This window comes from Lissotriton helveticus, chromosome 10 (genome assembly GCF_964261635.1).
Source record: "Lissotriton helveticus chromosome 10, aLisHel1.1, whole genome shotgun sequence".
In the NCBI taxonomy this organism is placed as follows: Eukaryota; Metazoa; Chordata; class Amphibia; order Caudata; family Salamandridae; genus Lissotriton; species Lissotriton helveticus.
Window position 1 is genome coordinate 271,034,676 of NC_136071.1, and position 72,089 is coordinate 271,106,764.

Genomic DNA, 72,089 nt, shown 5'->3' on the forward strand with positions numbered 1-72,089 from the left:
GGTGGCTGCCGAAGAAACAACAGCACCCCCCGTGGGGCAGCACGGAATCTCAGGAATGCTCTGAAGAAAAAAGGGCAGATTGACAACTATTAACCGCCCGTTACTTCCCGCTTGTGTTCCTTCCTAGGAGAACGGAAATAGAGCAGCTGCCATGCTGCACTCGAGTTACCAGCCAGACTCCAAGGAAATCTGGTAACAGTGAACTTCGAGTCACCTACTGAGTGGGCTTCCAGCACCAAATGAGGAATTATGCACACCGGCAGGCGTGCTTGGGCAATTTAAATACCTGACTCCTCCCTTCCATTTCGACATGACTTCTGGGAAATGTAGTCCTGCCATAATTACACATCAAGAAGGTGCAAAAGGGCCTCGGATCCTGACAATATTAGAGAAAAGGTTGTTGGGCAAGCATCCTTTAGAGCTGTGACCTGTACTAGTGATATGAGGGAAATCCAAATTCAGATTATAACATTAGTTGTCTGGATAGCACAGAGGGGCTGCTAAGAGCTTATTTTAAGCTATTATTAGAGATTGCTCTTTTGTGAAGCTAGTAGGATGAGGGGGTATCTCTGTGTGTTTCCTTTTATTGACTGCAAACTTTGTGACCTTAACTATGTTTTGACTTCGCTCAGCTATTTTAGTTGCTAAACATTTTCTTTTCTTTTATTCCTGAGAATTGTATGTTCTTATCATGTATTTACTTTATTATTTTTCTATTTATTCATTCTTTTTACTGTACTGTGATATTGTGAACTTTGATGACTGTTTTTAGCCAAAATAAAGATGATGATGATTTCTGCAAGACATGGAGATTAAGTGCCAAGCCGAAAGATGAGGATGATCATGATGATCATGATGATCATGATGGGGGTTGTGGTCATTTTTATTTTTTCCTATTTAAAACTGGCAGGTTTTTACTGTCATTCTCTTCATCATACTTTTTATTTCAGTTAAAACCCTTAAAAGGTTGTGCATAAATAAAACAAACAATATCACATAATTCATCATCATAGTGTTAACAAAGTGCATCATAAAACAGTGGGGTAAAAAAAAAAGAAATTCTGCTCAGGTCAAAGACAATAAAAGGCGAAGTATTGCATAAAGATAATCAAAGCACTGGTTGAAAAGTGCGGAACTCAAGGTAAGACAGAGAGGTCTCGTCCATTTGAGTCTTGTTTTTGCATACATTGGACATAATAATAGAACATATTCAATCTTTTCAACAGCACATTGAATGCGCAGTTCAGAAAAGGCTCCATTATCGGATCCCCTTTTCCACTCAGATGTATGCATATTGTTTTTAAGGACTCCAAAAAGCAGCTTCAAAAACGAAGGCCAAGCCAACGGTGGATGAACACTATCTACATATATGGCTTAGGAACCTATTAGCGAAGGTACCTCAAGAGGTGCTTCCATGCAGGACAAGTTGGATATATTCCCAAAATGCGGCTTTAACTATCCCTTTATAACTCTGAGTGATTATACAAGGATTACTTATCTCATAGATCATCTAGCCCCAATTTCCAATACCATTGACAAATGTGTTGGAACCATGGAAGATTTGTGGTACCAACCAAAGACAATATTTCCTATATACATGCAGTTCCTCAGTGGTTCATTACCTAATCCAAAATAAAAGAGGTTACAGGGCAGCACTGAAGAAACTCAATACATTTAAGGGGGGTGTCTATGAATAAGGGAATTAAAGGGGTTCTCTAGAGAAGATTACTTAATGATCATATGAAATTATTTTCTTGACTAGCCAGATGTGATACAAAGAAATACCCCCAAATTTCAGCCCATATAAAGTGCCGCCCTTTAGCCCAATAGACCTCAGCGGATGGTGAAATGACCCTGGATAGGGTCGCCTTAAAGCATTTTCAAAATATCTGCTGTACTGTGGGTGAGTGTGACCTTGCTCTTCTCTGGATGTGGTCGCAAAACAAAGTCTGTCATCAAGCTTGGTCCCAGATATGCAAAACTAGTAAATCTGTTTAGCACCTTCGCTCCTAGTCTGATTTTCCCATTGTAGCTCCTATATGGGTTAGAGATCATAATCTTTGACAAATGCCAATACATTTTCAGGGACCCTAGGGGTCCGGGAGATCAGGATAGTGTTGTCGGCAAACAATAACGCCGGAATGCAGGAAACAGTGATGCAGTCATGGAGATGGTTAATTACATCCTTTAAATATAATGGGAAAAGTGTAGGGGCCAGAACACTCCCTTCTCTCAACTCTCTCCTGACATGAATGTGGTCTGTAAGTTCGCCATTGCTGCCCCATCTGACTAGGGAGCAATTTTCCTTGTGAAGCCTCACTAGGATGTTGAGAGGAAAGGTGGAACTCCCAATGAGCGAAGTGTTCCCTATAGGAGAGATCTTGGCACAAATTGAATGCTGCTCTTAGATTCATGAGGGCAATGTATAAATGTTCATTGGTTAGTTTAGTATATTTCCATACGATTAATGTAAAGTGAAAGACCTGATCAGCCGTCATCGTTTTTGCTCTAAAGTCTGCTTGAAGGGGTGGGAATATGCTGTTTTGAAACATCCAATCCTGCAATTTTTTTAAGAACAGGGGCCTATGTACAATGAACTGGCAGAGTGCAGGTTGGCTCCGAAATTGCTAACGCTGTACTCTTTTAGTTAAAAAACGCAGGGATGCACCAGATTTACAATGATATGGGGCACCCCTGCCTTTCCCCTAGCACTGGCGCTAAATTAAGCTGCCTAGCGCCAATGCAAGCACCCTTGCACCATAGTGCAAGGGTGCCTGCGTTGGGGGGAATGATTGTTTATATGCAGGAAGGTGTCCTTTCCTGCACATAAACCATCCACAATGGAGATTTGTAACTCCTATGTGTGCGGCATTCTGCAAATCGTAAATTTTTCTATGATAGTTCATGTGCGTGAAGGCACCCCTTCCTGCACATAAACAATCATTGATGGCGATTTCCTGTTTCTATGTGGGCTGTACAATGCAGCACGCATAGAAACAGCAAAAAAGAGGAGAAAACAAACATTTCTCCTCATTTGCCATGTTAAGACCAGGTTTTTTGGGTCTTAATTTTGGTGCTGCCCCATATTTACATCACCCTTGTAAATAGGCAGCAGCATCAAAATCAATGGGTGTTGTGGTGGAACGCCCACCGCAACCCTCATTGCTCACCCCTTTCTCGCTAAATGCTTCATGCTGCATGCTAAACAACACCTTGTAAATAAGGCAATGGACTTAACGCGACCAGAATGTCTTAAAAAGTGATGCTATGGTGGTATTAAGTCCTTGTACGTATGCCCCCAGGTGAGCAATGACCTTCTGAAGGTTATCCAAAAGGCTTATGGGCCTATAGTTCGAGGGATGTCCTTTGTTCCCTTTTTTATAGATTGGTATTAGTTAGGTCACTGACCAAGTAGAAGGAACTTGGGCACCTACACCTACAGTTTTAGACAACATATTGATGTAAGGTACCCAAATTGTTTTTTCAGACTCAGGGGACTTACCTCATTTTAAGCTCTCTATAGCAGCCAGGGTTTCAGTCACATAGAAAAAATTCAATGAGCAATGGATGTGAAAAGTTACCACCCTCTACTAGTTAGACAATCCTCTAGGGGTCAGTAGGTAGAGATAATTCTTAAGAGCATAGTAGTGTAAAATTATCCTCCCACTTGGACAGTTCGATATGATGTATAGTTGTGGTAAAATCCTTAGTACTTTCATCGACAATAAAGTGCCAAAATAACACAGCGTCCCTACATTTAGAGCCCTCAAGTAAGTCTGACCAGTTATTTCCCTCTCCATTAGATTTGCTAGAGCACAAGATCGTATAGTAATTGGCTCTTGTAAGTTTAAATCCTTCACGACTTACTTGCTTAACAGCTTTAATTATTGTAGATTTACCATTTCAGCACTCGTGGTTGATCTATGGAGAGCAGCCTCTATTTTGGATAATTTATTTCCAAGAATGTTCCTTTAATTGAGCAAAAAATTGCTTGTGAAGCTTAACTAATCGAATCTGGTTGACCGGACAATTAATGTAAGGTTCAAAAAGATTGTAAAAGCTCTGGTATATTAGAGCAACTGTGTCCTTAATTTCTACATTTCTGGGCCACTTGACAAACCTATGTTTATTCCCAACCTGAATCAATATGCTGAGAAACAGGGGGCCCGGAGTCTAAAAATCAGTTGATGGGTCATAGGAGAAAGAAAAAGCTTAGGAAATCCCAGAAATCCCAGTCCATTATATACAGTTAACAACGTTCCCATCATTAAATACATACACTTCTGCCTGTGTAGCTTCAGCATATCAGAGCGGCATAATCAGCAAATATCACAGACATCTTCCGTGCTAACAGCAATCACCTCTGAGGAGTATCAACCCCCATTTTTTGATCAATAGACTTGTGGCTGCCCCGAAATATACATAGGACTGCTCATTTAAGATTGTTGATGGTACTTTCCTGATTAAGACACCCATTGTGTTGAAACGCGTTGAAGAAACCATCGCCTTTTGATTAAGCACCATAATATCAAATGTTTTTAATACATTAAGTGTACCATAATTTTGTGATATGGTATTATTCCTATGATGTTTTTTTAACCTGTACGAATTTAATTAAAATTCATGATATTTTTTATTCATATTCTTCTTTGTGACTTGCTCGTTTACATTGCACTGCAGTACATATTGCCTGGGATTGTTATTTTTCATTATATGAACTACTAACTATCCGTTCAGACATGGGTCAATTACTTCCCTTGCAGAAGGATATACATTCAACCTTCACACAACACTACACACAACTGTACACGTCTAACCTCGCAGTCCCCCTGATTCTATTAACGACTTCCTATATGACACTACACTATCACAGATCACATCAGACTCCATAGGGGAACTCAATGAGGAGATTAGCTTATTTGAAATACAGGAGGTGATCCATTCATTGACCACCAGTAAGATCCTGTGTTCGAATGGCCTACTGGCTGAATTTTATAAATCCTATGCCCCACAATAGACATCTCGCCTAAAGGCCCTAAACGACGCTAATCTTACCATGATGACACTGACACCTACACTAAGAGATACCTTGCTTATTTCACTGCCTACACTGGGCCAGGACCACCTGAATATGGGTTCTTACTTTACCGCCCATTTGCCCTTTTGAATACAAACTATAAAGTACTTGCGAAAATACTGGTGCCACCCTGGGTTCACTCAGACAGAACAGCTTTGTACCCACCATAAACACCTCTCTAAATCTCTGCCACTTTTTCAGAGTATTTAGATATGCATCAACATGACATCCCCATTCAAGATGACTGGTTTTAGATCTTCATAAAGCACTTGACTCCCTGGAATGGCCATTCCTTTTTGCAGTACTGGGACACTATGGACTTGTAACCCATTTCCTTCATCTGGGTACACTTCTCTAAACTAACCTCACAGCCAGGGTGCGTATCAGATAACACATTTCAGACACTATCAAAATACAACATGGAACTTGACAGAGATGCCCTTTGTTCCCCTTTTACTTTCTTTAGTGCTTAAACGTCTGGCTCCTCATTTTCTTGCAGAGGGCCAAACCTTGGGGATCCCACTGGTTGATGACCAATGTTCCCTCTAATTTGTTTCCTCTGTGTGCGGCAGTCTAGGGCCTCTGTGCGCTGCAACCATGGCTATGTGCGCCAGGAACAAGACCGCGCGTGTGTGCGGCACCAAATGTCACTCAAAATGTTTACTTTAGCTATATATAGAAAAAAGGAATATGTGCCATAGCCTCGAGGCGGATGTATGGCACACGGGTGATGTGTGCGTGGATTGTGAGCAAAGTTTAAAGAGCTGAGAGGCTGTTGATCACCTGTTATCAAGTCCAAAGGTTGCTAGTTTTCATGTTGTTGAGGTGCAGCCTGGTGTCAGACACCCATTGGTGGAGAGTGGCTCAGTAAATGGAGAAAAGTTATTAAAAGAATAACTGAATAGGTTGGTAAAAGTGTACATTGTGGGATCACTGATGCCATCCAGATCATCATCAATGAAGTCATTGTTAAACACACATGCTCCTGCATGGAGGACTGACGCAGAGCAGCACACCCTTGTCCGAGCAATGTGCAGATGTTGTCCATAGCGCTATCTTGCAAAGCCAGCCTTACTCTGAGTCACACGGGGTTGGACAAGTAGGTGTTCTTTCCCGAGATAAAATTACAGGTCTCAGTTAAGGGGACAAAGTTGCTATCTATCAGTAAGGGTTGGGTATTTGGTGGGGGGATGATGCCAAGTTGCTCATGGCATGTGAAACCTTCCACCTGCTCTCATGTTTTAGCCATCAGCACTTTGCATGGTGGAAGTTTCAAACCTGTTATTATTATGGTAAAGAAAAATAAAACAGCCCCAAAATGAAAAGCACTTTTTGGATTAGAAAGCCAGGACTGAATGTGTTGCACATGTAGGATACAGTAAAAGTGATGCTTCATGAAGGGCATTTTTGAGGAGCAGCTGAATGTGTTGCACATGCAGGATACAGTAAAAGTGATGCTTCATGAAGGGCATTTTTGAGGAGCAGCTGAATGTGTTGCACATGCAGGATACAGTAAAAGTGATGCTTCATGAAGGGCATTTTTGAGGAACAGCAGTGGTTTTGTTTAAGTATTGATGTTCATCACAGCCATGAAGAGTTGTCTATGCTAACATCCATGACAAGCAGAAGAGTAGTCCTTGATAGTAACAAGCTGATCTTCTCTGCAGTTTGGCAGCAGAGTGGTAGGTGAAGAATGCACCTAGAATATCACGCTGGGTGTAGAGGTCAGTTTCTGTGGGTGAAGTGATCTCAAGGATTGATCCAAAGTGGGAATCCTGGTGGATCAGTCAGGCGAGAAGTCAACCAGATTGGTCCCCCTTTCAGTGCATCTTAGCCTCATAGGATTTGAAATTGAAGCAGAGCAGCTGCTCCAGGAGGGCCGCGTATTGGGTTTTGCCCTCTGTGAGTGCATCTCTTGTTGAGGCCTGCAGAGCCACTGCTTTGTCTAGATCAGCCGGCTGGCATTCAGAATGATCTATCTTTCTGACAGCCATTATTTCTTGTAGTCAGTATCCTCTGGTGACCACTTTAAAGGCGTCCAGCTCTGTTGCCCTAGCATAACACTGTGCCCTGGTTCTCAGAGAAATATTGGGTAATGCACTAGCGCTGAAACTCTTGGAAGGAAGGGCTCTCCAACTTCTATCTGGGCAGCCACCACAAGGGCACTAGAGGCAATGGAGAGCTCCATGTCAAATCAACAGAGTGTGCATCATGGGTGGAAATTAAGCAGCCCAGATAATCAGCTTGGTGTATGACATCAAGAAGGGAGGTTGAAAAAAGGATGCAGTCAAGGCACACATAAAAATTGCGACCTACTGAGTAGAAGAGGTAGACTCGCCTATGAGGGTATAAGGATCTCCACGCATCTACTGACGACCATTGGTTAACCTATTTCCGGAAGTGATTTGTCTGTGTGTAGGGAAAAGGGCGGGGAAGGGGTGGGCAGTAGCAGTGTTGAAAAATGTCCCTCTCTGAAGGGTCACCCCAAACTTTTTGCCTTCCTCCTCCTCTTTTTGCTGAATTCCTTCTGTTGGCTTTAGGACTCGAAGCACTTTTCCACCGCTGGCCAGTGCCTAAGTTCATGTGAACTCTCCTCTAAATATGATATCATTGGTTTACACCTGTTTGTAATATCTAATTTAATTGGAAGTTCCTTGTGGTAAGACCCCCAGCTCGCCTCATCAGGGAGCTGCTGGGCAAGAGGCAATAGCAGGCATAGGGGAGGATTAGCAGAATAAAAGGTGGTTGACAATGTGGAGCTCTAGTAGAGAGCAACTACCATTGTGATAAGTCAAGCCACTCCCCTGAATGAAGTACCTAATGATGCTTCATGTTGCATATTGTGTTACTGTTTGTTTACAAAATATGTTTCATGTTGCAAATTAAAAAATATGAGTGATGTTGCAAAATGTGTATGCTGATGACCAGAGTTAAAGCTGGTACGTTTGGTTTTGGAACAGAAGGAAAGGTGGCACCATTACATTTAAATGTCAACAATTTAAAATTTTTAGCATGAAATTCACCTCAGGCCTGGTTACTCCAGGCTAGTCAATAACTATCTAGAAGCGTGTTGCTCCTTGCCTAATATTGGTGTTACTCTTAAATGAACAGAAGGACACAAACAACACTGGGTCCGATTTTCAAAGTAAAAACATTATGGATGGAGAGGTTCATCTCCACCGTGGTATATTTCTTTTGATTCTGTGGAGCGGGTAAATGACGGCCTATGTGTAGGTAAAATACACAGATTGAGACAAGATTATGATCACTCAGCTTAGAGGACAAAGTTAGAGAGTCAGACACTGATGAGGCTAAAAACAAAGAGAACAAACTAAAATCAAAGTTTGAACCACTTCAAGTGTGTTTTTATTTAAGGATTGATGTTCATCACAGCCCGTGAAGGGGCTCTGATTAAAATACTCAATACAATAGAGAAAATAAATGAGGGACTTCATTCAAAGTAATATATAAATATATGTTGAATATATGTCAGATGCATTTGGAACTATGCACACTTAATTACGGGAAACATCCTTTATGACGCAACTTTTACCACGCAGTGCCTTTACAACGCAGTTTTTTCAACGCAAGTCATTACAACAAATTGCGCTGGGGGGCGCTCTAGGATATGTAATAGTTTAATTTACTATCCAACACCTTCCCTACTATCCACGGGGACTGGAGTTGGAATAGTAAATTAAACTATTCACTATCCAGCACCCCCCAACGCAAGTCATTGTAACGACTTGCATTGAAAAACCTGCGTTGTAAAGGCATGCGTAGTAAAAGCATGCGTTGTAACAACGTACATCCCTTAATTACACAGTGTTTTGTTTGTTAATTTTCTGGCGACAATATTTCGGCATTTTGGAAAGCTAAGGAGTTAGGCCCTGGGGCATGGAGTAGGCTGGGCCTTATTGTATCAAAAAACACAAAAATTGCCTAAACCAATCTCGATTTCAAAATATCAGCTTGTAGATCAAACACAAATTCCTTTAGTTTGACCCAGTACTTTTATTTATACCCTTCAAATTTATAATTCTTTTTATCCTCTCTTTTTCACATTTGTACATGAAAAGAAAAAAACTGTACATTCTTTACATTTACACTAATATACAATACAATTTACAAACACTTATTTACATTCCACATAATTACTAAAGAAAAATAAACATCATACATCCTAAAAACAATACTTTATACAAACAAACAATGTATATTTATGCATTTGCATTCTAATGAGTGAATCTATATCCAAAAATAAAAGACAAAGTCAAAAAAGGAGCAAAGTCACCAAAAGGAAACCAATTTTGAAACTAGCAGAAGCTAGTTTACACTATTAATGACGTTACTCGCTCCTTCAGATGTGCCGACGCGTTTCAAATCCAGGGAAAACCAGTTCCCGGATTCTCATCAGGGCTTTGTCACTTTTCTGTATAAGATGTAAAAAAACAATAAAGTTTTATTTACAAACTTGGAGCTTCTTCTCTATCTAACATTACACTACTGTAGTTTAAAAGTGTATTTATATACCTGTGTGAATTAGGCAAACTGGGCCTTCTTGATTTTGAAAGGAGGCTCAGATTACAATGTCTCAGTCCATATTTTGGGTATGATGGTTTGTTATATTCGTTAGGGATAATGATTCCCTACAAAGGAAGAATATTTAATGTATATGTAAAAATTAATTGTTTAACATTTAACAGGAAGCACTGAAAGAGAACTGAAAAGACTCTTAAATCATACCTCTGTTTGACAAGTCAAGGTCTCTTTTTGGGGAAATCTGTGGTGCCAATCTTTATTTCAGGTCGTACTCTACCAAAAAATGAAACCTATTAGGACCTCACAAATTGCCAACTTGAAATTTACTTATTTGCGAGACGCTGCGCGTGTCACATACCTTTTCAATGATGTGCAAAGTTGACATTAATCCTTTTCATGAGCTTCTCAATTGAATGTTACTTTGTTATCCCGGCCGCTTCTGTAAATAAAGCTGGCGAGGAAAACAAAGAAGGGATACATTTGTAGCCATATACACCCAGGGGCCTAAACGATTAGACACTTTGTCCCGCACATATTGTAAAATGCGTACCTGATCGTAATTCTCAACTGTTAACCAATGCGGTGGCTGGCTCGGTGTCAGTCTCGAAAAATTCCTACGGCGCAACAATATTTGTTTAGCTCATTAATGAGGATAAGCGCAACCTTAACTATTATTCACCACCTCAAAGGAAGGGGGTAAGGTGGATGAAATGACACAGTACCTCTAGCTCCAACTATAGGGCAGCACGAATTTCGCTCGACCGCAGCCGCGGCCATCTTGGAAACAGTGAATTTACCTCCTCTTACTACAATAGAGGATTGTGGGACACGTAGTGTCCGAGTGTAGCGAATATTAACAGGAAAACATGGCGTGTAATGGAACTGTTCCTAATGTTATTTTTATCACGGTTTAGTTATGTGTACATCGACCCCCAAAATGTATTTTAATGAACATTTAAGAAGACGAAGTGCAAAACTGTATTTTACAATCTAGATATTTCTGACAAACTATTAAGTCCTGTCTGCGTACTGTTAAATTTCAAAATTAGGTATGCTTCCTTTTGCAACAACACTCTGTCTACATCAGCGGGGCACTTTGTTTGATTCCTAGTGAATAAAATTGACCATTTGAAGTCGTTTTCACCATGTGCTTTTTCAACAAAATGTTCAACCATTGGGGCTGTCATGACTTTCTTCTTAATGCGGGACCTGTGTTGGGTAATCCTCATATTTATTTGCTGGTTGGTCTTTCCTATGTAGATCTTCATACATGGACATATTATCACGTAGACTACATTTTTTGTTTTACAATTTGAAAAACCCAAATGTTTCCACTTGACACCTAGATGATTAAATTCATTCCCTTCAATGGTATTGGGGCAAGCCATGCAGTTCCCACATTTGTGATGGCCCTCCACTGGTTTCAGGTTCCATTGAGATGGTAGATCACAATCAGTGATTTGTGGCATCGATCATCTTCATGACGGTGTAACACTTTTACACTGCTGTTTCTGACAATTCTGGAGCTGTTAAATATCACTATAATGACCTGTCATGCATGACATTCTGTTTATGCATCTACGTTGAAAAATACCAATAACAATTACTTAAAAAGAAATATATATATAGCACCAGAAACTAAGGTGCTTGTGTGGCCGCTGTGCCGCTTTGTCCTTTGCTCACCTCCTACTTCTCCTGCTGTTCTCCCACGCCTGTATTCCCACTGCCCATATCAAAAGGATACTCTGTTGAATGACTTGGGGCCACATGTCTCAAAATAGCATTTTGCGATTACCAAATGGCAATTTTTACAGAATCGCTATTTGGTAATCACAAAATGCTATGTTTGTAAGGCATCGCCAAAGATTTCGCGAATTAATGAGTTGCTATTAGGTAATATTACTCCATTTGTTCCTATGAACCAGAAGGTCCACAGGTGCAGATGGTTTTGCATGAACTAATTTGTGGTTAGCTAATTGGTAATCACAAATTAACAAATGAAAATCCAAGGGCACCGCAAAAAAAATTAATGTACACATGTAAAGCGCACACATGCCCAAATGGGCTCGTATGTGCTACAAGGCAATTTAAAAAATGCAGTTTGGGACATTTTTCAAAGTTTGCACATGGCTACCATCGACTTGAAGTCAATGGTACTTGCATTTTCTTAAAAGCACAATTTGCATTTGGAAAATGCTTCATAAATGTGCTTACAGAATCGTAAATTGCTATTCCCTATTTTCACTCGCAATTTTTGTTAATCACAAAATTGCGATTACCTAAATTTGCGAGTGCAAAGCCTTTCATACATCATGAAAGGTTATTTTGCATTTGCAAACGGACAAATTTAGCGATTCGCACTCTTTGTGAATGCAAAATACATGTGGCCTTTGGTTCTGATTGATCAAATGGCCGACGGGCTGCAGACGAAATGCTTTTAAATGCTATTGTGTGGGCAATTGTTTTTAAATTATTAATCAAGGAAGAAGTTAAATGATGTACTGCTGGAAGAAAACAGACTTTTTCATGATGGTTGTGTGGTGCTAAACTGGAAACAGTTACGGAAGTAGTTAAGGAATACCAATGCTCTAGAAATTTAACACCATACATCCAGTAAGCCACAATGAAATGTAAAGTTTAAAGATATATAACAGTTTGCGTACGCTGTCTACGGTATACACTTCTGAAAATAATGCAGGCTTTAAGGGAAAAGTTCACCTGTTCATTAAAATCAGTGTTGCTGGTAGTTCATAGTAGACACGTGAACATGCAGTTAATCCACATGCGATACACACGACACACCAAATGAAAAGGGGGGGCCCTCGGCCCCCCCGCACGCATGGCGGCGCGGCGACCGTCTCCCCCCCTTTCCCCTTTGGTGTCTCTCGGTGGTGGGGGCGGGCCCTGGGGGCGCGACCCACCACCGATTGGCCGGCGGCCTCCCTGACCCGGATACCAGGAAGAAGGTCCGGGTCAGGGGGGGCGGGCTACAGGAGGGGCGGGCCGGGAGGGGGCGTGCCCCCCCGCCTCGCCCCTTGAGAATAAAGAGGTGGGGAGCGCCCAGGAGACCCCCTTGTCCCTGGACGCTCCCTCACAGCACCGTGTGCCCCGCGCTCGGGGCGTCTTTGTTTGTTTAACTTTCTTGTTTGATTTTACAGGAACTCGCTGGAATCCCTGCTTGTGGAAGCAAAGTGGAGCATTGCCGGAGCTTTGTATTCGTAGCCGACGACGCAAGATCACCTAGGGGGATGCCTGCAGCAGGACATTCAGCGCTGGAAGAGCCAGGCAGCAGGGACGTGTGGTGCTCGGCACCGAAGGCATAGAGGCGGCATCAAGTGGCAATGACTCGCTATGAGACCAGCGGTAAAAAGTAAGCACATGGGGGGGCTGATCACCCCACGGGATTCACGTGGTTAAGCGCTTAGACTGGCATGTTTTCTGCACCATGTTTTTCGGTAAATGAAGGAGGGAGGTGGGGGCAAAGAGCGGTGTGGTTAGTCCACTGGGCCGAACGCTGGCTTGTGAAGCAAATGGCGAGGTCGTTTAAGATTTAAGCCGTTTTGATCCCTTTTTAAGAACAGTTAAATAAGATACTAATCCTGGGTATTCAGAAAGCCAATCACCAAGGCCGTCCCTGGGCGTCTTCCGCCCGGCGACTGTTCGTGCTGATAGCAATTGTAACTGCAATTGTAAAAGCCCTTCATGCCACATTGTGAGCCACCCCACAGTGGAGAATTGGTACGGTGCAAAGCTGCCCCCGAGGCTTCTTTGAGTTAGCTCCATCACCCCAAGCATTATTTAGGGCGTAGCTACCAACAGTAAAGGCTGCCCTGTGCCTCCGCTTGCCAGCCCTGGCATCCTGTTGCTTCCATTCTAAGTCTGATCTTGTGAAAGGACCTATCCCTTTATGTTTCGCAAGTATTAAAGCGTGAATGTTTGTGCCTGTCAGCACAGAGGCCCATCATCAAATCACAGTTTGTGTGAGGTCACTTGCTGTGATGTTGTTGCTGGCTAAAGAGCATGTGATGTCCATGTGTTACCCTTGACTTTTGGTGACTTTTCACTGGTGCCCTTGGATTAATGAAACTGATGTAAACCCATGTGTTTATGTACCACCGCCTACCTGCTTCTAGGCACTGCATGGCAAACTGATCACCGGGAGGAGAATTAAACAAATTGTACACTACTCTTAACCCTTCCCGAGCACCGGCTATAGGCACCGACACTGGAAAGGTCGGTCTACATATGTGAACGGGTGTGTGATAATCAAGGAAATACCGTATTGTGGGAGATGCCCGCCTTTTTGTGGGAATTTGCCCCTCGCTCGAATGAGGCGTTTGCAAGAGTATTGTAGGACTCTTCCTACAGTGTGTGATAGAGACGGATCCTAACATAGTGTGTAATTTCATTTATACAACCCTTCATTCTCCAACTGAGGCGCTGGAGCGCGTTCAGTGAGCTGGGAACACGCTTCATCACACTTTTTGGACCATCAAAGAGAGTTCCGCAGGGTACTCCGTTCCATTCGCATAAATAATGCCAATCCATGCACCTCCGTGCCCACAGACATGCCGGGAGATAACGGTGGGCACGCTGAGACCGACATTTATGAATGAGTTGGAGGGTTACAGAGCAGTGCCACTCTACCCTTCTTTCAGCTGTTCCAGCTGCCCGCTTTTACTCTTTAACCAGCCCAGGCGCCCTCCAGGCATCCATCAATGTCGCCCCTTCCTTTCAGGACCACGGCGACCCGTTTACTCAGATGCATGGGCGCTGCCACGGAGGCAGCTGCGTCCAGAATAAATAGTTGTTATAGCTTACACACGGTATGTGGCGCACTCGGGGCAGTTATCTCTGGGCGCGCTCTGTCAACACCCTACTCGCACCTCTATGTAAGCCCCGCGCGGCATCTTGGGCAACAGGTCGACGAGACAGTTGCACACGCGTCACCCTTAACTGAAGTTAAAACAAAGAGAAATGCCAGAATTAATGCACCGTGCCGAAGAACGCACCCGCATTATTACAACGCGCGCAATATGATATTCTTGGTATTTTTTCATGTCATAGATTGAAGAGATGGTATTGTTGACCATATAACGGAGAAGCTATTTCTACTGGATTATAGTACTACCATCGTCTCTGGGGGCTTGTCTCCCATGTTGTGTCCCATGTTGTGTCTTTCAGCTGACTTTAAATCAGTGATGGTTGGGAGCCCTGAAAACCATCACCTATCCACGGTGTTACACGAGGTTTTGATAAATGAATTCTGCAGAATATTTGTCTTCCAGCATATGAGAGACAGAGAACACAGGCCTGATATGAGCTGTGCCTAAACTCTTACAACTGCTCCGAGGTCAACAGGTTTGCAGAGGTGACTTGTCATGACGGGCGCCGGGGCTCCCTCTCCTTTTCCAATGCATGATGAGTGTCTGTTAGGCTCAGCCATGGTTATTCTGACCAGGCGGGCAACTAGAGCAAAATTTCGGGGGGGGGGGCTTAAAAATATTTCGTGAGGGGCTAATTCTTCCAACCACAGACAAAGTGGCTGTAACTGCTAGGGTGGTTGATCTCAATTCTGGGGAACGGGGTTCGAGACTCTGCAATGACGCTCAACATCCTGTAATTCTGGACAAATCACGTAATCTCCCCGTGCCTAACAAAACAGAATGTCCCAGATCACAGAACATTGTTATGTCCTTCGTAGTAAATTGAGACATTCTGGTGTGTGTTAAAAATTACTTCAGGGTTTGTTGTTACCAAATTGTGTGACATTTTAAGGTGAAGGTGATGTGTTCTGCTAATTTTTGTGTTGCAGTGTTTGTACTTCATTATTGCAAAATACTGCGCTGGGCTATAGCTGTTGGGTTGGATTCAGTTTTGACTATTTCGTGATGTTGTGCCCTGTTAAATTTTAATTTTCTTGTTATATTACTTTGTGTATATTATTGTGTTATATTGTTACATTAAGGTTATTGGGGGGCATGCTGCTGCCTTTCTAGCCGAAATTAGACTTGTACCTTAAAAATTTCTTTCATCAGTAACCAGTTTAACACAAATGTGGTAAAGTAACACTTCCCCAGCTTTTCAAGCATTTAAGAGTCCAGTCAGCCCAAAACTGTGGCACTTACTCTATCTTAAATTAGCACTGGCAGTATTCACTGTATTCAATGTGACCTGATGTACACAAAGTCACCGATGCCCATCAACTGGATCGCATCCACGTGCTGGGGGGGACTCAGCAATATGGAGCTTGGGCGTTTTAAAATGCTCGGGTTGTACTTGGGTAGAATTCACAAGGCAGACGCAGCTCCCTGATGGGACGGGTCCCCACCATGGGTTGTGAGTTACCCAAAAGATGCTCTGTCGGCACTCAAGACCTCAGGTCATTCAGTTGATGAGTTCAGTTTTGGAAACCTCATTGTCTAAATCAGAGCTCACGCTACATGGGTGACATTAAATTTCACCTGGAGAATCAGATGGATGTTGACATTCCTGGGCTGCTTTATTGATGTCCTCTTAGCACTTGCAATACTTTATCCAAGCCATGGTTGCTGCTTATTTCTCTTACGCAAGGAACAGCCATTGACATAAGTCAAATTTTGACACTATAGAACGACTATCATTGGTGTCTGCTAGGTGATAGTTAGAACAATCATGGAACCATTCACGAATGGGGTATACCACCTTCTCTTGGGGTCAACCTGGGGATTAACGACATCTAAGGGTAGGGCTTGACGAGACTGAGAAAGCCAGTTTCCCAGGTCCCACTTTCCTTTGCAAGCCAAAGCAGAAAGCCAAACAATGGACTTATTTCATTGTGGAGGTAATCACCATATGAGGTGCTGTTCACTATTCTAGGGGGGACATTGCACCAGTCCAAACATTGCACCTGTCCAAACGACCCTTCATGGATGATAGGTTAAAGTCAACATTATTAGTAAGCTATCCTAGGGTTAGCTGTATTGCGTGCAGCCTTCAGGCTAAGTCTTGAGGGAATATAGAGCAGCTTGTTTTACCAGTCTTTAATCTCATGAATGAGTAAATGAAAAAAGAACAGGTGTATAACAACAAATATATGTATTTGTACTAAACACACCCCCTTAGTTCAGTCAGTAAACTTATTTAACACACAAGTAAATTGGCACAATATACGTTGAGCCTATGATGAGATTTGAGGCGAATAATTACAGTGTGAAAACTTATATAGCACACAGTAATTTAGCACCATATACGTTGAGCTCTAGGGGTGTACCAAAGCCATATATTAATAATATGGTGGGGGAACCACGAATGGCATAGAGACAGGGCCTAGAGCCTTTAGAAAGACTACTTGGGGTCCTGATAATGATACACACCCTGATGTCACACCTAAAAGGTGCCCAAGAGCCTAGTTGCGGCATCACATAGTTCTGGGGATGCATGTGATCATGTCCGGTTGGCTGGGATGATATTTCCCAGAAGCCAAAGTGGCGAGTGGAAAAGGTCCTTGGGCCAGCTTATGGCCTGGCGGAGTTAGGGCTGTGCTAATTCTTTTAGCTAAAGACTGTGATGCTGCACTGTTAAGTAGACTGTCTTGTTTTTACACATAGATCCTATGCATGAAGACGTGGGTAGAAAACCAGGATTAAGAGGCGATGTCCTCGCCTGCAGCACAACTTTCTTGTGTAACAATGATTGTGAAAATAGGAAGCCAATTTTACAGCCTACCATGGTTAGGGCGGCGCTGATCCTATGCTTAACGACATAGAGGCTGCACTAGCAAACAGACAAACTGAGGCTCTGCTTAACATTTACTGTCGACGTGTTAATGTGTAGTGATCTGGCACTAAGATTATCTAAAACTTAGCGACTGATGGTAATGTAAGTCTAACGCGTGTACAGCAGTTATTGCCGGAAACACTAATGGTGTGTGTCTATCTTTCCAATTTATGTATGACCGGGTCCATGGTGGATACCTGGAGTGCTCCACATCACAACAGCTGCAACAGGTGGACAGCCCAAGGGATGCTTACGTCAGTCACGGCTGGGTCCATGGCGGATATCTGAGGAGTGCTCCACACCGCAACATCAGCAGCGGGTGGACGTCAAAAGGGAAGCATACGTCGAGAAAGAGGACACCAAGGGCCCAAGTATTGCTGGCAGGTGTAAGTGCTACCCATTCCCTAAGGTGGAAGTGGGAATTTGTCACCCAGGTTTTCTTGGTCTTTTCCTGGTTCTTGCAGTTTCTCAAACCTGTCACGCAGGGGAGGAACTCATCACCAGAAGTTGAGGAGCTACAATGTGCCAGCACAAGCAACAGGCTGGACGCAGGACAGGGAAGAGTTGGTTTGAGGGTCTGTGCCATGGTCAGTTCAGGAACTTCTTTCAGGGACTTTTAGCTCAGCAGCCCGACCCCCTGTCAGTGGTGATACTTCACCTAGGGGGGACCGAATTGGCCAAACTGGGGAGGCGAATACTCATTGATGAGTTCATCTCCACTGTGGGTGGGTCTTCAGGACTTGCCCGGGTGGCACAGTAGTAGGGTCTCAACTTATCCCGTGGTGGCAGGGACTCGGTCAGGGCGTTGAATCACTCGATAAAGAGGATCAACACACAGTGGGACAAATTATTTCAAGCCCCCCTCGGTTGCAGATGATCCAACATGGGTGTATTTGTTCTACCTGGTGAGGGGAGTCCATTTGACGGAGGAAGGAAGGGTCCTGTGGTCTGATGATGTCAGGGCCTGGTTGGAAGGTGTTGCTAAAGTGAGAACTTTCTAGGGTAGGTCTAGGCAGGGGGAGGCCAGATCGTCGGTTAACAATGCTGGCCTGTGGCGGTAAGGTCATTATCGGTGAGCACATATTTGAGGTCTGAGGGGGGCGGGCATCATCCTATGGAGGTTCCCGCCCAGGGGGAGGGGCCTGCGGGCCACTCCTAGAACTCCAGGGGCAAGGTAATGGATGCTGCAAAGCAAAGGAGCGCGGGTAGGAGTGGTTCACGCTTTCCTTAGGCTGGTAGCCACCCCGCGCGCGTGGACTCATGACGTCACCGGATGGCGCAGAGTAAGGGCCCTCCTTTAGTGGGTAAATGGAGTTCAGGGCGTAGACTGGGCAATTCCCGGGGTAACACTGCGCATGCGCACGTCTCTAGGGGAGGCGCAGCTTGTAGGACCTGACACCGGTAGTGACCTTGCCATATGGCCAGAAATGTACAAAAATCAAGATGAGGATGTTAGACTCGGTTAGGAAACAACATGTATTAGAGTTTTTGTTAAGGTCAGGCTCTCAAACTTGTTGACAAAAAATGTGTATCTAATGTCCTGCTGATTTTTGTATAAATTGTTGATCATGCAATTAAAACCTTTTTTTAATTTCATATCTTAATAAATACGGCCGGGCGACTAGCGCCCGCCTTCCAAAAAGTAAAGAAGTCTCGTGTCCACGTTTCTGGGTGTTGGGTGCCGGTTAGGGGGGGGGGGCGGCAGCTAGTCGCTGACCATGTGAAAAGGGGGGGCCCTCGGCCCCCCCGCACGCATGGCGGCGCGGCGACCGTCTCCCCCCCTTTCCCCTTTGGTGTCTCTCGGTGGTGGGGGCGGGCCCTGGGGGCGCGACCCACCACCGATTGGCCGGCGGCCTCCCTGACCCGGATACCAGGAAGAAGGTCCGGGTCAGGGGGGGCGGGCTACAGGAGGGGCGGGCCAGGAGGGGGCGAGCCCCCCCCCGCCTCGCCCCTTGAGAATAAAGAGGTGGGGAGCGCCCAGGAGACCCCCTTGTCCCTGGACGCTCCCTCACAGCACCGTGTGCCCCGCGCTCGGGGCTTCTTTGTTTTCCCACCCACCATCCCTGGAACAAAGTCTTGTGGCATTCATTATGTCTGGTTAAATGGTAAGTTTGCGAAGGTACTGTCCACATGTATTTCATGTTAGTAGGAAAGGATCTGTCGGTATATTTTGATGATGCTTTTGTTTAGGAAATTTTTTTTCCCCTTTTTAGCAAAATTGTATGTGAAGTACTTTTCTTTGATGCCAAGTGTCTTTAGGCCTTTTTTCCCTTTGTAGTTGTACGGTGATGCTGTTATTTATTAGCCAGTGTAGCTGTCCTTTAGAATTTTTTCCCATAGGTCGTCGTATTTATTAGGTATGGGGCATGCGGTAAGGTCATTATCGGTGAGCACATATTTGAGGTCTGAGGGGGCGGGCATCATCCTATGGAGGTTCCCGCCCAGGGGGAGGGGCCTGCGGGTCACTCCTAGAACTCCAGGGGCAAGGTAATGGATGCTGCAAAGCAAAGGAGCGCGGGTAGGAGTAGTTCACGCTTTCCTTAGGCTGGTAGCCACCCCGCGCGCGTGGACTCATGACGTCACCGGATGGCGCAGAGTAAGGGCCCTCCTTTAGTGGGTAAATGGAGTTCAGGGCGTAGACCGGGCAATTCCCGGGGTAACACTGCGCATGCGCACGTCTCTAGGGGAGGCGCAGCTTGTAGGACCTGACACCGGTAGTGACCTTGCCATATGGCCAGAAATGTACAAAAATCAAGATGAGGATGTTAGACTCGGTTAGGAAACAACATGTATTAGAGTTTTTGTTAAGGTCAGGCTCTCAAACTTGTTGACAAAAAATGTGTATCTAATGTCCTGCTGATTTTTGTATAAATTGTTGATCATGCAATTAAAACCTTTTTTTTAATTTCATATCTTAATAAATACGGCCGGGCGACTAGCGCCCGCCTTCCAAAAAGTAAAGAAGTCTCGTGTCCACGTTTCTGGGTGTTGGGTGCCGGTTAGGGGGGGGGCGGCAGCTAGTCGCTGACCATGTGACTTTCATTTCCAAAACAAAAGGCATATTTTCTAAGGTTACTTAAGGTTAATGCAGAGGGGAATTAAATATGCCACAAAATATTAAAAACTAGTATCGACCTTTAACTAGATACCTTAAGCCGCCCTAAAAAGCAATGCAATAAAAATCCCTGCTCCTCTATAGCAATGTTATGAAGTAGTCATTGCCAATTCCACCGTGAGGAAGAAATGAACGGTGAGAGGACAGCCTACGTGTAGAGTTGGGACTTGAATTCATAAGTTCGAAATCGAATATTACGCAGACGTGAATGTACTTTACCCTCAACTCCTGCTCCCCATTTATAGAGTTTTTTTAAAACGTGTGCGGTCAACAGGAAATTGAGTGATGTGCCAGCTCTTCAAAAGTGTGTCACCTTTAACCTCGCGACACGCTCTTGTCACCAGTGAATCATTTTCTATTAGATGCTTCATAAAGTATTCAGGGTGGATGAGTCATATTTTGAAATAGCGAAAAACAGAGATGCTGCAGAAATATGGGAGAAACCTTTTTAACAGGGCACATGGGCGGATGTAGCTAGTCTTTTATCAGCCCTATAATTTCCTACAAGACTGCCTTTAATTGAACATTCGGCATAGTAGATAAATTCTATGGCCCATCAGAGAATGGCGATGCATTTATTGCTGACAGGAAATCCGCCCGTTAGATGTAGTGGAACTAAACTCGACAAAGACATAATGACCATCTCGGCATTTTCAGATTCCTTATTTATACTTACAAATCGCGCCTTACTCTAATGTACACTTTTCTTCTCTCGAAGTGGTAATGAGTTATTTGCCTTATTACTTCACATTACTTGGCATCATGACTTGTATGTTTTTGTTGATGGTGGTAGAGAATTATAAACTAAAGGCCACATGCATCAAAGGAATAACTAGCAAACGGGCAGATTCTAAGAATCTGCCCCTTTGCGACCGGTATTTTTGCATTTGGGATGCATAATTTCAAATGCAAAAATCGCAATTAAAGTAATCCCAAAATTGCGATTACTTTAATTGCAATTGTATTTAAGGAATCACAATTTGCGATTCCTTAAATGCAATGCAATAAAGTAAAAAAAATTGCGATATTGCAATTAAGAATTGCAATTTACTGTCAACTGAAAGGTGATGGTATATTGCCATTTCTTTGAAAAATGCACCAATGTGCATTTTTCAAAGTCCCAGGTTACACACACACATGCCCTTGGCACATGTGTGTGCGCAACATGGGTGCACATCACAATTTCAGGGGTGCAACAGGGTGTCCTTTTGGCACCCTTGCACCCTTGAAATTGCATGTGCAATTTGCGAGTACCTAATGGGTACTCGCAAATTACGCATGCAATTTAAATTGATTCCTATGGGCCTCTAGGCCCTTAGGAATGAATGGGAATCAATTCCTTAATTGCTACTCGCAATTTGCGACTTGCAATTAAGGAATTTTAAGGAATTACATTGTTTCTGCGAACCCTACATGCATTGCATTTTGCGATTTCTAAATAGTGAATCACTAAATAGTGAATCGGTAAAATTCGCTATTTAGAAATCACACAATGCGAGCTTGATGCATGTGCCCCTAAGTAATTAGAAGCATTCATAAAATAACTGGGGTGCTACTACAAATGGTACCATAGAACAATCAACATTGTTTTCAACATTCAACCCAGCTTGTTACAAGATGTATTTTGATAGTCAAGCCTTAATTTAGAATGCATCTGCATTGTTCTTTAAATATAACGTTAAACTGCTATGGTGAATCGTAAACATCCCGTACTTAAACCCTGTAGCAAATTCCTGCACAGATAGGCAGTATGCATCCTGTGAAAATTGCTAAATGTATATGTATGTGTGTCTATAAGCGACAAGGGAGTTAAGATTGACAAAGTGTTAATAGTGCCTTATAAATGTAAAAGTCATCTAATTCAAAAGATAAGGGTTTTAACTCTGGTCCGCAACCACATATCCAACCCCTCCTGTTGCTAAAGAGTCCTTGAAATAATATGTATTGAAGCAAGTTATTGATTGTGTTTAGAAATATGTAAAATGTTGTATGATCCTGTCACTAACTTCTTAGAGTGACACTACAGAGAAGTTGACAAAAGTTGGAAGTGTGGGCTCGTGATAATCGGTGTTTTGGCATTTAATGGTGTACTTGTATATGATGGGAGATGTGTGCTTTTACATGTATCATGTTAGGTCTTTCGACACATAATTGTTGCTTTCTTTGTGCATGAGTTTGAATGTGTGGGCACTGTTATTACTTGATAAAGATTGAACTTAGATTTGTTTGAGAGAGTTATCTTTCAAAGAGATTAAAATGTTGCATGATGGTGTGACAACATTCTTGAACTGACAGTGACGGTGTAGATCACGGGCCAATTGAGGATGTGTGGATGCATGATGGTTGTTGTGCTTGCATAGGGTGCAGGATATGCAAATGTATGATGATGGTTTTTATGGTGGATGTTTACATGTGAAAGGGCTGGGTCCATGAGTTCTAGACTGTTCCAGAATCTCACTCAGTTGGTTCTTTTGCACATAGAGACACCTCAACACAGGAGTATATAAGGACAGAGGAATCTGCATAAAGTATTATCTGCAAAACCAGTTTAGACAGTGCAGCATTAACAGCACAATTAATTCAAGTAGTAGAATACAGAATATCAGGAAGCATGGGTCCAAATTTCCAAGCATCGAGGGTTGGTGAATAAAAAGCAATAAATCTGTCCCTACTCTAACACTAAGGCGACATCCCTAAATAAGCATTTTCTGGAGGAAGGCAAAAAGGTGTTAGTGATTGGAGTCTTCCTAAGATATCTCTACACTATCAATGGGTCAGATAGGGTAAAGCTACCAAAGACAGTGCTTGTTCTAGGATGCTCTCCCTCCGAAGGCAAGAAAGAAGTGGGGTACCATCCCTAATTCCAACAAACAACAATTATTCTCATGTGGATGGTCAGGGCCGGACTGGCCATAGTGGGCACCGGGGGTTTCCCTGGTAGGCCGCTAGGATGGGGGCCGGTTTTGGGCCCCTGGGGGGCCATTTATGTTACCAGGGTTGGAAATATCAGCCCCCTGTAACAAAATCGGCTGGAACCGGCCCTCGCAAACTGCTTGGCTGCAATGCCCCTCACCCCAGGGGGGGGCATCTGAGTAGTTTGCCAGGGCCGGTTACTGTTCCCAATCTGGCCCTGTAGATGGTGCACAAATCTCGCCGTCCACACAGGGTACAGCCCTGAAGGACTTTTTCCACAATGTTTACAGTGTACCTTTTTCGAAACAGTTTGTCCTTGGTTCCCTGGCCTTCTCCTGTGTGAAGCACAATGACCTTTCTTTATCAACTCAAACAACACTATTGCAACTTCTTCTCTCCTAACCTCACTAGTAAAACAAAGAGATTATTCTATCTATATGAGCGCCTTGTTCACCTGCAACACAAACATGAGAAAGAACAAATTACACAGCACACACGAAATTCAAACTGATAATCCTAAAGTGAGAGTTTCAGGGTTTAGCATTACAGGCCTACGTATTATAGCTAACATAAGAAAACAACATATAAGCTTTTGCGAATTCACATAACATTAATGCAATTTCAACTAATGCATTTACCTATATGTAAAATAATGTAATGCATTTACCTATATGTAAAATAACGTAATTAGTGAACACATTTATGCATGAATAAGTGTCAGTTACACAACATGAGTTCTTCATGTTAAAGATTCCTGCTAGTTACATTCATTTTCTACATCAATTCTCCATGTAACTTGCCAGTGGCCTATTATACACCTTGGGGTCGATTCCGATCCGGTAAAAAAAAACGTCCGTACGATTCATATCCGGAGCCTTCTTCGTACGACTCGTACACACGCCGTACGACCTAACGAGTACAATCCAGACCGGGGTATCAAGATGCGATCCGTACGGTCCACGTCAGGTAAGGGCGATTCGTATGGAAAAGCGCACAATCACATACACACCGTATGGTGCGTACCCCCCATGATCGCAGCGGTACGCACCGTACACCCAGCGTACATGGGGTACGGTGCGTACCCCCCATTGATCGCATGGGTACGCACCCTACCCCATGTATGCTGGGTGTACGGTGCGTAACCCTGCAATCATGGCGGGTATGCACCGTACCCGGGGGGGGCGTTCCGTACCTGTTTTGTCGCAAACTCTGCTTTTACGGCTGTTTTCAGCTCCCGTAGAAAAAGGGTCGTTCGGTGCGTACCCGACATGTATCGTACTTGCTGGGTCGTATAAACCAGCAGCGAGCCGTACAGATGTTGCATACAGCGGGTTCCGATGGAGACTCATATGGGGATTCGAGTCGTACAGTCTCTGTACGATTCGTACGGAGTCCGGCTCCTGGTACGAATCGTACTTCGTCGTACGTACGGGGGACGTTGCAGGGTACGATTCGTACGGGAAAAACGCTCCGAACGGCTATTCGGAGCCGTTTTTACCAGATCGGAATCGACCCCCCATGTATTCATGTTAATACATTTCAAAATCCTAACACTTCACATTAATACAACAGGAAATTATATGCGGGTGCGCTTTAAACATGATTATGATGCATCCTACAATAAAGATGAAATGTTCCGCTTCATCAGTTCCCCCTCCAATGATTTTGAGTCATCACAAACCACTCCAAACTCCCTGCAGAGTAGACAGATCTAAACAGATGTCATAGCTAATTTTCTCTGCCTGAACTCCAATCACACAAAATTCTTGTAATGACTGCCCTGTAGTCTTTCCACCTTTCTCTCGCGTTCCCTTAAGGAACTCTTCACTTGCCTCACCTTGTGCCATTTGTATGTCCTTATCATCCCTATCAAGATGATAACGCTGATCACAACAATTATAATTGGCTTCAAGGTGTATCCAAAGATTTCACTTCCTAGTTTTGCAAACCATTTTCCAACTCCACCAAGTCCTTTTCTAACCTTATCCCAAAATCCCTCAGCTGCCAAATCCTGTATCTCATGATGTATATCAGTGATGTTATTAATATATATCCTATCAGATCTTTCCTTTGTCAGCTGAGCAAGGCCCAAAAATCCACAGGTAGGCACATTGCAAAAAAGGGTCAGCTTCCTGTGGAAAAATGTGAAGCGCCACATTGCGTTTTGAGCCGTTTCAAGTTGGGGGGACTAGGCCACACAAGTGAGGGACCATTTTTATCAAAAGACTTGGTGAAATGATGGCTGGGTGGAAGTTTGTGGCTTCCCACAGATTCCAGAATTTTCCATCACAGTAATGTGAGGAAAATGTGTTGTTGTTTTTTTCAACAAAGTCTGAGGTTTGCATGGGATCCTAGGTATCAGAACCTGGTGAGAGCCACACAAGTCACCACATGCTGGATTCCCCTGGGTGTCTAGTTTTTGGAAATGTACAGGTTTGCTAGTTTTTCCTAGGTGCCGGATGAGCTAGGGCTCAAAATTCACATCTAGACACATTGCAAAAAATAGGATCAGTTTTCAGTGGAAAAATGTGATGTGCCCATGTTGCGTTTTGACCTATTTCCTGTTGTAGGCATTAGGTCTATCCACACAAGTGAGGTACAACTTTTATTGGTAGAATTAGGGGAACACAGAATAGTAGAACAACTGTTATTATCAGTTGTCTTTCCATGCATTTCTGCCTTCTAAATGTAGGACAGTGTGTAAAAAAGAACACATTTTGAAAAATGCCCCCTATTTTACATGCTTGTATGGCTACCCACAAATTCAGAGATGTGCCAATAACCACTGCTTCTAAAGTCCATATCTTGTTCCCAATTTAGAAATGCTTAGATTTCCTTGATACTTATTTTTCACTCTTTATACTTTACCATATGAATTGCTGTATACCCGAAACACAATGAAAAACCATTGCAAGGTGCAGCTCAGTTATTGGCTTCGAGCACCTCGAATTCTTGATGAACCTGCAAGCCCTATATATCCCTCAACCAGAAGGGTCATGTGGATGTAACGGTATATTGCTTTTAAAAAAAAAAGCATAGTTTGAAGAAGTTAAAGGTGAAAATGTAGGCACAAATAGCTGTTTTTTATCTCAATTTCAATATTGTTTTAATTCAACAGTTACTTTTCATAGGAAAATGTTGAAGGATCTACACAAAACACCCCTTGCTGAATTTAGAATGATGTTGTCTTTTCAGAAATGTATAGATTTCTGGGAAACATAATTGGTTTTACAACCATTTCTATCACTAACTGGAAAGAGGTTGAAAGCAAAAAAATAGGAAAAATAGGCTATATCCCTGGAAAATGCCGAAACTGTGTAGAAAATGTTGGTTTTCTGATATAAGTCTGGCTGTTCCTGAAAGCTGGGAAAATAGTGATTTTAGCACCAAAAACCCTTGTCAATACCATTTGCAGGGAAAAAACCAAACACTATCTTCTGCAGCACTTTTTTCCCATTTTTCCCACAAAAACCAACATTTAGCTGTATTTTGCTTATTCTCTCTCTGTCCATAGAAATCCACAAACCCTAGTTACCTTTTAGAAACCTCAGGATGTTGGAAGAAAAGGACTCAGTCAATAAAACAAAACTTTATTTGGTTTGTTACAACCAAAAAAGTACAATTTACCTCTTATCATGACATTAAAAGACATAAACACAGCGGTATCATAAAAAGATATTGCACACCAAAACACATATAATTTAGCTTTTTCTTTAAAATCGAAGTGTTATAACATTCTAAATTATTAAAATCAATTAATTCATACATATACATCAAATCCTTCATATATATGGCAAGTAATACTGTAATCCCTTGATAGTTCCCCCTCGTGTATTCCTAAGGGGAGCACTTTTAGTGCTTACTCTGTGCACTTGAGGAACACCTTAACTTTATTCATAAATTTCCCCATAGCACAGGCTACATCTAAATTCCCCATTTCCACCAAAAGGTTAACAGCTTGCATCCTATTCCTAAACTTACAATTTTAAAAAATCGGACATTAAATCTCCCTTCGTATGTCTAAAAACCTCATACAATCTAATAAAATATGTAAAATATCACAGGTGGTACCTAATATACAAGTGCATCTACCATTGCAATCTATCATAAGGTTTCGAACCCCGTTATTCGCAAAACATGGGTTTATCCCAATTCGCACTTTTAAAACTTCCCACCTTAAACTGTAGCTAGGTAGCCGGTCCACATAGGGGAAATGTTGATCAATCTCCCAAGCCAATGTCATGTGGTTCCTGAAAGCTGGGAAAATACTGATTTTAGCACCAAAACACTTGTCAATACCATTTGCAGGGAAAAAACAAACACTATCTTCTGCAGCACTTTTTTCCCATTTTTCCCACAAAAACAAAAATGTAGCTGTATTTTGCCTAATCTCTCTGTCCAGAGAAATCCACAAACCCTAGATACCTTTTAGAATCCTCAGGATGTTGGAAGAAAAGGACTCAAATTTGGCATGGATACCTTATGTGGACAAAAAGGTATGGGGGCCTCAACCCAAATAGCCAAAAAAAGGGAGTGTCACGGTGGAGGCCTGGCAGGGAGAGTTGAGCATGCATTACACGCGAACCAGTACAACAGCATAGTTGGAATGGAGCATGCGATCTGGAGCAAATTGTTTGTTGGCAAAGAGAAACTCAGCATGCAGGAACTTACAGCCTGATTCATGTAGGTAAATTGCACTCGCAAAGGGCCAGATTCTGAGAATCTGGCCCTTTGCGAGTGCGATTTTTGCATTTGGTATTCATGATACCAAATGCAAAAATCGCTATTTAAGAATTCGCATATTTGCGTGGAATGGCATTTAAGGAATCTCTAATAGAGATTCCTCAAATGCTATTCATGACACAAAACAAAATAGTGATTTTGGACTTTTGGGGCCGCTATTTACCGAGAGGTCAGACCTGTCGGTAAATAGCAGAAACTCAGAAAAATGCTTTTAAAAGCATTTTTCTAAGTTGCATGTTGCACACACACATGTCCTTTGGACATGTGTGCGCGCAACACCTGTTCAAATGTGCATTTTAGGGGTGCTACAGGGCGTCCTTTGGACACCCCTGGCACCCTTAAAATCGCTATCTCATTTGCGAGTAGCAAATTGCTACTCGCAAATGAGGGATACTCCCCATTCATTCCTATGGGCCTCTTGGCCCATAGGAATGAATGGGGAGTATTTGCGAGTAGCAAATTGCTACTCGCAAATAAAGAACATGTAGGAATCGCTATTTAAGTAGCAATTCCTACATGAATGCCGTTTTGCGTGTCCTCAATAGCGAATCGCTATGATTCGCTATTAGGGCCACGCAAAACGGATTGTACATGAATCAGGCTGTTAATTGGGTAATGGATAATCATGTGTTTGATTGCACTTTGATGGAACATGGTTTCACATAAGCATATGAAGGGGCTGATATTTGCTGACATGGATAGTACTTCATTCTTTCTACAGATTCCCCTGAAGAAGGCTCAGCTGACCCAAAATAAATTGGACACAGATCTCAGCATTATGATTAATGAATTGTATGTGAAGATTATGTGGTAAATAACTACTGGAAGCCTGCGCAATTATGATTATATAATACAAGTGAAAGTCAAGAAGAAGTGTGAATAAACAACACTGATACTTATAAAAAGAGTACAAACAGTTAATTCTTAGTTTCAAAGCAAGTCTTGAAGTTTGGAAGAAAAACCTCTCAGTTTGGATGTGAAGTGCGACTTGGGCAGGCAAATAGGGATCCACTACGAGCATATCGGATTATTGCTTACACAGTGCAAGACTGGAGACATTGCACAGACATCCAAGTAATTGATGCACCACGTGCAACCCTACTTGCCTACTATCCTCCTTCAGGGACTACCGAGGTTTTTGGGGTCCTTCACGCCCGACCACCTTTGTGTGTGGCAAGCCCTCTCCCTAGAGACGGTAGGGAACCTTTCAGAAGGCAATCAACTGCTGACATTATCCCAACTGTGTCAAGAATATGACATCCCCCCCAAGTCTGGTCCTCCTATATAGGCAGCTACTTGCAACCTTCCTTGCTCTGTGGCTCTAGTAGATGAAGAGCCCTCCATCCATGCCATTGTACACACAATAGATACAACATGGGGGCAGGGCGATACCAGGTCACATGGCTATACAAATTCACCAGGGAACACATGGCAGCCTCCCTGACATACCTTCGGCAAACCTGGGAGGATGGCCTGGCATGACCCTTACATAAGACTGAGTGGAATATTGCCCTGGAATCTCCCCAAAATATATCTCACAATGCATAGTTCAAGAATATTCAGTATATGGTATTTCACAGGGTCTATTTTACACCTATCTGATTAAACCCCATTTTCCCCACAGCACACCTTACATGCGCTAGGTGTCAATCTCTAACAGCCGAACTGCAACATATGATGTGGCCCTGCCCCAATATAATTCACTTTTGGCTCATCATACAGAACTCTTGAGCAACTGTAACTGAGCTTGTTACGCTGAATATCTGGGACGCAACAGCCCTGTATATTTATGAGTGGACAAAAAGCTGAATAGCGTGAGCACATTTTCCAAATGTTGCTCTCCGCTGGCTAAACGAACCCTCACCCTGAACTGGAGAACCCCTCAAGCCCCATTGATTTCACAGTGGCACAAGATGGTCCTCCATTTGAGGAGGCAGAAAGCGCTGCCCTACATTGGAAGGAAGCCCGACATCTCTGTAAGCAACCCATAGCAACAGCTGGGGGCACCATGCCTACCCAGTTACATGAAATGACACAAGAAGATCTCTCTCTTTCATAGCCCTCTTCATTATTTTTCATTGAAACAATATCTTTCACAAGATCAATTGACCCCCCCAACGTTCACTCAATTTCTGTCGCAGATCCCTCTCCCTCGACTCTCTCAACACGAAGACCTAGATGACCATAAAATTACTCCAGAATTTGCAATCCCATAGGGACCTGCCACCCACATATCAGCCGTTCCTGAGCTCCTTCCTTTAATTCTCACTCATCATATTATCTAGCTATCCTCCTACCTCACCACTTCCCTAATCCGCTCCTTCTTTCTTATTAGTTTTTTTAAAGTCCAAACACATTGTCAAACAGCACAGGGACCCTGAGACAAACTGAACCTGGCCTTAACAAAAACAGTGCTCCTTCCATGAATGATACCCCCATATATGGTAAAGCCACACTACTACGTCATATACATTTATATGTTATCCTATTGAAATGCATGAAAAGGTACTGTTGTCTTGTCTACAGAAAAGCATGTATTTCTTTCCTTTGTTGCTCACCTGCCACTCCATCTTGACTGTGCAAATACATGTTGTTCAATTTAGCAATGTCCTTGGGGGAGACCTAAGAGCAAAAAAGTGCGTCAGTAAGTTAAAACATGGATCCAAAAGTATAATATGTCATACTTTAGTCTAATCTATTGTCCAGCCTGAATTCCGTGGGGAAATGTAGTGATTTTCTTGTACATACTCGTGTACAGATCAAGGCAATACCGCTCTCAATTCAGATACACTCACTAAGTTAAAAACTGTGAAGAACAATTATTTTTGATCCATCTTCTATTTTGCTGTTGCGGTTTTTGTCTCTTAGGTATCCCCCAAGGACAGAAGACCAAGACAGGTGAGAGCATTAGGCCACATGTATGTGCATGGTATGCATGCGTAGCAAGGCAGGGATACAAAGGCCCCAGACCCATATGGGCTCTTAGTGCAAGCCGAAACATGTTGGCACGTATGTACTTGGGTTAATTGAACAACTAAATCCAATAGAGACCCTGAACATTTTTTTTTTCATACCCCAGATACCATACAAATAAAGGCATTTTCTTATTATACTTGTAGGTACTTCTAACTCTTCAATCTCCTTCTGGATCCCTGCTTATCCAGCCAGGTTTCATCTAGGAACTCCTGTTTTTTTGGGTTGAGTCCGCCCTGGTGGTACCACACTACCAGGGTGTGGATAGGTGCCGATGATGAAGCATGTCACAATAAAGTGAGTGAGATATCTACTCCAACATCTACGGATACCCAAGAGGCACTAGGAAGCAGAATCTTCCTAGAACAGGATCCACATCTTTCCTTCTTTACATTAGTCTAGTTGATCTTGTGTATGAACAGTGACATTGGGAGATGGCAAATGACCTCATAGTCTCTCGCTCTCTAGTCCTGTGAGAATAATCTCCTTGTTCTAGCTGCTTTTCCTCCCTCAAAACCTTACTCTGCACTCAAACCCTCCTCTGCACTCCTCTTTTTTTCATTTACTCTCTTCCAATGCTATCTTGCTTCTTTGTTATATTCACATCTAAAACCAAAATATACAAAGACACAATGGAATGGTACTAACTGGTTGACCTAATCTTGCCAGGATTTCATTGTGTCGAACCTCCCCTTCATCTTCGAGTGTGCTTTACATGTTATCCAAAATTCTTTTTTGAGAAATTACTGTGACTGTTAATGTAGTTAGCCTGGACATTTATTTGTTCAAATTAAGCTGCTTTCCACATTTGAGGCCAATTACGATGTTGGTCGGACAGGCTCGGAACGAAATTTGTTTTTTCAGAATCCATGTTGGAAGCCTTGTTTCGGACCGACTCAGAAACATTTCTGACCAACCAATTACGATGGTTAGAAACCGTTCGGACTGTCCAACTTGGTTCTGACTCACATCCGAACGGCATTTGGAGACACCAAGTCAGTCGGAGCTGACTTGTGAGTCTCTACGGACTGCTTTTCCGACTGAGCAATAATCATGTTGGATTCGGATAGCCTTTTCGAATCTGTCTGTCTGACATGGATCAACTGTTGAAATCTGACTTTGGGGGCCCATAGAAGGCCCCCCTGTGGCCCATGGGTGCCCTCTTTCCAACCAAGTACGGTGTGGCAAGCACCAAGGCTGCCTGCCACAGGGTGCACGGTTTTCGCCAACCACCCCTTTTCTCAATGGGAGCCTGTGTTGTAAGCGGAACACAGGCTCCTGTTGAAGTCAATGGGAGTCCAACCAAATGGTGTTTGGACACACCGTAATCAGTCAGTCGGACTTCCCGAATACGACATCGTAATGAGGCCCTTAGCATTGAATTATTTGAGGAAATCAATACATTTATTTAGTTACGCTCCCAGCAGACATGACATTTTATTACTGGTTCATCAAGATGAAAAACTCTTCACAGAGACATAGCTCTCAATGGTGCAGCAAGTGCAGTGGCATTGGAGTTCAGTGGCCTTTGGGGTCAACTACACCCTGATTGGTACCATATTTTACTAAGTATGAATGGGCTATATTTTCCATGTTTGGATGGGATTTTCATCTTAATTTGATCATCCGTAGTGATTTAAAAATCAGACTGATTCCAGTATAATTTCTGGGTAAAATGATAAAAGCTTCCAACATATTTCTGTACTCCCAGCTCCCATTGTTTTGTGAATATTTTTTTCCTAGAAGATCATTTACTTTAACAAAAAGGTTTTATAGGAATGTTGGTATCATCAAATGTACAGGCGCAAGGAGAGTGAAGCTTAAATGTCATGCCAATGTTGGTGGGGAACAGTAGGATTTTGAAGATCAATTTTAGAGGTCTCTTGAGTAACCATTAGATCATAAATATTATATTGTTAAATAGTAAATCAATGATGAATTAACACTAAGAATTACAATCACCTCCAAAATGTTGTGGGATTTTTTTTTGGCAATTGGCAGTGTTATAGTAAGTTTTCATGTGCTGGCTCTTTGGATCCCTGTGGTGATTTTTTATTAGTATTCGTATTTGTTTCATATTGTTTCAGAGGTGCCTCATCAGTGGCAGCAGAGGGGCAAGCTCTGCTTGGTGTTAAGATACTTATTGCCTTCCAAGAACAAACTAGGTTCTCAAGCTTGATGGAACGAGACAGTGATTGCCCCCAGAGTTCTGGGATAGCTGGTAGCAAACTTACAGTGGACACATATGCTCATTTCTGGCATTATGAAGATGCTTTCATTAATCCATACCTTTACATTTTGTCAAGATGTTATGATAGTTCCAACACAGATTCCCTGTTCTGGAACCACTTAATGCATGTATATTTATGGTTGGTATACAACTAAATACAAATTCTGGAACATATTAAATGTGGATCCAAGGTACATATTAAAGCGAGCCAGTAAGAGTGGAGAACTTTGCGGCCCTCCAGAGAAAGGATGGGCTTCCTGCGATAGATATAGGGCTAAAAAAGCTTGTTGAGCTCAATCCTGCATAAAAGATTGGAAAATCCATGGCATACCAGAGGTAGCATGCAATTTGGAAGTTAATCTATTTAGTAGAAGGAAATAGTCCACCATACCAAAAGCTACCAATATGCCCAGCATGACTAGCAGACTGCATGCTCTGGGATGTCTGCAATCCTCATGGTGTCATCCAGAAATCAAGACATCGGGGCTGACTCACAAAGGTGTACTTACATTTTGATAGGTCTGTCCTATTTTGTTTTTTAATAACTCTATTTATTAGTTTTCATATGATAGACATGAAAACAACAACAATTAAGGTACTGGTGCTAATCTCCAATTCCACTTCACCCAGCTGGGAAAGTCAACAAAAGATTGCTGTGTGAGTTCCCCAATGATAGATTCTCTGAATAAGCCGCTCATTCTCCCCAAAATGTGTGGTGTTTTTCTGGGCAACCCCTGGATGTATACTCAAACCTTTCAGCTGCAGCAGCATAGTCTATCCCTTGGGCCCAATCAAGGAATGGTGGACCAAGCCATGAGCTCCAGTGCCGGACAATGTCTGCTTTAGCGATAATGAAGCCCATGCTAACCAACTGTCTGATATCACAATTTCCTCCAAATTGATCCGTCAATCCCAACAGAGCCAGCTTCAGCTTGCCAGTAAACCTGGATAACCAGGTAGTCCCAGATCAAGTGGAAAAAGGGGGAAACAGCCTTTACAATGATGTTTTAACAACATATGCCTTTACCACCCATTTAAGGTAAGTTGGGAGGGTGGGGGGTCCCCCCCACAAATACATTGTCCTTAAATAAATAAACAATGTGTGGTAATGTTGTAAAAAACATACAAGTTGTAAAGAAAAAGCATGGTAAAAAATGCGTGGGTAAGGTTTGCAACCTATTTTCATGCGTTGTTCCGTAGTAGAACCAGAAAGGGGTAGGCCAGCCCCATCCTGTGAAACCTTGTGGGGCTGTAGTATACATGGTACAAGTACTTCAGCTGAATGAGGTGTAGCTGCAGAGAGATTGCCAATGCCCTGGTGGTCATTCTGGCCTCCACCCATTTAATTTCCAAAGGGCCCACATTGCCCTCCCATCTCTCCTTCAGTGTCGTCATGGATTCCGGGGTATCGTTGACAAGGGATTGGTATAGAGAATAGGTACCCTTTCTCTCCAACCATTATCCAATCAGGTGTGCCTCCAGGGTATTGCACTGGGGAAGAGGGCTTGAGGAATAGGGGTGTTGTGCGGCTTATGTGTATTCTCTTTTTTTTTATTAAAGCTTGAAAAACAAGAGCAAAATACGACAACATAATAGCCATGGCACTGAAAGAAAAAAAAACACATTTGCACTAGCAACCAAAACAAATACAAATGTGCATTTGTACAAAACCAAATATCCGAATAAGTTTGAGTTTACAAGACATCTTAGATACAGAGATAGCACAAGGCATGAGACGAACAAAGAAAAAGAAAAAAAACACAATAACAGAGCAAGAAATTTTAAGAATACAAATTGATCCCCTAATACTTTTTAGAGGAAGGCAAAAATCAAAGAATGGATAAGTAAAAAAACTAAAAAGAGAGAAGAGTCCCTTAATTTCTGCTTTATTCGCTAAGCCACTTCACCAATGGAGCTCAGATCTTCTGGCCCAGCTCCCGCCTCCTTCTACCTCATCTTTTTCTAAAGAGCCAATACCCTCGCTCTCCAGTTAAAAAAGGTATCTGATCTGGGCTAATCCATTCTGATGTGATACAAAGGCGGACTAAGATCATAGCAATAAGAAGGAGAGCAGAAGCATACCGCTATCTCCCAGACAGTCCGTTGTTTTCGCATCCAAATACCACCACCTCGGTTGAAAGAGCAACCGGAATCTTAAGCATTGAATTAATAAATCGTTCTACATCCGAGAGAAAGGGCCCCAATTTTGGACAATCAAAAAACATGTGTAAATCATTTGCCACTATAAGGCCACACCTCAGGCATGAGTGAGCACCACTACCACACCATGTAGAGATTTTGGCCGGAGTGTAATATAGATCGAATAGGACCATGTAGCATTGAGACGGCAAATTACCAGAAATTAAAACACTGCTGGACAATTGAAGGGCCTGTGTAATGTCCACCCCAGTTGACCCCAGCTTAGCCTCCCACTTGGAATTCTGTAAAGAGATGTCATCGGGTAGGCCCGATAATAATTGTTGATAGACTTCCCCAATTTAGACCTCCTCATAATCAGTTCAAACAATATAATCCAATCAAATATAGTAGTTGTTTGAGCCTTCAGTTTATCAACAAAACTGCAAATCTGCAAGTATTTAAAAAAATCGAGCGTATCAAGATGGAATTTGTCTTTTAAAAATGAGAATGAGGCCATGCTCCCGTCTGAACCTAGATCCCCTAATGCTACTAGTCCTAGCGACATCCACCTAAAGGTGATCTGATCTTGAAAGATGGGAGGAAGAAGTCTAGCAGCTGTATAGGGTGTATAAAAATTAATGTTGGGGAAAGTCCATTTACGACGAATCTTGCGCCAAACAGAAAACATTGTCCCAATAACCTTGAATTTGGTCTTCTTGTAGTTCAAGAATCCGTAGAAGGATCCCCTTAACGTCATCTCCTAGACCTATTTCATAGATTGAGGGCCTACAAGACACAGGGACTACCGCCCTATCCCCAAGCAATGGTAAACCAAAGTGTTGAATCATTGAGGACCAGAAATAAAACAAAAGATTTGGTACTGACCAGCCACCCCGATCTCGCGGGAGGCACATCCACTTCGCCGCCCTGTGAGGGTGGTGATATCCCCAGAGGAATCTATTGTAAGTCCTCTCTGCCCTGGCCAAACTAGTTTGAGAAAGTTCCAAAGGGATAGTTCTAAATAAATATAAGAACTTTGGGAAAACCAGCATCTTTAGACTGTTGCACCTGCCATACAGAGGGAGATGTAGGTTATCCAGTCTTACCAAAATAGAATTAACTGGTTCTATTACCGGCAAAAAATTCAGATCTGGAATATTGCTTACTAAAGCCGTAATTTTAACTCCTAAGTATGTTGCGGAGTGGACCACTGGGGCTAGAGACGGACCCATAACAGAAGACTGAATCACTTGGGTTTTGGTGGCATACCCAGATAGTTGGCCAAACTGTTTAGCTAACAGCTTTAGAGCTGCAAAAGCCAATGCCACATCTTGGGTCAGTACGACAATATCATCAGCGTAAGCCAATGCCTTATACTCAATAGAATTGACCCTGACCGGTGGAATATGTAAGGAATGCTCAATTTTATTTAAAAAGGGGTCAATGTAAGAGCAAATAGCAGTGGCGAGCAGGTACAACCCTGGCGGGTGCTCCTGCTGATACTGAATGAATTTGAGACTAGCCCTGATACAGATATGGTGGCCACTGGAGCAGTATATAATTATTGAATCGCCTGAATAAACTCCAGGCTGGCTCCCTTCCATCGAAGAACTGACCATAAGAATCCCCAGGCGACCCTGTCGAATGCCTTCTCGGCGTCCAACAGGATCGCTCCAATGGGAGAGCCAGTAACCTCTGCCCAGTCCAGCAAGGCAATAACCCGACAAACATGATTGGTCGTGTCCCTGCCTGGGATAAAGCCGTGCTGGCACAATGAGACCAAAAGAGTGATTACCCGGGCCAATCTACATGACAACATTTTGGCATAGATCTTGCTATCAGTATTTATTAAAGATATAGGACGATACGAGGAGGGGTCTAATTCAGATTTCCATTTTAAAAAAAAAAGAATAATATTAGTTTGACGCCAAGAATCTGGTATATTGCGATGCTGAGCGGCTCTAAGAACTAGCAAAAAATCCAGCTGAACCTCTGCTCAGAGCAATTTTTAAAACTCCAGGGGAATTGCATCTGGCCCAGCAGCTTTTCCATTTGCTAGTGAATTAATCACGAGCTCAGCCTCTTCCCATTCAATTGGCACAGATAGAATTGCATTCTGTTGAGGTGTGAGATGGAGAGTGTTGATATCCTGAAGAAAAGCCTCTGCTTTCGACTCTATATCTAAGGAAGTATTCTCCTCAGTGTATAGTGTGTGGAAAAACTGCTGAAAGACTCCCATGACCCCCTCTGGTGTATCATGAACCTGGCCTCTACAGTATTGAATCTTAATCATACGGTTAGCCAGGTTCCTCTGCTGAAACCGTTTGGCCAAGACCCTGCCTGATTTTTCACCGAGCTCAAACATTTCTGTACGAAACTGCAGGAACTTAGCAGCGAGGTCAAGGCCAAAAAACTCGGGGAGACGAGCCCTGACTTTAGCCACCGAAGCCTGACTCTCATCTGTGTCCCGGCCCTCCTTAATGGCACTTATCAGCTCAACCTCTGTTGCTCTAAGCTCATCCATACGGTTATTAATACGCTCTCCAATTTTCCTACGGCGAAGGCCGAAAAGCTCTTCGTCTCCCCCAAACAGCAGCCTTTAGTGTATTCCAAACCGTGGTGTCAGAAGCTGTCCTCCTGTTGATGTTTAAGAAGTCTGATATCCATTTCCTCATATGGTCTAGGTAGGATTGTTCCATTAACAGTTTTCTCTCAAATGTCCATATTCTTGGGACAGCCAAGTCCTGAGGAAGAGGACATTCGACTAGCAGAGGGTTATGATCTGATAGAATTCTTGGGGGGATTGAAATGAAAGAGACCTCGGCTAACTGATCCGACATAAAAAAGTAATTCAAATGGACCATTTTATTGTGCGGGGCAGAATAATATGTAAAGCCATTCTGATTGTTATTATGGTAAGCCCAGAGGTAATTCAAGCAGTGTTCTTGAACCAAGGCTTGGAGTGCACTAAAAACCCTAGGTTTCTTGCCCCCATAATTATGATCCCCTGATAAATTAAAGTCCGCAGGTAAATGAATATTCATGTCTCCACAAAAACAAATAGGATGGGGGAATGGTGCCAGTTCTACATTCGAATGATGAAAAACTGCTGGGTCGTCCAAATTTGAGCCATACACGGTACATACTGTTAAGGGCCTACCCTTGATTACCAACTCTGTAATAGCCCATCTCCCTGCATTGTCTTGGCAAGTTTTCCTGCATACCCCAATTCCTCGTTTCAGTAAAACTGCAACCCCTCTGATCTTGAATGACTGACGGGAGCATCCGATCAAATTAAACCCTGGAATTCTCAGACAATCATGATCATTCCAAGGGACATAAGTTTCTTGGAGACAGAGTAGGTCAATCCGCAAAGCCGGAACAATTCTAGAGAGCAGAGCCCTCTTGTTGCCATCATTCAGCCCACATATATTCCAAGAGGCTACACAAATCTTACCCTGTGCCATCTACTCCCAAACAAAGAACCAAACCCAGCAAGTACGCACAAAATAAACTTGAGCCATCCTTCTAGCCATGAGCATATCATAACAATACAAAACCCAACACAAGTGCCATGATTAATGTGCACATTCAAGCGAATTTTTTGTTTTAAACACCACTGCCCACCCCCCGCTCCACCACCCCAACCCCCTCCCTGCCCTTACCCACCCTAAACCCACCCACCTGTGCCCCCCCACACACATAGGGCAACAGGACCTAAGTCCTTGTGATGGGAGAGCTGCTTCAAACACAGATTCTCCCGATGTCCTCACCAATATAGTGCCGAGGGGTACGGTCTTGGGGAGAGAAGAAGGACAAAAAATGAAAAGAAAAAAGACGAAAAATACACAAATTCGCACTCCTCTCCACTCAAGGACAGCACCCCCTACTCTTTACAACCCTTAATATACTAAAGACAAAAAACCAGAACCTGAAAGTACTACTGCCTAAAGTGAGTTCAAGAATTCTTTGGCCTGGATTTCAGAAGTGAAGAATCTGGTCTGGCCTTGGCAAATAATTTTCCGTTTGGATGGCAAAAGCAGGAAAACTTGAGCCCCTTTTGATTGAAAGGGCGTTATGAGTTGGCGGAGCTGCCACCTCTGCTCAACAGTAGCTGGGCATAGATCAGGCCTGACAAAGAACACACAACTCTTGCCAGATCGCTTCCTATCAGGCCTAGCCAGGTCATAGATCTTTTCTCTGGCAAAAAAATTATTTAAACAAATTAGAATAGCACAAGGCTTGTCTTCAGTTTGTCCTGTCCATTTCTTTTGCTTGAATGGAAAGCGATGCCCCTGCTGAATTTCAAGTTGCCCGTCCCATTGTTTGACCTCAGGAAATGCTTCGGTGAACAGTTCGGCAACAAATTGTCGAGTATCCTGTCTCTCAATCCCTTCCGGAACTCCTAGGACTCTCAGGTTATTCCTCTGCGCTCTATTTTCCAGGTCAGTAAGTTTCCATACAATGTCTTCCCTCTGGGTCTTAATTAAATCTGTAATACCTTTCTGGGTGGCCATATCATCTTCCAGAGTAGAGATCCTCTCTTCCGCCTCACCTATTCTAGAGGCAATATCTGAGCAGGTCTTTGCCACTTCACGGATAGAATTTTGCACCCTGTGGCAAGCACCCTGAGTGCGAGCGCTTTCCTGCCAGGTCTCCTCGCGGTGGGCCATGATGGTCTGGTAGATTACCGCCAATGTCATCTCGCCTGGGGGGGTGAGGAGAATTGAACCCATTCTCATTGCCTGCCTCAGTGGCATTGCCCCCAAATCCAAGTTGCAGAGAAAATGAATAATCCCAGGTTAGCGATCCTGCCACAGGGGCCCCCTGATCTCTAGCTGCCTTTCGGACTGTTCGTGGTACAGATGGTGAGCCCAACGCTTCACTTGTGTGCCAATCCCCCATCTCTCTGTCATCGTCCGTCCAGTCCTTATCCTCCCCGAGATCATCCTAAGATGAGCCTGTGTGGTCAGACATAGAGTGGAATTTATCCCCACCTTCCGCGTCTTCATTTAAGTTTGAGCCTTTTGTCTGCGGGGTTACCTGATGGATACCACCTGGGGTTGGCTCAATTGATGGCTGTATAACCCCATGCTCGCTGGGGGCTGCAACTGCGGTAATCGCTGTAGTCTGACCAAGACCAAGAACTGCAGGTCTTTTGGCAGATGGACTGTGTTGTCGATTGGGGCTGTAATTTCAGGATTGGTGTCCTTTCCAACAGCAGTTTGTGCTACAGTGTTGCTTGCGAGCCCCCCCCCTCACTGACAGCTGAGACCAGCATGCTCCTGTGCGGAGAGGGAAGAGTGGTGCCCGTTTTATTCAAGATCAGAGCTGGAGTAGCAGTAGATTTTTGGGAGGCAATTGCGTTAGCTGAGTGATTCTTTTTACTTTTAATGGCTGCAGCTGCGGTAATCGCTGTAGTCTGACCAAGAACTACAGGTCCCAGAATTCCATTGTCATGTGGCAGATGGACTGTGTTGTCGATTGGGGCTGTAATTTCAGGATTGGAGGCAATCGCATTAGCCGAGTGATCCTTTTTACTTTTAATGGCGGCTTATGTGCATTCTCAATGTTAGATTTAATTCCTTAGTTGATTCTATTTCTTGTTGTGCCCTTTGTCACACTTTCTGCTAATGAGTGAATGTGCTCTATGTGCATCTCTGATAGGCACTGATGCCCTGTAGTTCGTACAGTTAGGTAAGTAATCTCGTTATTGCTTGATTAATAAAAACCTTTGCAATCAGCTAAAAACACATGTACAAAAAGCATAAACAACACATTTTGTAGTACTAGAATTAGTTCCATGCATTTAAAAATTGCAATGTTTCCATAAAATTACAAGGAAAGTGTAAAAGCTGGCATATAGTACAGCCAATAAGGTGCGATGGGTGGCATGAAGAGCGCAAAATATTTTAGAGTCTATTCTCCTAAGACTTCCTTGGGTAGTGCTGGTTCCTATAAAATTGGTGTTAAGGGTCTTGATCAAAGTAGCATGGAAGTCTGTAAGTGGGCATCCAGAAGTACATTATTGACAATTGCAATCTTCAGCTCGTCGTGTCATTTGCATGCCCAGTTCCTTACAACCCTTGCCAAGTAATTCCCATGCTAATGGTAGGCTAGTTCCTGTGAAACCTTAAAATTTGAATCTCTCGTTTTCTGACTCAGCTATGCTTCATCCATACTCACCTTGACCTGTTTTCAGCCTGAATCTATCCTTGACACCACACCTGCATAAACATTAGGTCACAAATCTAAGTTAAGACATTGTAGGCTGCGTAAACATGCAATGTCAGCACAAAAGAACAACTGATGTCTGCACTGTGGGTTTCGTGTGTAATTTAAACAATAGTAAAGCCTTAGATAAAGTTTGTTCAGATAACCCTATCTTAATATGCAGCCTCAAGATGCAACAGTTACACAAGGCACCAGGTTGTTGATTCTTACCGATTGTCTCATTTGTGTGTTATTCCCAGAGCCTTATTTACCTCTGGGCGTTTCTTGTCTGTGGTTTTCACTATATAAACCTATGTAACCATAGTTCAGTGTGTTCTATCCTCAGTATCTTGATGGTACTGGTCGTATGGAGACCCATTCATGAATGATTGAAACTACCCATGGTTTGTCTCCGCTCCAGTGACCTTTCCTCCTTACTTGATAAGAACCTGTGGCGAAGTGGTGATCCCAGCACCAGCAGGTTATAGATTAATCTGCTCCACAAATTGGCTCCCGTACGTGGTTCCCCATCAAGGGCTTGCAGTCAGACTGGGGGAGGAAATCAGGTTGGTAAGACGAACTTCGCTGAGGAGCTCACCACCTGATGAGATTAGTGTTGCTCGTGGTCCAAGGTGATTTTTTCAGCTCCCCAACTCTGATCTTTCTGGCGGCTGCTAGCCTTGACTGGGACCTTTGGACAGTCATTTTTGGATCAGGGAGGATCGACAGGTGGGAGGCGAAGATTACGCATGAGGTAAAACCGTATTGAACCGGTTCATTTGTTAATTTGGTTTGGATCTGTTTGATCTTTGCTTGACTTGGTATTCGTCTTGACTTGGTATTTGATTGGTAATCTGTTTGGAATTTGGTAATCCGTTCAGACGCTGTTTTGAATTTTGAAACCCAGTTTCTGTTTGGTATTTTGAGATCTAAGTTTTGTTTTGAGACTTGCTATTTGTTTTGACTAACATTTTTTCTAAAAGGTAAATGTGAGAATATTTTTTATTTCTCTCTGTTTATAAGTTTTTTTTCTCCTATATAACATGCCTGTGTTTAGCACCCTTTGGAAGTTTTGTTGTTGCTGCTGCAATAAGCAGAGCATTTTGGAAGCAAGTCAGCCGGCGCAACCAGACGGTACGCCAAATTTTGAGATGTACATCATATATGGTATTTGTCCCATCATGTATAATACATTGTGGAACAAATACACAAAAGGGGATCCCCAGCTGAGATGGCCATTAGAGTGAACTATGGAACCTCACAAACTCGGGTATTTAGAGAATCAATAGTTTTTGAAGAAAGTTAGGCCGGCGATGTTTGACAGTTTGCGTATGTGGAGAAAAGAAGTAAGAGAGCGGCAGCTCAAGGCAGAGAAGGTACAAAGGAAACAGGAAAGGAAAACAGAGTATCAGAAGTATAAGGAATTGAAGGATAAGGCAGTTCAGGAGAAAAAAGAAAGTTTAGATAGGGAGAATAAATGATCAATATCTAAGGAATATATAGTTAGACCAACTGTCAGTTTCATCAGGATGCGATAAGATTGATGGTATTAAATTGGTTAAGTGATTTAGAAATGGAAGTAGAAGACATGATAAACCAGATTCAGAATTTTTCTGAAAGCGAGCTTCTTTGCCTTATAAATAAAGTTTCTCATCAACTTATGGTTCAATGGGAGATGACTACAGGATGAAATGGCCCGTATGATGTTAGAGCAATTAACAGACAGGGTCAGATAGGGGCCTTCCCTGTAGATAGAATTAATACTCTCATAGCAATGATAATTGGATACCGTAATGAACGCTCTTCCTCACCCCGAATAATACCTATTAGGGAAGCTGCTCTATAGTCCATTCCTGGAAGAGGGAATGCAGATGGTGATGACCCAAATAGTGCTAATGCTAGAGCTATTTTTTTTTATAATTGGATATATACGCCTTGGAAAAGGATGGATGTACTCACTTTAAAAGCCACTTTACCAGACATACGGAAATATATATATATATATATATATATATATATATATATATATATATATTATATACAAACAATGGTTTTAGCTAGGAAAATAGATTGGGCACTCCTTACTGCTTGTAAACAAAAACAGGGAGAGGCCGTCCCTGATTTCTTTACTCGCTTTGAAGAAGTGTTCCATGATTTTAGCGGACAAGATACATCTACACATACAGGTGCATATTTATTTGTCGATAGATTTGTGGGAAATTTGCTTCCTGAGATATCAGTTGGCTTAAAGAACTCTGAAAGCACATGGGCTTCAGTGACTCCAAAAGCTATATTAGATAAGGCTCAGTATTGCCAGAATCAGGTTACCGCTGAGCAAGAACGAAGAGAAGGAAAATTAAAAGAATTGAAAACTAAGGTGATGATGGTTCAGGCATATGGACCCCAAGGACGAGGCTGTGGCCAAAATTATGGTCAGAATTATAGACAAATGCCTCGAGTAGTGCCACCGCATAGACAAACTCCACTAGGGCTAGATCAATGTGCTTATTGCACATTGGCGATCTGAATGCCCTGTTTTAGCTGCTGGTGGAAGAGGAAGGGGACAGGTGAATAATAATCAAGGGACTTCAGTTCCCCGACAACATCCACAGCAGGTTCAAGCTCTAGAGAGGAATAGGTCAGAAAATTATTTTGATAAGCGAAATAATCAATATTCTTTGGAGGATTGGGAATCTGAGGAAGCTGTAGGAACACATTTTGCCTAGAATCGCGTAGGACAATGAGGACAGTTGAGATACCTGTAGATCAGTCAGGGCCCTATGTAACAGCAACCGTACTTGGGCGGGAACAGATGTTTTTAGTGGATACAGGGGCAACACTTAGTGCAATATCTCAGAAACTGGTCCCTGGGACACCCTTATCTGGCCAAGTGATCACATTGATAGGGTTTGATGGAACCCTAACGCCTAGCCCTATGTTCTAAAAATTACCCTTGCAGGTTGAGAATTTCATCACTACAGCCCCCTTTTTTCTTCCCCCACATGCTCCAGATAATCTGATGGGACTTGATCTTTTGAAATATTTGCATGCTACTATACATTGTTCCCCATCAGGAGTACGTGTCATTTTTGGGGAAAAGACATTGCCTAAAGAACATAATTTTTCTTTATGTCCGGACCTTGATTCTGTCCCTTCATGTGTTTGGGCTACTACTGACACAGATGTGGGAAGAATGGATATCTCCCCAGTACATATGCAGGTACGGGAGGATGATTCCTTACCAAGGGTCCCGCAATATAAAATATCAAAAGAAGTTGAAGATGCATTGATGTCTATCATTGATGACATGATACGTACAGGAGTTTTTGAGGAAGTTTCCCCCAATGTATGCAATAGCCCAGTTCTTCCCATTCTAAAGCGGGGTGATGGAACAGGAGATAAGATTTACAGATTTGTGATTGATTTGAGAGAGATCAATAAAATAGTTATCCCTCAATATCCTGTTGTCTCAGATATTATGACTTTGTTGAATTTAATCCCACCTACAGCAACTGTATTCTCTGTTATTGACCTCAAAAATGCCTTTTTCACCCTTCCTATACATGAAGACAGTAGATATCTTTTTGGGTTTCCATTACGAGGTCATTCGTTTAGATTTTGTAGGGCTCCACAAGGCTGTACAGAAAACCCTAGTATTTACAGTCAAGCGCTTAAACGACAGTTGGATGAACTTCTTTTGCCACCAGGAGTTACACTTGTGCAATACGTTGATGACATTTTGCTAGCTGCAGACACAGTTGAGCATTGTAAAGAGGCCACTCACTCTTTTACAGCACCTTGCTGTCAAGGGACATAAAGTCTCTAAGAATAAGCTGCAATATTGTCAATCTGAGGTCACTTATTTAGGTCACCTCTTGTCTAAGGAAGGTCGCACTCTGACTGAAGACAGGATTCAAACTATCCTAAAAATTGCTATTCCGGGTACACAAAAAGAAGTCAGGGCACTTATTGGTATTACTTTCTACTGTAGACAGTGGACCCCAAACTTCTCCCTTATTATCAACCCTCTTTTGTCCCTTGTTACCAAAGACACTCCCTCTCCTCTACCATGGACATCTGAATCTCAGGCAGCATGTCAGCAGCTTTGCGCATCCCTTTGTTCTGCTCCAGTGTTAGGCACTCGAGACAATGCAAAGCCTTTCATATTATATGTACACGTGAAAGAAGGATGTGCATTGTCAGTTTTGACACAGCCATATGGTAATAAGCATCGTTCCTGTGCTGATTTCTCAGCTGTATTAGACCCAGTGGCCAGAGGACTTCCAGGTTGTCTCAGAGCAGTTGCTGCCACAGCAATTTCTATACGCCAATCTGAGGGGATAGTGTTGAGCAGCAAGCTTATGGTTATGGTATCCCATTCTGTGGATGCACTCCTGAATCAGACTAAGACTCAGCATTTGACTAGCGCTAGACTTACAGGATACGAACTTACGCGTTTGGCACCTCACATCACACTCAAGAGATGTTTGACATTGAACCCAGCTACATTGCTACCTTTGCCAGCTGAACAGGCGCATGATTTGCATGATTGCATTTTCCTAACAGAAGAACAGACTAAGGGAAGAATAGATCTAAAGGATACACCTTTGTTAGACCCTGAGGGAGAACTATGGGTGGATGACTCTTGTTTAAGATTCTCTGAGGCACCACCTCTGCTTCGTATGCCGTTATTTCATTACAGACTGTGGTGGAAACAGCCCGTATCCCACAACAATCTGCCCAAGCTGCTGAATTTGTTGCACTTTTGAGGGCTTGTGAACTTAGTGAAGGCTTAAGAGTGAATATTTATACAGATAGTCAGTATGCATTTGGCGTGGCACACACTTTTGGCAAACCCTGGAAGGAAGGGGGATTCCTAACCTCCCATGGCTCTAAAATACAACATGGTGAATTGGTAAACAGTCTTTTTACTGCCTTGACATTGCCAAAGAGTGTAGCCATTATCAAATGTAGTGCCCACAAGAAAGTTACAGACAGGGTGGGACAAGAAAATGCTTTTGCTGACGAAGTTGCATGAGAAACTGCAAGTACACTTACAAGTAAAATATATGTACTATGCTCCCAAGCTGAAAGATGGGAAAACATATATGAAGAGATTAAGGACATGCAGCAATCAGCCACTAAATAAGAAATGATGAAGGATGTTGGAGATCAAAAGATATGTTAAAATGGAAATTGCCCTATGCCTATGTATTACCTTTTGTAACTATGGCTCATGGACCTGCTCACATTAGTGCCAAGAACATTATTTCCCAATTAGATCCAGTCTGGAAAAGTCCGTTTATTCAGAAAATGGCTGAACATTTGGTTAAACATTGTATGATCTGTTTACAGCACAATCCCGGGAAGGGAGTATCAACCCCTACTGATGGATTTTCTCCACCTCAGGTTCCCTTAGAAGCACTCCAAATTGATCATATTCAACTAGAATGCTGCAACAATTAAAAATACGTACTAGTTGTGGATTGTTCTTTCAGTAAGTGGGCGGAAGCCTATCCCACCAAAGATAACACAGCCTTGACAAAGGCTAAAGTTCTATTAAAAGAGTTCTTCTCCTGTTTTGGGGTTTGTAGAATTTTATGGCGTGATAATGGCCCCTACTTCACTGGCCAGATAATCGAATACCTGATGAAGGGTTTTGGGGTGATGCAGAAGTTTCATGCTGCTAATTATCCCCAGGCAGCGGGTTTGGTAGAAAGATATAATGCCACCCTGAAAATCAAGGTGGCAAAAATTCAAGCAACAACAGGCCTTAAATGGCCAGATGCTTTGCCACTTGCTTTGCTATCTGTTTATTCCACCCCACACAGTTATATTGGACTGTCTCCCTATGAGATCATCTTTGGTAGATCTATGAATGTATGGGAACCCCTCAAGACCAAAAATGATTAAAGAAATACAGTACCCTGTTTTGTGTGATTATCTTAGAAACTTGACTGAAAAACTGTTTCTGATTCATCAGCAGGTGCGTGAAGCTATTTCAAACAAATCAAAGGGTCCGGCTCATGATCTCCAACCCGGCGACTTTGTCCTCCTCAAGAACTTCCAACGTTCTCAGAATCTAGAGCCTCGTTGGAAGAACATCGAGCAAGTACTGCTGGCAACCGGAACTGCTGTCCGTGTCACCAACAGACGTCACTGGATCCATGCAGGGCACTGAAAAAGGATCCCAACAACTGTTCTCCAGCCAGAAGGCAGGAATGATCTAAAGGACATTTTGCAGACTCAGAAAAGCGTTGCTCCTCTGAACGAAGACACTCTGTTCCCAGATCAAACTGTGCCATCGGCATCAAGGTACGATCTACGACCAAGGAAGCGAAGGAGCAGATAGAGATACGGGAGGGCCGATTTCAATTAGTGGAACGGTTTGGCTGCAACACGGTGGGATCACAGAATCGGCTGAACTAGGTTCAGAGGGGGTTGTGATACATGTTCAGTGTCACCTGGATCTCTCTCCGACCTGTGGTGTATCGATACCGAGAAGGAGACATTCAGAGACTGGGATCCAAGTTACAGTTGCAAAACAAAGACAAACTTCTGTGTATGCTGATTTTGATTATACTCTTGATAATCTTGGCAGCAGTCTTTTGGACAATGGAGAAAGTGATTCCGGCCCATACCGTATTGCCCGCTACTACTCCTGTCCCCACAGAACACTTTGATTAATAGTATTAAACCTTCCCCAATCAATGTTCCTGAATTAAATAGAGAAATGATTATGCTCACTCAAATCCATGACCTTATGAATATTCAAATACACGATTAATACATATATCCTGTTAAATAGATTCAGCATAGCTAAAAAGGAAGGACTGTGAAACCTTAAAATCTGAACCACTCGTTTTCTGATTCAGCTATGCTTCATCCATACTCACCTTTGACCTGTTTTCAGCCTGAATCTATCCTTGGCACCACACCTACATAAAGATTAGGTCACAAATTGAAGTTGAGACATTGTAAGCTGCGTAAACATGCAAAGTCAGCACAAAAGAACAGCTGATGTCTGCACTGTGGGTTCCATGTGTATTTTAAACAATAGTAAAGCCTTAGGTAAAGTTTGTTCAGATAACCCTATCTTGTTATGCAGCCTCAAGATGCAACAGTTACACAAGGCACCAAGGTTGTTGATTCTTACCGATTGTCTCATTTGTGTGTTCTTCCCAGAGCCTTATTTACCTCTGGGCATTTCTTGTCTGTTGTTTTCACTATATAAACCCATGTAACCATAGTTCAGTGTGTTCTATCCTCGGTATCTCGATGATACTGGTCGGATGGAGACCCATTCATGAATGATTGAATAACCTACCCATGGTTTGACTCCGTTTCAGTGTAGTTGCCTCCTTACTTGATAAGAACCCGTGGCGAAGTGGTGATCCCTGCACCAGCAGGTTATAGATTAATCTGCTCCACAGTTGCTAGGCCCACTTTGCTAAGCCTGGGATAACACAATAGATTCAGAGATTTAATGTCAACGTTGCTGACCCACAAACTAAAAAAGCCTGCTTAAAATCACAAAGGAACAATACTTGTAGACATTATTACCAGAGTGGACCTTTTTTAGGAAGGATTGTCGTGAATAACTAAGAAGATGGTGGGCCTAGATTGATGAGCAATTTGTTAGAGTTCTGCTGGGGTTAGCTTTGTTTTTACTGTGCTCCAAAAAAGCGGACAAAGCTGCAGGCCAAGCGAACCTTGCCTCCCTCAAAGCAAGCCTTTACCACCTGTCTACATGTTTGTATCTGACTTTTGATCAGGCGCGGCTTTATTAGCTGTCTTTGTTCCACTTCTAAGCCCTTGAAAATGCACAGTAGATGTAGAACATCCTCTTTGGTGTCTTCGCATAGTCTGCAATGATTTGTTGTGTCTGTTGGTTTCCATGGTGGGAGGTGACACTTTGTGGGTAAGATTCCCAACCTCAGAAGCAAGAATCTTTCCTTTTTGATTCTCAAGAAACCTGTTCCTAGATATGGCTGTGGATTGCACCTTACATAGCTCTGAATTGCAAACCATCCATGGGCCCTCCTGTTTAGTGCTGCTTTGTCTTCTTCATGGGATACAATCTTTACTTATTTGTTTACCAGGTCCTTAAAACTTTTTTGGGGCATACTGATTTCCCATAGGTCCTGTAAAGCAAGAAAACGTATTGCTGATTGAAGGTAAACCATGGATGGGCTGTCTTTTTTCCTTGTCATTTCCTCCAATAAGTATACCAGCACTTGGCATAGGCGCCCTTCTGTGTTATTGTCTGCTTTTGGAGGCCGAACTCTAGGCTAATTTGTGTTGTCGAAATGAACTGCGGGAGATTGAATATTCTCACGGCCTTATTTATTATTATTTAAAATTTTATATAGCGCGCAGTTACCCTAGGGCATCCCAGCGCTTGAACAGAACTTCAACAGATAGAACAGTCAGTCAGGACCAATCACACAGGAAACAGATGTGTTTTCAAACATTTGCGAAAACGCAAAGTGCAGGTCTAGGCGCGCAGTTTTAAAAGTAAGGAGTTCCAAAGCGTCGCTGTGTTTACTGAGAATCTTCTCCCGCCCGTGCGCGCCCTCTTTACTCTGGGGACAAGGAGGAGATGTTTCTGGTCGGAGCGCAGCGTTCTGTTCGCTTTGTACGGCACTGCTAGATTTCTCAGAATAGGTGGTCCTGTACCCTGGAGAATTTTGTGGGCTGTGCAAAGTGCCTTAAATTTTACTCTTTCACGCACTGGAAGCCAGTGCAATGCCTTGAGGGCAGGTCTAGCTGACTCGGTTCTGGGAATGCCCATGAGCAGTCTGGCCGCCGCATTTTGGACCTGCTGTAGTTTATTAAAGGTAGATTCAGGGGCACCCGAAAAAAGGGCATTGCTATAATCAAGTCGAGATGTTATAAGCCCCTGAATCAACAGCTTCCTTGATGGAAAGGGAAGAAGCGGAAAGATTTTACGAGCTGAACGTAGTAGGGCGAAACAAACTCCTGCCGTTTTTTTAGCTTGGGTCCTGAATGAAAGATCTTGTTCCAGCCAGACCCCCAAGCTCTTAATCTCCTCTTTCGTAGTGGGGAGATCGCCCATACAGCTAGGCCAGCTGGTCAATGGCAATAAGGGGGCTTTATTCCCTAATAGCATTATCTCTGTCTTAGAGCCATTCAGCTTAAGAGCTGATTCGTCCATCCAGGTATGAACGTCCAACAGGCATGAGTGCAGCAAACCGGGGTTATCTACCAGTTGAGGAAGGGCGACCACTAACTGAGTATCATCAGCATAGCTGATGATCTTGATGTTATAAGGGGCCACCACATCCTCCAGGGGGGCCATGTAAACATTAAACAATGTCGGGCTAAGGGAGGAGCCCTGTGGCACACCCCACTGGAGGGGGATAGATGTAGTCCGATTGCTGCCTTCCCAAACCTGATATGAGCGACCGTCAAGAAATGATCTAATCCACTTCAAGGCGGCCCCTGCCACACCTACCTCTGACAGTCGCTGAATCAGCACCTGATGATTAACGGTGTCAAACGCCGCACTAAGGTCCAGGAGGATCACTGCCACTGATCCTCCCGAATCCATGATGCGTCTGGATTCTTCAACGACTGCCAGGAGGGCCGTGTCAGTACTCTGGCCTGGACGAAATCCGGTCTGCGAGTCTCGGAGCAGACCATTTGACTCCAAGAAACTTGACAGTTGGTAATTTGCTAGCCTCTCGGCAATTTTGCTGAGGCCTGGCAGCAGAGATATGGGCCTATAATTTGCCAATTCCGCCATGTCCAAGTTAGGCTTTTTTAACAGTGCCTTAACCACTGCTGTTTTCCAGCTTGGTGGCACCAAGCCCTGGGAAAAAGAAGCATTCATCAAATCAGTGATGGGAGTCACGATAGAAGTTGCTACTTGCTTTAAAAATTTGATAGGGACCGGATCCATAGGGGAGCCACTTTTCATGGAGCCAATGACTTTCAGTGTTTCAGCTTCTGAAACTGGGCCAAAAGTATATAGAAAGGTAGATAGCTCTCTCGGCTGAGTTAAGGAATTCTTTTCCTGAGTTTGCTGAGGTCGTGTATTCTGAGGTAGGAAACTAAGTATCTTCTCTATTTTTGTGTGAAAGAAGTCTGCCAACTCCTTACACTTCTGGTTGTCAGGTGTAGCTACCGGTTCGGGAACTTTAAGGAGTTCTTGCACCACTTTAAAAGTTTCCCTAGAGGAATTTGATGCTGATCTTATGCGTTCCTCAAAAAATTGGGCTTTTGCCAGTCGAAGGGCAGCTTTATAGCCCCTCATTGCTACGCGATATTCCTTTCGCCTATTTGCCTCTAATTTCTTCCTCCAAGCCCTCTCCAATTTTTTGCATCCTTTCTTAAGCAGGCGAAGCTCAGCCGTGTACCATGGAGCGGAACCCATTCTTTTCTCCCTCTTTTGTACTCTTTTATTTGGAATGAGGGCATCCAGCGAGGCACTCAACCATCGGTTGAAGTTCGCATCTCCTTCAATCGGGTCTGACTCGGGCGGGGGTAGCGAGTCTACCAGTTTAGCGGACCAGTCATTGATCGATAATCTGGACCAGGCTCTGTCCACCAAGAACGCTTGATGCGCAGGTGTTGGAGGTAGCTTAACTTGCCATTCCGCCGAAACCAAAAAGTGATCAGACCACGGTAGAGGATATGCTGGCCTGGCCGTGAGACGGGGGATATTAGAAAACATTGGGTCTAATAAATGACCCTTCTCATGCGTGGCTCCTGTATTAATTAAAGGGAGCTCACATGCATTCAAGTCACCTTGTAGGTCTCTGGCTATAAAATCTGTAGTATCATTAAAATGGAGATTAAGGTCTCCCAACACAATAAAATTAGTTGTCGATGAGGCCAGCAACGTCACAGTTTCCATAACTGAACTTACGAAATTGCCCACACCGCCCGGGGGCCGGTAAATCAATAAGCCTGAAAGTGCCACTGTGGGGGATATCTGTAATGAGAAATGGCAGCTCTCACAGTCAGCAACAAGTCCCTTCTGGGCCCTACATACGTAGATCTCTCTATGTAGGATAGCAATGCCACCCCCACGCCCCTCAGGTCTATCCAGACGAAACAGGAGAAAGCCTGGCGGGAGGGCTTGCACGATGTCGGCGTCGGAACTGGAAGTTATCCAAGTGTCCGATAGAAACAGGATATCTAAGTCCTGATCTTGTATAAGAAGATTGAGTTCCACTGAATGCCTCGGAAGAGACCTGCAATTCAGCAGACCCAACAGCAGGGTATTTTTACCTGTCTGCGGAGGAGGCAGCGTGCCCACCCCGCCGAATGGTGGTTGGAGCAGTCCCTTGTCAACCGGGAGGCAGTCTTTCGGAAGATGATAACGCAAAGCGAAGAGATCCTCCCGGGAGTACGTGAATCTAGATGCCAAAATATTGGGCATAGTGCCAGGCCCCAAGCCCATCTGAGTCCGGACGAGCCCAGACGGGCAGGACTCTGGCTGGACACCGGCGTGAGTCCGGCCTCTCCGCTGCGCATCTCCGCTGCGCGTCGTCATAGGGAGGTTTAAATAGGGGCGTGTAATCCTGGCTTGAAGACTAGGGCGCTGGCCGAAATGGCGCCGCGTTGAATCCCTGCCTCACCCAAGATGGATGCCAAGAAGAGAAAGTGTGTTCGGAGTCCTAAGTGACCAGCTCCCAACAGTGGTGAGTATCCAAATTTTAAATGCGGGTAAGCGCTATATGTCAGGGAAATAAAAAGCAAGTTTTAAAAGTTTAGGCAGTAATTTTAAAAATGCGCGTCTAGCGCTGTCTAATTCCGCCGCAGGCGCGTCTGAAAAACTCCGTGCCCGCGATGTCGATAATACCTTGTTCAAGGCTGGCCAGGCAGGTAAGCTCGCCTTAAATAGGGGCGTGTAATCCTGGCTTAAAGACTAGGGCGCTGGCCGAAATGGCGCCGCGTTGAATCCCTGCCTCACCCAAGATGGATGCCAAGAAGAGAAAGTGTGTTCGGAGTCCTAAGTGACCCGCTCCCAACAGCGGTGAGTATCCAAATTTTAAATGCGGGTAAGCGCTATATGTCAGGGAGATAAAAAGCAAGTTTTAAAAGTTTAGGCAGTAATTTTAAAAATGCGCGTCTAGCGCTGTCTAATTCCGCCGCAAGCGCATCTGAAAAACTCCGTGCTGCGATGACGATAATACCTTGTTCAAGGCTGGCCAGGCAGGTAAGCTCGCCTTAAATAGGGGCGTGTAATCCTGGCTTGAAGACTAGGGCGCTGGCCGAAATGGAGACCGCATTATCCAAAATAATCTCATCTCTCCCGCTCATTGATTCACTGTAATAAGTGAGTATAGGTAAAAGCCTTGCTCGAAGCACTTCTAGTAGAGGAAGAAGATTGGGGCCGGGTATTTTATGCTTGATATTTTTTAGTGTAAATGCCAATACGGACCCTCTGCCTTTCATAGCCTCTTTCTGTTTGAGGTACGAGCTGTTCCAGTCGAAGATTACTCCCAGATACTTATATTCGTCAACCATCTCCAACAGCCGGCCCCCCAGCATCCATCGGGGTTGGTGTTCGCTATTCCGTTGGTTTTGTACCATGACTTTTGATTTTTCAGGGTTCATACTTAGCCCGTTCTTGTCTGCGAAGTTGCTTGGGGTGTTTATCAGGTGCTGCATGTCAACTGCAGTTCGACTGATGAGTATCAGAACGTCGGCACACAGTGAGTTTGAAAGAGTTAAGCCCCCGAGATTCAGAGCATGATGGTTGCAGATGTCCGGAACACAGTCTAAATATCGATTTACTAGAATAACGATAAGAATATCGTTGGACAGAATATCGACCCTAAGGTATGTAATATCGATTTTTTTAATATCGATGTAAGTAAAATCGAAGTTAGTAATATCGATATCAAATATATCGATGTTACTAATCTCGATGTTACTAATATCGATATTTGTATTATTATGTATTTTATTATGTATTTAATATGGATGTGTTATATGTTTTTTGTTAAGTATTTTACTTGTTTTAAATTATATGTGTACTATTTTTATATATTAATTATGTTATTTTTAAGTAAATTTTATGTTTTAGTACTGGAGCGGGTTGTGGGTTTATAGGGGAATAGGGTGGGAAGTAATTTAATTATACTAAATTAATTATTAATTTTTAGGAATTGTAAATTAATTTTAATTAATGTTTGCTTTAAGTTCTGCAGCGGGTTGTGAGTTAATAGGGGAATTGGGTGGGAAGTAATTTAATTGTAATTAAGTAATGATTCATTTTTATTTATTGATATTGATAATTATTTAATTTTTAATTAATTATTAATTGGCAATTAATTATTTTAATTGCTAATTAATTTTGTTAATTGGTAATTAATGGTTGTAATTGGTAATAAATTTGTTTAATTGGTAATTCTTTTTTATTCATTGGTAATTCATATTTTAATTGGTAATTATTTTTTATTAATTGGTAATAAATTTTTATTAATTGGTAATTAATGTTTAATAAAAAGTATTTTTTGTATAAAAGACAATTTTATTGTTTAATATTTTTAAATTGTTAATCAATTTTTAATAATTCATATGTTTTTGTTATCAAAAATATGTTATTGTTCAATATTTATTATTTGGTAACTAATATGTATTAATTAATATTTCTTGGTTTATAGTGTTAATTTATTGTTAATTAATTATTCAATTGTGATTATGTTTTTAATAATTATTAATGGGTATTTGTAAATGATGTAGAGGGATTTAAAAATTAAATTATTAATTATTTTAAATACTAAAATTATTTATAAGTATGTTATATTTAACCTCTACGCTATCCAACGCTTTCCCTACTGTTGCACTCTCTGGAGTAGGAATAGTCATTTTTACCCCTACGCTATCCAACGCTTTCCCTACTCTTGCATTCTCTGGAGTGGGAATAGTAATTTTTACTCCTACGCTATTCAACGCTTTCCCTACTGTTGTACTCTCTGGCGTTGGAATAGTAATTTTTACCCCTACGCTATCCAACACTTTCTCTACTGTTTCACTCTCTGGAGTTGGAATAGTAATTGTTACCCCTATGCTATGCAACGCTTTCCCTACTGTTGCACTCTCTGGAGTAGGATTAGTAATTTTTACCCCTACGCTATCCAACGCTTTCCCTACTCTTGCACTCTCTGGAGTGGGAATAGTAATTTTTACCCCTACGCTATCCAACGCTTTCGCTACTGTTCCACTCACTGGAGTGGGAATAGTAATTTTTTTCCCTTACCCTATCCAATGCTTGCCCTACGGTTGCACTCTCTGGAGAGGGAATAGTAATTTTTACTCCTACGCTATCCAACGCTTTCCCTACTGTTGCACTCTCTGAAGTGGGAATAGTAATTTTTACCTCTACGCTATCCAACTCTTTCCCTACTGTTGCACTCTCTGGATTTGGAATAGTAATTTGTACCCTTACGCTACCCAACACTTTCTCTACTGTTGCACTCTCTTGAGTGGGAATAGTAATTTTTCCTCCTACGCTATCCAACGTTTTCCCTACTGTTTCACTCTCTGGAGTTGGAATAGTACTTTTTACCCCTACTCTATCCAACGTTTTTCATACTGTTGCACTCTCTGGATTGGGAATAGTAATTGTTACCCCTACGCTATTGAACGCTTTCCCTACTGTTTCACTCTCTGGATTGGGAATAGTAATTTTTACTCCTATGCTATCCAATGCTTTCCCTTCTGTTGCACTCTCTGGAGTGGGAATAGTAATTTGTACCCCTACGCTATCCAACGTTTTCCCTACTGTTTCACTCTCTGGAGTTGGAATAGTAATTTTTACCCCTACTGCTGCACTCTCTGGAGTTGGAATAGTAATTTTTACCCTTACGCTATCCAACTCTTTCTCTACTGTTGCACTCTCTCGAGTGGGAATAGTAATTTTTACTCCTATGCTATCTTTGGAGTTGGAATAGTAATTTTTACCCCTACTCTATCCAACGCTTTCCCTACATTTTAAGTCCTACGCTATCCAACGTTTTCATTACTGTAGTTTTTTTTGGACTTTGAATAGCAGTTTTATTTATTTAGCTATTCAATATGTTTTGTATTATTTTAGATAATGTAGTATATAATTAATAAAAAAAATATTGAAAGTATATTTAATTTTTTAATTTATTAAACATAAATATTTACTTTTTATTTATGTTATTGTTTTATGTGTGTAGATGTATTTGTAATTTATAATATTGCTTATTCATTTATAAATTATTAAAATAATTATTAAAATGTATTATTAAATAAGTATATATTATATATTGTATGGATATGTTTAATTAATGTTTTATTATTATATGTGTATTATTTATTAATTTTACACATTATTAAATATGTGTAACTATGTTTATTTTATTTATAAGTATATTACTTTATTTTACACATTATTTTAACAGAAAAAAAACGATATTTTTAACTACGATATTTTTAACATCGATATTTTTGTACTTATCATGTTGTAGATAGGATGTCGATATTCTTGCCTTCGATATTCCTACGTCAATATTTCTGTAGGTCGATATTTTGTAGGTCCATATTCTGTCAGTGATTCCAGTTGTCCAGCTCGGTAGAGAGGATGGAGACAAAGAGGTTGAACAGGGTCGGGGCAAGGACACAACCCTGCTTCAGCCCTTTGGTGGTTGGTATTCCCCTTGACAGACAGTCCCCGGCCCACAACTTTATTTGGACCCATGTCTTAGAGTGGAGTAAATTATCAGGTTCAGGAGGTTTGGGGCCATTTCCCACCTGGAAAGTTTTACCCAGAGTTTCCCCCTGTCAATACTCGAAAGCAGCTTTATAATCGATTAAGCAGACAAATAGTGGCTTATTGTTATTTTTGGTAGCATCTTTCAAGAGCAAAAGAGCAAGAATGTTTGTTGTTGTCTCTATGCTTTTTTGAAAGCCACTTTGATTGATGGGAATTAGGGCCTTTTCCAGTGCCCACTCTGTAAGTTCATCCAATAGGAGGCCTGCATAGTATTTGGCATCAATGTCTATTAATGCAATGAGCCTATAGTTCTTCGGTTCAATCTAGCTACCTTTCATGTGGATCAATGAAATATTTGATCCCTTTCAAGAATCTGGAATTTTTTCGACTTCCATGATATTATTAAGGAAGGGTAGTAGACCTTCAGCCCAATAATTTGGATCCTGCTTGTTTATGATTGGTGGTAGGCCATTGGGCCCAGGCGTTCCCTCCTTCCAGATTTTCGAGATTCTATTCACAATCAGTTTATTTGAGAAGAGAGGAATGAGTTCTAATCCTCGGTGTTTGGGGGGCTGCCGGTCACATTGGCGCACCGATGTGTCTTGTTGGATTTCACCAGCTTCCGTATTGAAGTGATGCTGTAAGTACTTTACCTATACGTCCTCCGTTATATGAGAGTTTATTCCCAGGGCCGTTGGGTTCTCTATGCTGTTAACTGTGTGCCAAAACCTAGAGCCGTTGTTGATGTTTGCGTCATGTAGCAATTTTCCCATATTGTATCGGCATTTTCCTTTTTTGCTTGCCATGTGATTTTATTTTTGCATGCCTTTAGCCTCCTTAATTATGACTGTATGTTGTCGACTGGGCCATATAGGCAGAGACTGCACAGTTCTCTATTTATTTCGCTCTTTATTTGTTTGAATTCTGTATTTTAAGTTGTCGAGAGATGAATTATATGGTTGCTTGCTGGCTTGCAGGGTGCTTCCTGGTATTTTTTTGCCCCTGCTTTTTCTTCCGTTGACTCTGTTTTGGGGTTAGATGGGTCGAAGCTTTTGATGGAATTTTCCCAAACTGTTCCCACACTGCAGTTTGCTTTCCTCCTACCTTTTTTTCGATACGGCCAGAAGTTTTTTGGATCGCTCGTTTTGCATTTGATTCGTCTGTGGTCCGTACAGTTAGTTCCAGAGTCATACATGTAGAGCACAATGCCATTGTTTTCCTTTCTTTCTGTGCTCATTAGGAGACTTTTGCCACATTTTGATAACAAAGGCACTTTATTATATAAACAGCTTCCATGCTAATGATAGAGCGCTTACAGCACTCTAAATTGTATGGGTGCATTACACTCATGGTTCAAAGCACTCACATATATTTTATCGTTTGCAGTGTTTTATGCTTCTTAAGATGCATCTTTTCACGTTATATGAGTATTCAAATGTAGTGTGCACAATTAAGCAGGATTTACATGTAGTAGAGACACTTACGATTCCTGAATGTGTAATATGCAGGATTAAATTATACTCATATAATGTAACTGTGTATCGTTTAAGTTGCTTGCACTGTGGGACCAAAACTGCAGGTTGTTAGTTTCGATTCTCTTTGGTTGCTCAAGAAATAATTAAATGAATCCTTTTTGTATGCAAAGACAGTATGTTCTCATCCTACTGCAGGTGCATGAATTCGACCTCGTTATTCTTAGATTTAAGGAGATACCCGGAATATCTTTAAAGAAGACTCGAAGGCAAAAAGGGAGGACGCCTTTCATGTCTGGCTGATCTAGGAACCAAGGCCACTGTACAGTACCTGAACTACGCAGCTACTGTGGAAAAGTACAGACAGATGCAGTTGAAAAGTTTTTTCATGTGATGTATTGGGGGTGGAACATTGTCTTTTTGTATGATGCGCAGGGACCATATAGGGAGACATCTGCATTTTTCGGAGGAGAAGGAGCATCTTAGAGCGTGCTCCATAGCCTTAAGCTATCAGACCGATTTGACGTGAGTACTTCTTAGGAAGTCAACATGTGTTGACACCTTTGGGGTATGATAAAAGAGAGATAGGCAGGACCCTCATTGAGAGCAGTGTAAGGAAAGATAAACTTTGTTTTTCTTCTCAATGAAAATAGAATTGGACTAATCTATTCTGTGTTGCATTTTGAATTTGGAGTTCATCACATTATGCCTTTTATGCCTAATAAATTATATTCGTAGACTCGGCTCTGTATGGATTTTCATGTACCTATTTACTCTAATATGAAGGTGTGTTTATATTCAATTATGTTTGGCCTTATAATAAATCCACAAAACTAGAGTTTGGAGTCTGTGGTCTTTTAAGCATGACTACATTGTAAGTATAATCTTGAATTGTTTGCTCCCCTCATCCACTTTCAGCAGGCAATTAAAAGACCATCTGTATTGTATTACAAAAACAGCTAAGAGGTCTATTAGTGTTCCAGAATTACTAGGCGCACTTCCTAGGTAGCCGACAGGTAAATATGTTGAAACATAGGTCAATATAGGCAATGAGGCGAGCGGTCACACCTCTAAACCGCTCCAAGAGGGACCAGAACCTGATCCACAGAAACTGAAAAAACAACTTTGCCCCTGCACTATAAACAGTCAATGAGTAAATAGTAATAGTGTAACTGTGTTTAAGAAAAAAGCAATTGAAGGGATTAGGACAAATCTAAACATTAGGTGAATCTCCGAGAATGTTGGTACAAGATTGAAGATACATAGGTGGAGAAACAGTCTTTTCTTGGTGTAGTCACTTCTGTTTATTGTTCCATTTCAATAGCCAACACGTGTTTCATCGCAGGGAACAGACTGCGAATCTTCAGGGCTTGATTGTAAACACCTATAGGACTAGACTAATTCCACCGGGAGGAGAAACAAATACGTGAAAAGGGCGGGTACGCCGTTCAAACTTGAAGGCAGTTCACCTGGACTGTGTAGATCTCCCTCTCTTGGTTTCCCGGCGCCGTGTATCGAGAACAGACCGCTCCTCCCGGTCTTCTCCTTACTCGGGAAATAACGAGATCTCGTACAGCCCGAAAAAATATAATTGGAAATCCGAATCCAGGTTTCCACACTACGCCCGGACGGGGTCGTTTTGTTTGCATAACGAACCTTCGTTTCCATACGAGGACACTTAACAGAGCCTGCACACTGACCGGACTTCTCCCCTAAATGTATTATCACACACGTACTGAGGAGTAGACATCCGGATGGAATTAGTCTAGTCCTATAGGTGTTTACAATCAAGCCCTGAAGATTCGCAGTCTGTTCCCTGCGATGAAACACGTGTTGGCTATTGAAATGGAACAATAAACAGAAGTGACTACACCAAGAAAAGACTGTTTCTCCACCTATGTATCTTCAATCTTGTACCAACATTCTCGGAGATTCACCTAATGTTTAGATTTGTCCTAATCCCTTCAATTGCTTTTTTCTTAAACACAGTTACACTATTACTATTTACTCATTGACTGTTTATAGTGCAGGGGCAAAGTTGTTTTTTCACCATCTGTATTGTATCTAATAGGGAAGGCAAGGAGTAAATTTGACGTAATCACTAAAACTCTATGAGAGGAGTACTTCCATGCTGACATTATCATAGAACCACTGCGAACTGTGACTGTGATGCAGCCCTGCTAACTCTGCCCTCCATCCTGCTAAGGAAGATAACCTGTGCACTGCGACTGGCTTCCTGACACCCAAGACCAAGGTATGGGGGTTAGGCTATTTCAATTGATCTGGCAGAATGATGCTCCTGCTATGCTTTTTTAGTATAGTATTAGATACAGATAGGGGAAAGCAAACATTAGCAACAATTAACATGGTTGAACTGTTCATATTTCTTACCATTCAAATAATGCTGATTAAAGAAACATGGCTTAGTTTTCTAGTAATCACAGCTTATGCTTTTCAGGCACGAAAACGATTTTTTAAAATGTATTGTATGTTTTTGGTGTTTTCCTTGGGCATGCATGAGTAACCAAATGAACGGGGTTAGATCTGTTTCCATGGATTCCTTGGGAATCAGAGTGTCATGTTCAAGGTTGCCAACATCTGTTACTCTGGATGGTTTAGTGGTAAGATGTGGTACTGTGAACTAGCCGAAACACTCATTGATGGTATATATGGAATGAATCTCTATACTGTGAAGTTTGTGCTGGTCTAATACACAGCCCTGCTATAATTGTAGGAACCATGTAACAGAGGGAAGCCTCAAGTGCATGCCGTAGCTGCAGAAAACAATAGAATTGTGTCCTGTGCATGGTAAGTGTATCTACAAGATGTTGAAATGTACAGGTGGAGGTGCTCATCCAAACATCCCACGTAGTGGAGATAGCTATGGAATCCCTTCCCAGGGGGGATGTGTGGCTGAGCCAGGACCCAGAACCAAGCGGAATTGCCACTGTTGGCACGCCAAACCAAACAATCTACCACTGGGCATAGTGCCAAATAAGCAGGGTTTACTGGGTTGTGGGCGGAAGGGTCTCGGGGTGCTGGAATATAGGGGAGATTAAGCATGCCATGGTGGTCTAATTTTCCGAATTCCACTGATATTGAGCGGTCGTCCCAGCCCACAAAAAAACATTTGGTAATGGGAAGGAGGTGACTGGCCCAATAATTGAACTGAAGGTCCACTAACCCCAACCCACCATTGTATGGGTTAAGCACACATTTATGGAAGTAAATCTGCGGCTGACCCACTGCACATATAAAGAATACCACTTCTGATTACAGTGTGTGGAAGAAGGCAGGCAGGGTGGGATATGAGTAATCCTGAATGATTTAAATAAAGCACGGTAAGGCAACTATTTTGAACAGAGGCCCCCCTACCCAGTACATTAAGGGGCAGCGTAGCCCAATGAGTATTGTTCTTTCTAGTTCGGGCAACAAGAGGTGTTACATTAAGGTGCAATACACGCTGCTGGGTAAATGCGATGTGCATCCCCAGGTATCAGAAGTGACGTAGGCCTGTAGTATATCCAAGATATGTGGGACAGAGGTTTTGGCTCAATCATGTAAACAAGGAGGTGATCTACAAAAAAGTGAAACCCGATCCTTTTGGGCATCCTTCTCCCGAATTCCACAAAATTGTGCATCCCGTTGGTTCCTTTCTGCCAATGGTTCAATACCAAGTGAGAAAAAGAGGGGTGTGGGAAGCATCCTTGCTCCATGCACCGCTCCACAGGAATAATGTGGGAAGTCTCTCCATTCATGTGGACCCTCGGCCATGGGCTAGAGTAGATCGTCTTGACCCAGTGGCAGAAAAGAGCACCAAAGTTCACATGTTTCTGGGAGCAGAACATGAACTGACAGCAGACCGAGTCAAAGGATTTCTCAAAGTTGATAGAGACGAGGGCCTGGCAGTCTACACCACCACCAGAAAAACTAATCACGTTATACACTCAGCAGAGGCAATGGCGTGGGCTGCTCCCCAGCATCAACCCGTTCTGGTTTGGGTACATCAGAGACGTGATGACTTTCAAAAGCTGTTTCACTAGTACTTTGATCTGGATCTTGGAGCCCATATTTAATATGGAGATAGGCTGTTAAGACCCACACTCTTCTGGAGGATAACCAAGATTGTGGCCCCTCTTAGATTGTAAGGAGGCTTACCTGTTCCCAGTGACTCCTCATACTTGGCAAGCAAAGGGGCGGTCAATAGGAAATTATATTTCTAGTATAGTTTTAATAAAAAAACATTAGGCCCCAAAGTTTTCCGCTTCCACATGCCCCTCCGGAGTCTGATGGCGAGAACATCTGGGCACCCCATTGCCTCTGCCTCATCAATCTTGTGTGGCCCCTGTGAGGGGCCCCCAAGTTTTGTCCTGGTCCTGCAGAGGGTACCCAGTGGGGGCATAGTGTTTCACTTAAGTGGCACTTGTTCTTTTGCCCAAGAGAGGACCTCCTCAGGAGTCTAAAAAACAGCATTTGATGTTGTAGAGCACTTTGAGATGAGCAAGTAAAAGAAGCATGTATCGAATGCCTTTGTACCGAAGTTGTTATTTGACACCATGGCAGTGACAGCTGGCACAGATAGGAGCAGTGGAGGGGTGGGGCGAGCGGGGTGGAGGTCAGGAAGTCAACGTTAAAAAATTATTAAAACCACTTACCTTGTGATCGCTGCATCGCGGAGTTAGTGATGCAGTGAGCACAAGGTAAGTGGTTTTATTTATTAATTTATATAATTTTACTTATCCTGTCATCTGTTAAAAGCCCCAAACCCCACCCTCACCTCACCCAGCCCCACCGCGTCTACCTGTGCCGGTCGCCACAGCACCATGGTAAGTCCTGCGTTGTTGCTGCACTGAGCACCGAGCGGGTATAGTCTGGAAAAATCGCAATGCGGCACTCCTGGATTCACATCTTCCCTATTCACTGCAACTCCCGAAAAATGGCATCTTGGTCTCAGTAATTCAAAAACTTGCCAATCATAGGGCGTGGCGGAGCCCCCTGTGGGGACCGCTGAGTAAGGGAACAGTGGGCCCTTTCTACAACAAAGCAGGATTAAAAAGAAGAGGCTGGCATCCAGAAGGCCCGTCAGGTCTCCAGAAATTGTTCGGGAGCTTGTTTCTATGACCCCTCAGAAAAGCCCGCAAAGCATAGGTTGCAAGGGTGTGCCTGGCCATCTGCATCGTCAGCATGGGCTTCAAGTGCCACTGATGCTGTTGAAAGGTGCTGGACTGTAAACTTAATTTCTCTGACCGTACATTCCAGTTCAGAACTCCAGACCTCCATTTCCGTGACTCTGTCTGAAACTCCCTTTAAATAGCATAGGTATGGTCCAGAGTTGGGGGCCGGGTAGGTCGGTCTGGCAGGCCTGAAGATCCCTGGACAGCCATGGTGGGGGCCCTGTACCTATCAATGTTGGCTTGCGATTGGGAGGCAGGGGGCTTGTCATGACCCATGGAGGCTGCGCAGCAAAAAGTGTGCTGACGATCAACGGACAAGGGGACCTTATCGAGGGGACTGGGGCTGTCTCCATGAGAAGGCCAGTAGGCTCCAGGAAATCAACAGTACCCATTTACTTGTGCCCCTGTTCCAGGGCCAAGGTTTAACAGCACTGAGTAGGTGTGGAAGAACACCCGGAATCCTCAGGCTTGCCCCACCAGATCTTAGGTAGGGGCAGCGTGAGCAGCCAGGTAGCAGGCATGCAGAGGAGGGAAAGTAGCCACCATAGGAGCTCTAAGTTAGGGTCTCCACTTAGTATAGTAGTATGCGATGCCCCCTCACCTTCAGCCAGCAGGAGATGTGTGGGTCAGACTTCTGGGACCTCAGAACCACTGTGGAGCCCCTCCAGAACCATGCAATAGCAGTCAAGTCATGGAGGCAGTCACCAATGCAGTACGCAGCATCAAAAGGAGGGGAGTTGGGTCGAAATTCCTCAGGCAGCAATGTCACCCCGAGTAGTACAGTAGGACGCGGGCTGGCTCAGTAGACATCTGCAGGGACTCTGGCCACTCCCTGCAACCACGAGAGGCCCCTTGCAACGTTTCCCCATGCATCACCTCTAATGCCTCCTCCATGCAGTTTTTGCACTGGGCATAGAAGAAGCCATATAACCAAGATCTCAGCCACAGGGCCAACGCCATATCTATTGCAGCCACGATGTGCTCCCCCTGGAGTGAGACAACAGGGCTGCCTCGATCCGCCGCAGGCACTGAGGATTATCGCAGATCGAGTGTGGTGGATGGGAGCTCATAAAGAGCCTCCACCATCTTGCCTCATCTGGCCACACCCCTGACTGTCCTATATTTTTATGTGTGAAGATTCTGCAGTAGTAAAGATTCTACTCATAGCAGTTGTTTGTGAATATGAAAAAATCATAAACTTACACAACAGTGTAAGTGTACCTTTGTGTATCAGGCCCATCCACTTTTTGTTCTGTCTAGGTCTAAACCCTGACAGAACGGAGAAATTATAAATATTCAGATTTAGAACACTCCGAAACGGGGGGTAGGCTCACATTTATTGAGAATATTGGCTGTGTCTATTTTTCAAAACACGAACAGCTAAAACCTTGACCATATGAAATCAATGTGGTCTTTACATGGTCCATGGTTTGGTCTATTTTTGTCTCGAGTCACACAAGTGGGATGCTGTTTTTATTGGGAGAAGTGAGGAAACGCTGATTGATCCAAACTTTATGGACTCCCACAAATTCTGAAAACATTCCCTCATATAAATGTTCGGAAAATTAATGATTTAAACCAGAGTTAAACATTTGCAGGGCATTCAGAGTAAGATAACGTATTAGGATCGATACATGCCACACCACTCTGTATTCCCAAAAATCACAAAAAAATTTCAGGTTTCATAGAGTTCCATGGTTAAAGGCTGGCCCAGAGCTCGAATAGTGCAACCCTTTACCATAGCAAGTATGAAAACATTGGTATTCACCCCTTCTTTGCTAGGTCATATGTCAAAATTACACTAAAACAAATACAAGCTTTAAGGGAGAAGTTGCAGCCTAATTTGTGGGCAAGTATGCACCCTATTTTCTTCTTTTTTAAACCCTGGTATACTGTTAATGTTCAGCAACCTGGGTGTACAGATTGAAGGTAATACCCCACAATACGCCACTCAGGGGAGCTGAATAATGCTGGGGCCCTTTTTGGCTCGGACTATGACCCTATACCTGAGTAGGCCAGCTCGCCCTTTCATTTTTTGAAAATATTACCCTTGGGGCTAGTGGGCTTTCTGCCCCTCTGTTGGGACAGATTGAGAAGTAAATCACCCAATGTTCCCCTCAGAGGAGCAGAAAGTATACAGGGTTGCACACACAGATTGATGACAGGCTGAGCCACACAAACCCCATTTTTCATTTTAGATTGATGTTCATTGAAATAAAAAAATGTCAGAAAGAGTGTAATGCCCAGTGTAGAGTGGGGTACGCCTGATGCATGGGTGTACCATACCCACCCCTTCTTTTTGATCATTATTTTTCCTACTGTCTGGTGGACTTTCTACACACTGGGGGACAGATAAATGGCTGGTGCGATGGGGGTTGTATGGCCCACAGCCTGGGCAGACTGCCTCCAGCCCTTTTTTTTAAAAGATCAGTTCCTTGGTGACTTGTGGATTTTCAAGTGGCATAATGTGCCCAGCCTGCCCCAGAGTGTACAGAAAAAAAACTTCTGAGGCCATTATGGGGGGGAATAGCCCAATGTCAGGGTGGCTGGTGCCACCCCTTCTTTTTTCACCATTTTTCCCCGTTGTGAAGTGTGCTTACTGGATCTCCCTTGGGCTATATTAAGGAAACCTTTTATTCTAACCGGGGGCCAGAATGAGTATTGGCAGCCTTATTGAATGGGGTACAGCCCATTGTCAGTGTGGCAAAATTAACTGCTTTTTTGTGATTTTGTCCTACTGTCTAGAGGGCTTCCTGGTCCTGGGAGCATATTGGGGTAGAGCACACAACTCTACACCTGGAAGGACATAAATACTGTTGGGGCTATTGTGAGGTTGTGGAACTCTCTGATGCCAGGGTGGGTGGTCTCCAGCCACAGTCCGTGCAGGTATTAGTGGTGGTACGGTGGGGCCATGTAAGGAGGGATTCCGAAGAAAGATGCAGAGGGACAATTAAATAATTAATTAATTTACTCTCTGCATCGTCCCTCGGAATCTCCCCCTACACAGCCCCATGGCTCCACCGCTGTTACCTGCACGGACTGTGGCTGGCGGTCTCTCATTTTTTTTAATGAATTATCCCTGATGTCTATTGGGCTTTCTGCCCCCGGAGGGACAAATTGGGGGCAAACCCTCTCAATCTTCCCATGGAGGCTAAAAAGGTGTTTGTGCCTGTTAGACCTGACATCCTTAGGGTGATATTTGACCAACTTTTTGCTGGCCTCTCTCCAGTTTCTGTATGTGCTGTAGTATAGCGTTTTAGGACCCTAGTGTAATTTTCCCGATTCATGCCCTTATATAGGTATAAAATATTGTATCCTTATATAGGCATAGAAATCATAACCATATTAAGACATAGCTCAAGTAGTCCTAATAAAGCTTGGCTACTTCCAATAGTTCCGAAAATCTACAACGATTTCTTGGAAAAACCCGTCTTCAGCAGTCAGGGACTTCCCCCTGCATGAATATTAATTTATCCAAGAACTCATGAAGTTTTCAGAGAATTAAGTCTCTAATGACGTTATTATGTCCAATCTTACGTCAAACTCGGCACCTTCAAGGTATAAAAATGCCCACACTTGTCCAAACAAACACACGGTGGTTTGGAGCAGTTCGACTATCTACTTGCCAGACGCGCCCTGCTGCAGCAAGTGCCGAAGGAAGCCGACCCTCCAGCTGACGCATTGAGAGACGCTGTACTTTCTCCTGCTGAGAAATCCAGCTCCAGTGTTTCCAGGCTACCCTTGCGGGTTGCTGGGAAATCGGGTCCTGAGAGAAAGATACCAGACCTCCTACATTCTAAAAACCAAGGTACGGAGCCGATTAGACCCTAAGAGAATTCTTGGATTAGATTCTTGGCAAAGAATACTAAAACTAGGCTACACCTTGATTACTTCATCCACTGTACTACACCTAGGCTAGGTACACCGGGGTAGGCGTATTTTAGAAGCACCAGTTGAGTACTTTTAGTCATTATTTATCACTTTATGTATTTTATGCATTTTGGGTATTTTATAGCTTAGAAACCATATAATGCTTTTACAATATTATTTTATAATACTCTTGTACTGTACACTTTGTACTTTACTGCAAGTATTACGATTGCAGCAGTTCATTTCTTATGCTTCAGAAAGAAGACTGTTCAATAAATATATTTTATTGAAAATGCCCGTCTCTCTATTTTCTCTGCACCCCTGGTGAAACGAAGCATGCACGATTGACTGAGTGAAATAACTATCTATTGTTTCCGTGACTCTAGAGATATATTTCTTATTCTTGGGAAACAAAGTTGTCATGTTTTAAGCGGTTGTCAGAAACTAATCCTTTCTTGTTCATTCGAGAAAGTTTCTAGTGACCTCTGAGCTAGCTGGCACACACACAATTAAGTCTAGTATATTCAGGAGAGACCTAGTCGACTTCAGTCCTACGTCTAAACTACAGGAAACACTATTCCAATGCGCAGAGCCTATTGGCAATATAGGAACGACACTCCAGTGCTTTTGCTGGTTTTAGGACTCTGAGCACTTTACCACTGCTAACTAGTGCTAAAGTGGATGTGCTCTCTCACTTAGATGTGTTATTATTGACTTAAACCTATTTGGTATATTTATTTTACCTGTTAGGCACTTGCAAATAGGTATACCATAAACCCAGGTCCTGTGAATTAAATGCTACTAGTGGGCCTGCAGCAACCCTTGTATTACATATAAGTCACCCTAAGGAAGGCCCTTGGTAACCCAAAGGGCAAGGTGATATGCAAGTAAATGGTAGGACATGTACTTGTTTTACATGTCCTTGTAGTGATAAACAGTATATTTAGTTTCTTATTACTGTGAGGCCTACTCTTCTCATAGGCTAGCATTGGGAATTCCTTAATACACTTTTAAGCTGTAATTCCTGATTGAAGAGGAGTAGCTTTGTCATGTTTCATATGTTTGGAATGGTCTTGATAAATCCTCCTTACTGGTGAAGTTGAATTTAACATTACTGTTTTAGAAATGCCACTTATAGAAAGTGGACTTACTCTGCTCTTAGCTCATTTGTGCCTTGCAGCCTGTTTTCAATGCACGTCTGGGTTGGGTGACAGCTACACTTTGTGCATTCCCTCTAGACAGCCACAAACACAGGAAGGTGAGGCTAATCTGCATTCTCAGCACTCATCTGCATTCATATGTATTATGATGGGTCTTCCTGGGCAGTGATGAATGAGAGTGGCTGACACTTACACTTCAATAGGTAGTGTCCTGTCCACACACAAAGCACTGATTTACCTACCCCCGGGTTAGCCTGGCAGGCAGCGTTGGACTGAAAGGGATTTGTGTATTTCAGAGGTCAGTCTTTGATGTCATATTTCCTTCAAATGCACTTTTGGGCATAAATACTGGGTCCCTGACCCCCACAAATCAGACACTTTTGGATCTTGAACTGAACCTCTGTCAAAAAGACTGCTGTGCTGCTAAAAGGACACGACTGGACTGCATTTTTTTGGGAGGATAACTTTTCTGCTTGTTGCCATACTGCCTGTTGCTCCCTGACTCTGAGCTCCAAGGAGTAGCTGGCTTGCCCCCTGTCTTCAAAAGTTGCAGGCACACAAAAGACTTCCCGCAATCCTGCTAGACTCTGCCTTCTGTGAGGCCAACCCTTGCCTTATGTGCCCACGCAAAGTTCTGGGCCTCAGAAATGGATTCTGCAGCATTTTTGCTAAAAATAGATGCATTGTCACCAATGTGCCTATTAGGAATGATCCAGTGCCCTTCAATGCTCACACAGTTCCAACCTGGAAATAGCCCTGAGTGGCTCGACGACGACGCATGGTCTGACTGTGATGTTGGACGATGATGCAGCACTGATCCAAGGCCCTGACCATGAGGCTTGTCTTCGACGCATCAACCTGACCGCAAGGTTTGATGACAATGCAGCGCCAATTTGAGTTCCTGACAGCGAGGCTTGACTGTGACGTATCAATCAGCCTGCGTGAATTGGAACCAACACATTACCTTCACTGTGTGGAGAAGATCGACGCTTTGTTTACCGGGGTCTGTGTGGGTCCTGCAGCCGGCCTGCACTTCCATGAGGTCAGCTTGAACAAGACCTAAAGTAACTTTTTTTAGTGCTACCTGCTTCTAAGTGCATTAGTGCATTTATTTCTTCAAAATTCAATATCTTAACTTCTACCTACTAGATTTTTCTTGTTTTGGTCTTATTTTATCCGGATAAACATTGTCTATTTTTATAAACATTTGTGGAGTCTTTCTGTGGTCTATTTACTGCCTTGTTGTATTAGTTATTGCAGAAATACTTTGCACATTGCCTTCTAAGTTAAGCATGCCTGCTATGTTCCAAGCTACCAGAGGGTGAGCACAGGATAATTGAGGATTGTATTGTGACTTACACTAAATACGACTGTGGACAGGGTGCACACCTCTGCCAACTAGGGGCCATCATTTCTAACAGTGTCCTTTTAGGGTTGGGGTATGGTCTGATACCTGATTTAGGCACCAAAAATGCCTCCTTTATTTTTGGAAAGAATTTTTCTTGTTGTCTAGTGGGCTTTCTGCCACCTGTGGGCAGGCAGATTGGGATGTTTACCCTTGATGTGCTTCTCCTGGGGATGCAGAAAACAAGCATGTTGAAGGTGTTTTGTTTTCCCCTGCTGCCTAGTGGGCTTTCTGCCTACCAGGGGCAGATTGGAGGTACCACCACAATCTGCCCCCGGGGTGGACACAGACTTAAGACCAAGGATACTAAACTGTTGTGGTATTTCTAGTTTTTTATTCCACCAACAAATACAGCACAGCCACCTTCAGTGGTTGCCTGACTCCACATACAATCAGTGTTCAAGAAAGGGATAACAAGATACCAATATAACTTAGGGGCACATGCATCAAAGTTTCATTTTGCGATTACCAAATAGCGATTTTTAAGGAAACGCTATTTGGTATTCGCAAATGCCCATGCATCAAATAAAAACGCAAAATTGTAGCTAATCAATAAAAAGCGCAATTGCTTTCAGCACTTGCCAAATACCAAATTGCAAAAATAAAATCTGCAATTACCGAATCGCAAATAGCAATTCCGTATTTTCAATGCAGCATGATGACATCACAACCAGGAAGTGATGCAGGACATGCTGTCACCTGTGTACTGAGAGAGACAGAGGAGGAGGCAGGCTGCAGGAGCACAGCAAAAGGAAGCATTTTTGAAGACCAGAACATGTGCAAGGACATCAGCATGGTTTCTGGAACAAGTGATAAGAAGGCAGCACAGAGCAAGAGGAAGCTGAAGTTCAGCGGGAAGGAGCTTGAAGTCTTCATTGAGGAAGTTGTACAGAGCTATGACAAAGTCTTTGAGAAGTAGTCACTCCAGGTCCCTAAGTCGGAGAAACGCAAATCTGGCTTGGAATCCAATCCAGAATCAATGCAATGGGGGTCACACAGCGCTCCATAGAAGACCTGTGCAAATGCTGGTATGACCTGCGGAGCCATGCCAAGAAGACTGGAGGGTGATCATCATCCCAAACTGCTAATACACCCCTGGAGGACCTGGTGGAGTCAACACTTCAGCCTAAAGCTGTATTTGGAGTCACCCAGATAGATACCTTAGTACCGGCCAGTAGTTCACAGGGTAAGATGCATGCAAATTACCATTGAATGCTAAATCTAAAAAAATACCCCTCAAATTGGATCAGGGTTAGTGTTGCAAATCCTAATCCAGTCCACTTTTTACTTTCTACAAAGAAATGCATTATTTTATTTATTTCTTTTTGAAAATTGTAAAGCGTGCACATGCCCAAGGGCGTCTTGGCGCTGCGTACAGTGGCAGAGTGATGAGCAAGTTATTGGTTAAACAACCAAGTCTTTATTTTCCTTCTGAAGGCTAAAAGAGATTGACAGGATCTGATCTCCAACGGGAGAGAATTCCAGAGTTTTGCGACCGTGACAACAAAGTGCCGATCGCCCCAAGAGACAGTTTTAGTACGAGGTACTGTCAGATGAAATGCAATGGAGGATTGTAGTGGCCTG